The 72,089-nt window shown below is 39.6% G+C and overlaps 3 protein-coding genes across 7 annotated transcripts; all 3 read left to right on the top strand.

Annotated features, from left to right (window-relative positions):
* Positions 15,926-24,393, top strand: MMP1 (matrix metallopeptidase 1). Its single transcript, NM_001166229.1, is given in 10 exon segments — positions 15,926-16,221; positions 16,934-17,178; positions 17,271-17,419; positions 17,660-17,785; positions 18,777-18,932; positions 19,076-19,193; positions 21,287-21,420; positions 22,941-23,103; positions 23,604-23,707; positions 23,888-24,393. Coding segments are annotated over 10 exon segments (1,410 nt in total). The 5' UTR covers positions 15,926-16,116; the 3' UTR covers positions 23,998-24,393.
* MMP8 (matrix metallopeptidase 8) lies at positions 38,494-52,097 on the top strand. Its single transcript, XM_003129816.6, has 10 exons — positions 38,494-39,378; positions 41,643-41,887; positions 42,565-42,713; positions 42,801-42,926; positions 45,605-45,766; positions 47,052-47,169; positions 48,479-48,612; positions 49,179-49,332; positions 50,388-50,491; positions 50,648-52,097. Exons 1-10 carry the CDS (start codon positions 39,268-39,270, stop codon positions 50,749-50,751), a joined length of 1,407 nt encoding a protein of 468 aa, XP_003129864.1. The 5' UTR covers positions 38,494-39,267; the 3' UTR covers positions 50,752-52,097.
* MMP27 (matrix metallopeptidase 27) lies at positions 56,303-69,789 on the top strand. 5 transcript variants are annotated; one of them, XM_013979325.2, is made up of 10 exons: positions 56,303-56,498; positions 57,320-57,558; positions 58,924-59,072; positions 59,164-59,292; positions 64,065-64,226; positions 64,407-64,527; positions 66,032-66,162; positions 67,247-67,406; positions 67,936-68,039; positions 69,196-69,789. In XM_013979325.2, exons 1-10 carry the CDS (start codon positions 56,403-56,405, stop codon positions 69,438-69,440), a joined length of 1,536 nt encoding a protein of 511 aa, XP_013834779.2. In that variant the 5' UTR covers positions 56,303-56,402; the 3' UTR covers positions 69,441-69,789. The 5 variants fall into 5 exon arrangements, with proteins under 5 accessions (XP_013834779.2, XP_013834780.2, XP_013834781.2 ...); XM_013979327.2 differs by having other exon boundaries at positions 56,413-56,498; positions 57,438-57,558; XM_013979329.2 differs by lacking the exon at positions 56,303-56,498 and adding an exon at positions 57,772-58,018 and having other exon boundaries at positions 57,493-57,558.

The following is a 72,089-nucleotide window of genomic DNA, read 5'->3' as shown; positions in this document are numbered from 1 at the left end:
TAAAGTATGAAAAAAGAGAAGAGTTTATAATGGCCTCAAGTATTTTGGACAGAGCAAGTAGAAGGATGAAGCTGCTGAGCTGCCATCACTTGAGATGTATGGGCTGAGGATAGAGCAGGCTTTGGCTTTGGTGGGAAGATCAGTTCAGTTTTGGATTTGTGTATTTGAGATGTCTATCTTACATCTATATAATGATGCTGGTTATATGAGTCTGGAGTTTAAGGGAATGATCTGGATTGGAGATGTAACTTTGGGGGTCATCAGCACATAGATGGTTTAATGTCTTGAAACTGGATGAACCTAATAATGGAATAAGAATGTTGAAGAGAAGAGGCCTCAAAACCAAGCCCTGGAAGCACTCAGACATTCAGTTAAAGAAAGCATGTACAGGAGTTCCCCTTTTGGCTCAGCGTGTTAAGAATCTGACTAGTATCCATGAGGATGTGGGTTCAGTCCCTGGCCTCACTCAGTGGGTTAAGGATCTGTCGTTGCCACAGCTGTAACGTAGGTCACGAATGTAGCTCAGATCTGGAATTGCTGTGGGTGTGGTGTAGACTGGCACAGCTACAGCTCTGATTCAATCCCTAGCCTGGGAACTTCCATATGCCATAGGTGCAGCCTGAAAAAAAAAAAAAAAAAAAAAAGAGAGAGAGAGAGAGAACACATACACAGTAAATATGTCTTTGACCACTCTTCTCTAGCATTGACTTGAAGCATCACAGTCAGTGAAATAAAGCCGGATATCATGTGTATCAATCTAAAATTATAAATTTCCTCTTCTTGGTATCTGTAAGGGTAAAAAATGTGGATTATTATATTTATATAACTGTATCTGACAGAGGAAATGTGACGTGATGGTGGTATGGACAGTTTGAGACAGGAAAGTATAAATCCCTGTAGATGATCCAATGATGAACAGATGATGAGTAGAGGAGTGTTTCAGCAGGTCAGAGGAAATCAGGGAGAAGCTATTCAAGAGGGGAAAGGATTAAGATGATGAAATACAGAATCACATTAGGAAAGTATTCTAGACAGGTCATGTAGGAAGCGAATGGCAAACAAGGAGGAGGGGTTGTCTGGAGAGAAGTTTGATCCAGAGTCCCAGGGCTGAGACCAGAGAAGCTGCAGGACAGCCTTCTTCCCTCATGGACTGGGGCCCAAGAAAGTGCCAGCTGCTCTCCCTGTGAAGCAAAACCAAACTTAACCTTTAAGCAAGGAAAGGGGTACAGCTGTGGTTTGCCTTATCTCCAACTCATTCATGCATTGATTTATTCCTTCCTCAAACAGATATTTACCAATGTCTGAGGTTGCCAGGCACTGTGTCAGGGATGAAGGTACGTTCAGACAAGTTTCCTGCTTATGTTCTAGAGGAAGAGGCAGAAATGTGAACAGGCAATCTGGACAGAGTGGGATAGGAGCACTGCTCAGACCAAGCACACAGAGCTGGGAACAGGCATAGCAGCTAACCCAGTGTGGGGAGGTCAGGGAAGGATTTCAGAGGAGGTACATTTAAGCTGAAACCCAAACATTTAGTGGTGAAGGAAAGTAGAGATGGCATCCCCTACAGATAGAAGGTACAAGACCTGTCAAGGTCTAAAAGGAAGAGAGCTTGGCTTTTTATCTCCTACAACTCCTTAGCATGGTATCAAGGTCTTCATAATTTCAGCCCCGTTTGCCTCCTTATGACATCTCTCATTATGTAATGCTATACTCTAGTCATTGAACCACTTGGAGTTCCCTATATATGCCAAGCTCTCTGACCCCTCCAGCCCTTATGTCTGCTGTACCCACTGTCTGGCGTATTGTGCTCAGTTCATTTCCCTTCTCTACACAAATCCTCCCAAAGTCACAGTAATGTGGTTGGGCTAAGCAATCGTACTTGTACCAGCAATCCCACAATTGCACAAAAAGCTGATTGGATTAGAGAAGGGAACAAGAGTAAAATAGAGCCTATCCAGTGCTCTCTCCCAGAATTAGAAACAGCAGACCCAGAACACACAGTTAAACTACATTGTGGACATATCCCTTAGGGTTGGAACAGAATCAGGACCACAGTTTGTCAAAGTTCTACACAGAATGATATAATAAGGGAGCATCTTCCTTGAAGCAAAGACGGTCTACAGAAAGATAAAAAACTGAACATTCAGGCTAAGGCTGAGAACTGGAGGGAGAGAGAGATACTCAGGAAGAGATAGAGACAGACAAAGCCTGTAATTGTCCCATTTCTCAGGAAGGCTGTCCATAGATTGGATTCCATGAGTTTCTCCAAGTTCCTCATTACAAATCCACAGAAATTATTCTCCCAATAAAATGATTCTTGGCTTAGACATAAGCTGGGGGTAGCTTGGCAAGCCACAGTGCTTCAGAGAATATATGTACTTGGCTGTGGGGTCCAGAAGGGCAGAGGAAAATGCCATGTCACAGTGCAGCCAGCAGTCCATGAGGAGAGGAAAAAAGCAGCTACTTCAACTTCTGTGTTAGACTGTCTCCTGAAAAAGCCAGGGCTTCCCTGAGAGCAAAGTCCTAGGGTTTGGGGATGAAAAGCAAAGGCATCTGAAATTGTCGATTACTCTTTGTTGTCTATAAGGAAAGGGATATTACAGTTTAGGTTCCCTTACTGAAAATAAGAAAAAACAGTATATAACTGTTATCAGAAGCCCTTACAGTCTGTATTCATATTCAGACTGTGAAAATGAGTCTAGAAATTAATCACACACCTGGCTGAACAGCAGTTGTTCCATGCTCTGCCTACTGAGTGCTACTGTATATATATATATATATATATATACCACATCTTTATCCACTCCTCTGTCAAGGGACATTTGGGTTGCTTCCATGCCTTGGCTATTAGCAGTAGTGCAATGAACACTGGGATACATGTATATTTTTGAATTATGATTTTCTCTCAGTATTTGCCCAGGAATGGGATTGCTGTATCATAAAGTAGTTCTACATTTAAGGAACCTCCACAATGCTCTCCACAGTGGTCACACCAACCTACATTCCCATAAGCAGTGTAGGAGGGCTCCCTTTTTCCCACATCCTCTCCAGAATTTACTGTTTGTACGCTTTTTGTGATGGCCATTCCAACTGGTGTGAGATGCTACTTCACTGCAGTTTTGATTTGCATTTCTCTAATAATTAGGGATGTTAAGCATCTTTCATGTGTGTTTTGGCCACCTGTATGCCTTCTTTGGAGAAATGTCTATGTAGATTTCTGCCCTTATCTTGATTGGGTTTTTTTGTTGTTGTTGTTATTGTTGTTTGATATTAAACTGCATGAGCTGTTTGTATATTTTTGAGATTAATCCCTTGGTCACTTCTTTTACAAAGATTTTCTCCTTTTCTGTGGGTTCTTTTTTTGTTTTATCATTTCCTTAGCTTTGCAAAAGCTTTTAAGTTTAATTAGATCCGATTGGTTTATTTTTGTTTTTATTTTCATTACTCTTGGAGGTGTCTCCAAATAGATACGGCTGCCATTTATGTCAAAGAGTGTTCTCCTATATTTTCCTCTAAGAGTTTTATAGTATCAGCCTTGCATTAGGTCTTAATACATTTAGAGTGCATGGTGTAGGAGAATGTTCTAATTTCATTCTTTTAAGTGTAGCTATCCAGTTTTTCCAGCACCATTTGTTGAAGAGACTGTCTTTGCCCCATTGTATATTCTTGCCTCCCTTGTAGATTGAACATAGGTGCATGGATTTATTTTTGGGCTTTCCATCCTGTTCTTTGGTCTATATTTCTGTTTTGTTTTTTGGTTTTTTTGTTTTTTTTTTTTTTTTTTTTTTTTCTGCCAGTACCATATGGGTTTTCATGACTGTAGCTTTATAGTATAATCTGAAGTCAGGGAGCCTGATTCCTCCAGCTCCATTTTTCTTTCTCAAGATTGCTTTAGCTATTTGTGCATCATTTTTTATTAGATTCTATATGTTAGTGATCTCATATGATATTTGTCTTTCTCTGACTTACTCCACTTAGTGTGATAATCTCTAGTTTGGAAAAAAAAAAACATAATTTGAAAAGATACCTGCTCCCCAATATTCATTGCAGCACTATTTAATTACAATAACCTAGACATTAAAGTAACCTAAATATCCATCACCAGTAGACTTGCTCTTGAAAAGCAATGCTTCCTTCTTGATGTGAAGAGCTGGTAGGAGCTCGTCAGGCCAAAGGTGAGGAAGAAGAGAATATCATGTGCAAAAGTGTAACGACATGAGAGAACATATTATATTTAGGGACTAAAGTGAAGAAAAGTTTTTTTCTGAATTAAATTGTAAAGGGACGAATATTAAGTATTCAACTTGCTAATTATATAATTAAGAACATTAAATTTAAAAATATTAAATTTTATTTAATAAAGGCAACAACTGAAAAAATGCTCCCAAAGCATATTAATTCAGGCAGTGAATAATTCAGCTATAAATCCATTTTGGAAGTTTTCAAACTATAAACAATAAGTTAAGCTATTAACTTAGCTAAAAAGCATTGCTCCTGCACACAAAGTAAATTTCTTAAGCATCTCTGAAGTAGATTAAAAGAGCTTCAGAGAGAAGCAAAGAACATAGGGGAATACAAACCCTGGTCTTCCAAGGATTTACCAAAAGAGAGGTGCTGGAAAATCCACTGAAGTTGTTTAATCCTTGGCAGTCAGTAGAAAAAACTTACTTTGGGGGAAGATTCCACCCTGGGGTGTGGTCCTGTGAGTGTCAGGCCACAGAATAAAGCTGATTCTTTTATTATTATTATTATTAATTCTTTTTGTCTTTTTAGGGCCATACCCACAGCATATGGAAGTTCCCAGGCTAGGGGTTGAATTGGAACTATAACTGCCGGCCTACCCCATAGCCACAGCAACATCAGATCTGAGCCATGTCTGAGACCTACACCACAGCTCACAGCAGTGCTGGATCCTTAACCCACTGAGTGAGGCCAGGGATCAAACCCGAGTCCTTGTGGATACTAGTCAGGTTCAGCCACGATGGGAACTCCGAATAACAGCTAATTCTTAACATGACTGTATTTATCAATAAATCTCCTCAGCATGATTAACAGGAAAATGTGTTTCACTTTCTTAAGAAAAACTAAAGGTGAGTATGTATGATATATACTTCCTGGCCATGATTTATGCAAATAAAAATTTGCCACCTTGACATTTATTCTTAGAATAATATTTAGTTTGTGGCAATAAAGGTGGTGATGATGAACGACACAATATCTTATAACATGCCTGCTTCTTGGGCACGGTTCCAGCATTAATAAGGGAGGCAACTCACTACATTAGTTTATGTTATACATTTTGCCAAAAACCATATTCCCATCGATTTGCTTTACCTCAATAGATAATGATAATCTCCTTAAGAATCATATTGAATTTACATTATAGATGATTACTTACAATAAATATTGAGCAGACTGATACGTTCTTCTCAAGACCCTAGTTCCAGTAGTTCTGATAGTTTTGTTTTGAATGAAATACATCACATGAAAATTTAGGGGCATGATTTCCCTTCTCCAACGTAAGAGAGTTAAAGTAAGTAATTTGGGGTGTCTTTCCACTCTAAGAGGGATAGCACTCATTGAGTAGCAATTATGTGACAACATGGTGCTTATCACATTTGGGGACTTAACTATCCCCAAAACTGTCATGGCAGATCTTATATTATTATTTTCATTTTAAATATGAAAGCATAAAATATCAAAGAGATTAACATGCCTAAGGTTACAGGTCTAAAATGTTCCAACATCCAGTTTTGAATCCAAACTATCTTACACAAAAATCATAATGCTGTTTTTTGGTTCTATATTGTTTCTGTGCACATTTAATAATTCTATACTTGAAGTCAAGCTGCTTAGAGTATCAATCAATGGCAGTATATAAAATTTATAATGTATGTATAGAATTTGGTTAATATTATAGAGTTAATTTTATCTTCTTTTTGTTTAAGAGAATACTAACTATAAATCCATAAAATGAATTTCAGCTCTGTGAACCTCTGTTTATCTTGTATTGTTATCTAGTACCTGATCATTGGAACAGTCTTAAAGGAAGTAATGATAATTATAATACATAATTAATTTACAAAGTAACTGTCAGTTCAACTATATCATAAATAAATGGGCGAGGCATTATTTCCTTTTTGCAGTTGATAACATCCAAGATTGCTCAGCTGTGATTCACACCTATATCATTTGATTCAGTATTCTGTGCTTTTCCTACCACACCTTTTGGAAGGTACCTAAAAGAAAGTTCTCCTACACATCCCCTCCCCATGTTCAAGGAAGCAATCCTTATTCATGACAATTAGAAAGCCACTGTTTTGTGCACAAAGCACAGATATTTCTAACAGAAAGTGCATTGACTTTCTAACAGACAGCTCTGGGCTTAAATCTCTACTCTGCCACCTCCTGGGGCCTTGGAGAAAAACTGAGTTGCAATTTTTCCTCACCCATACTGTGGAAGGATCTGCTCTGCTCGAAGGGATTCAGACTCCCCAGGCCTGCCTCACACTCCCCCCGCCACCCAACCCCACCCCACCCCAGGCCGTCCATGGATCCAGAAATGGATCATGGGTCTTTATGCCTGGGGGGAATAGCCCAAATGTTCTCCCTTCTAGGTTAAAGAAATGGCTCCTCTCTCATGATTCCCTCAAGTCCTTTTTCCTTTCCACTCCCACTTGGCATAACCTTCTCAAATGATCTTACATTTTCTCAAAGTTGGCGAGAAATATTTCCTTTAATCAAGTAGCTTTTGATTGTAGTCCTGAAGGCATGTCTGAGACTAGGAAACACAGTTCTTGGCAAGATCAGGGGAAACTATAGAACAAAAAATATAATTTTAGGAGTTCCCTGGTGGTACAGCAGATTAAGGACCTGGTATTGTCACTGCTGTTGCTTGAGCTGCTGCTGTGGTGCAGGTTCAGTCCCTGGCCCAGGAACTTCCACATGCCGTGAGCTTGGCCAAGAAAAAAAAATACAATCTTATATCTCAATATATTAACCTATAATGTATATTCTCTATAGAACCATATATACATATTCTTTTCCAGGCACTGTGTTAAGTGTGTGTCTGTGTGCGTGTATGTAAATTCCATACATATGTATATTTACAGATATTGAGTCATGAAGAACTAGATATATTTATATAAAATAAGCAATACACACTGGTTCCTTTTTATACAGAGACTGTGCCAATCCCTCGGTATCTGTGGGCGATTGATTCCAGGACGCTCTGCAGATACAAAAACTTGTGGAAGCTCAAGTGCCTTATATAAAAGAGTGTAGTACATAGACATTTGCTCTTACAACCTGGACAACAGGGCCCTAGGAGAGTCGAAAGACAAAGGACTCTGGGGAATTTGGGGGCTTCTATGACCTCAGGCTAAGCGCCATGGCCAGGGAAAAAACAGCCCCATGCTCTCACTGTGTAGCTTTTAGGGTAGCTCTTTCTAAGTGGTTCTGGTTCTTATTGTTGCAAAATATTTCTCTAACTAATGCTGCATTCATTCTCTCTATACAAATTCTCTTGCTCCTTTTGAAAACGATGTGACCTGGGGACCTAGTTTCCTTTACTAACAGCATGGAGGGAAACCAGCTGGTGCCTAAGAGGGGGGCACTGTCTTTTATGAGCTTTTGTATGGAATCTGTGCCAGGCCTAGGACCCCACAGAATCTGGTTAGAAGTGACAGGCTATGGCCAAGGCTATTTCTGCACCTTACCTGACATTGAATTTAATTGGTAGAAGACAAATAATAATAAAAAGCAATAAAGCTAATTCCTCCACAGCACTTTGTGAGCCAGAAAATGTTCTAGTTACATGTGATTTATTGGGTAAATAAATAAATCGAGAATAAATGAATGAATTCTAAATAATACTCATGTTTTGAAATACAGAATGGCTTGAGAGCACTTCACTTTCATCAGCTTCTAGGACCCAGCAGAAGACCCTCCAAGGAGGGCTTGTTGAAAGATACTCCAGCCAACTGTCCACCACACAGCTTCCTGAAGTCCTTCTCCACTCATCTTTCCAACAAGGCCTATAGATGCTACTTACGCCAATATGACAAAATCTGCTGTCAGTACTAAAATGTATCAGAATTTTTTAAAAATTGAAGTGTAGTTGATTTACAATGTTGTTTTAAATATTGAGCATAGTTCCCTGTGCTATGCAGTAGGTCCCTGTTGATCTTTTTTTTTTATACAGTAGTATGTATATGTTAATCCCAAACTCTTAATTTATCCCCTCCCTCCCCTTTCCCCTTTGTTTTCTATGTCTTTGCGTCTATTTCTGTTTTCTATATAAGTTCAGTTGTATCTTTTTTTTTAGATTCCACATATAAGCGATATCATATTTGTCTTTATCTCTAGGACCATCTGTGTTGTTGCAAATGGCATTATTTCATTCTTTTTTTTTTTGGGTCTTTTTAGGGCCTCACCTGTTACACATGGAGGTTCCCAGGCTAGGGCTTGAATTGGAGCTGTAGCTGCCAGCCTATACCACAGCCAGAGCAATGAGGGATTCAAGCCATGTCTGAGACCTACACCACAGCTCATGGCAATGCCAGATCCTTACCCCACTGAGCAAGGCTAGATGGATACTAGTCAGATTCATTTCCACTGGGCCACGATGGGAACTCCCTATTTCATTATTTTTAAAGGCTTAGTAATATTCATTATATAATATATATAATACAATGTATTTTATATACATACATATATATATATATATATATATATATATATAAACATATATGCCTCATCTTCTTTATCCATTCATCTACCTATGGACATTTAGATTGCTTCTAGGTCTTGACTATTGTAAACAGTGCTGCAGTGAACATTAGGGTGCATGTATCTATTTTCCCACAGATATATACCCAGAAGTAGGACTGCAAAATCATACAGTAGCTTTATTTTTAGTTTTATAAGGAATCCCCATACTGTTTTCCATAGTGGTTATACCAATTCACACTCCTACTAACAGTGTAGGAGGGTTTCTTTTTCTACCCACCTTCTCCAGCATCTAGTATGTGTTACTTATGCCAATATGACAAGATCTGTTGTCAGTACTAAAAGGTACCAGAACTAAAATTGGCATGTTTATATGTATAGCAAAAAGAGACTTGATTTAATTTGTTTTAGCCATTAATAAATTTCTGGATAAATTGAATGGAATGTACACACTTGTATTTTGAATCTTATTTTCCTGTTGTCTTCTGTAATAATTTTGGAGACATATACCTACATAGATGTTGGTTGGCATAATATAAATTACACCTAGATTTTAACAGCTACTTGAAGAAATGGTAGTTTATATAATAATCAGGCTGCATTCAATTCATGAAAAAATTAGCTCCCCAGAGTAATATTATCTGATTATTTTTGTAATTATTAGCATGTAGCCTAATGCCTTGTATGTCATTATATCTACATATCTGTATAGATATACCTGTTAAGTAAATGGGAGTGAATTGTCTCTATCCAGTCAATTTTTTATACAAAATCAGGGGATTAGTTAACTAAAATGTTCTTGTCCACATATAGCAACCTGATAATTGTAATTTGGGGAAGTTCACTGTGATTCCTTTGGTTTAACCATTTTGGCCCGCTTAGTGACTGTGACTCCTTTTGGACTCGCCAATAGAAAGAACTCTTTCTGAAAGAACAAACACTCTCAAAAGTGTTAATGTGCCACTTTTTCTATTCTATTGATCTTAACCTAAGATTTTCCATATCAAGCACATTTATACAAATCCAGTAAGCTCTGGAAAGTGGACAGGGATTTTTTTGTAAACACAGGTAAAATATCCACCCTCCTTTCAACAAATTAATTTCCATTAAGCAAGTGAAGTCAAGGTAAGGAAAAATGAAAAGTGTTTTAGGAATGTATAATGTTCTATGAAATTTCAGAGTGGAACTATTTCACAAAAGGAAGAAAGAGAAAACTTTGTAAATGAAGTAACATTTAAACTGGATTTTAAAGAATAGGTAGAATTTTATTAAGCAGAAATAGAGGGAAATAAAAAGTATGACAAGGTGGAGGAACAAGGTGCACGGCATATTTGGGAAACAAAGTAAGTTTGTTTGGAAGAGTGGGAAGTGGAGCTTGGAAGTCATTTTTAGACATTTTTAGACACGGCAGGTCTTGAGAGCTGCAGTTAGTGTTTGCTTTGGTAGCTAATGGTAAACACTGAGGAATTTTATTCATAAAATTAATCACACACCTTTTGTGTGCTCACTGTATTCTAGTCATTGTACTAATAGATCATACGTGAATTATCTTATTTTGGTCTCAGAAAAACCTTCTAAGATAGGTGCTGTTATTATTTCCATTTTTCAGATGAGAAAATCAAGGCATAAAAAGATTGAGTGATAGGTCATTTAGCTAGTAATTGGCAGGGCTGGTATTAGAATCCAAGTCTGTGGTTTAAAAAGCTCTGTGTTAAAAAGAAGTGGGAAAATGGGAATAGAAGACCTAGTTAAAAGAAAATGATACCAGGTATGTGCAGATAGAGATGCTCTGGTAGCAGTTTAAACTGAGACAGGAGTTGAGTGAAAATCTAGGACCAAAGTTTAGGGTGGATGAGGATGTTGGCTCAAGTTATAGAAGTAGAGGAGATTGTCCTGGGGGTGGGTGGGGGGATTAAAGATGAAGAACTTGGTGAAGAGCTAATTTTAGCAGGAGGAAAAAAGGAAGAGATGCCAGCAAATAGAGAAATAATCAGGAAGGTACAGGGAGAAAAAAGCAAAGTGCAGAAACTTGCCAATCAGAGGAAAGAAGGATTTCCAAGACTGAGTATCAAATACCAAAAAGGATTAATGAGAATTGAATTGAGAAAAAGGTCATTTGACATGGTGGTGGAAGTTAACAGTAGCCATTGAGAATGCAGAGCAAAGGGTTTAAGCAAGGTTAAGCTTAGAGGACGATCGATAGTAAAGAGAAGAGAGGGGCTCACTTCACAGCAGTTTGAAATAATAGTTATCACCATGGTCATCAATCTAATTCAGGGCAGACTTCCCCCCATAAGATGAGGGAAAAGATGTCTACCAAAGAAAACACACACATGGAAGAGAGAACACTGAACTCATAAGGACAGACATCCCCTTAAACAAAAAAAGACTATGCTGCCTCGTTGGCTGTTTCAAGAATAATTTTCTACCGGAACTAAAAAATGAATCCCAAAGTCAAATATATAAAATGTCTTCATAGTTTAATGATTTATGTTAAGAGCTGAGTCACTTAATTTTGTAACTGAAGACCTAATTTCAAGATCCTATCTACCATCTGCTAGTGGGACGTGAATTAGAGACGTGATCATGGAAAGTTACCACAGTTTCTTCATCTATGAAATAGAAATTGTATCTGTCCTAACTACTCCACAGAGTTATTGTGAGTATAAAATAGTCATATACGTTAAAGTTGTTGAGGGCCTAGTAAATATTAAATGATATTTCTTTTATTCAGCACTTATTATGTGTTGACTGAAAACCAGCAGTCATTTCAATGAATTACAGTAGGGGCATGAGTAGCTGAGAGAAATTAAAAAGAACAGATAAAAGGCTAGTGAGTTAATGAACATTCCACTTTGTAATAATAATAATAATAATAATAGAAAAGTTTTGAAGGCAGCAAAGGTATATACATCACAGACTCCCAAACAAGCAAGTAATAGTCTGGGTATTGTCTCATTATCAAAATCCTATAGGGATGTTCTGACCTTCCTCACGTATCTCAAACCCAATGGCTCCAACATGTCTAAGCTGTATAGACAGTACAAGCAGCACTTATCCCTGCAGGGCCCTTGAACTTTCTTAGAGAGCTACAGCTGCAAAAATCTGTAGGCTACTCTCAAGGATATGCTCTTAGCAAGCATTTTCCAAATGTCTAATAAAATATTTAGACAGAGAAGAATCATTTGCAAACACATTAATGAAATGTTCGAAAAATCAGAAACTAACTGGTTAGAGCATGACATGCAAATAGCCATAAGTAAATGCGCAGTGCTTCATTCAAAATCTCCACTCAGTGGATATGTCCAGATTTTTCCCATGATATTTTAAATTTTAATCTTAGGATAGTGAAAAAAAGAAAAATCTAACCATGGGAAAGAGACTTTTTGCAGACAATGAGAAATAGCACTTTTATTCATGTTACTTAATATCTATTTATTCATCCATTTATTCATTAATTAGTTCACTGAACAATCACTTGCAAACACCCACTAAGTTGAGGTAGTAATTGTGCGCTGCAATTTTATTAGTTTTGTAAAGGAAATAAAGGCGATTGAGGGGTAGCTTGAAGGGGTTGTTTCTTTCAGCCCTGAGGGACAGGATGGTGGCATAGAGACATTATTATAGACACGGTATGACATTAAACAGCCTAGTGTCTCATAAGACTACTCTCTGCCGTGGAGGAAAGGTTCTATGTCCAAAGAGCATGTGTCATGTCTGGTGGCAAGAGCACCATGAAGACTGCTAAGAGACAGCCTGGTGTTCCACAGACGCATGTCACTAAGTGACTTAGGATTGATATGTCAATCATTTCTACCTGGAGGGTAACCACAAGGACTGAAGTAGCAAGTCACAAAGTGTTTGTTAACTATCTGGCACACAGGAGTTGTCCACTGAACTCCAAGAGGGCATATGCAGGGAGAATATATGGGATGGGACAAATCTTTCCCTTGTGTTACTCCCCAAACAAAGCAACACTAAATATTTAAAGTTTCTCACTAAAGACCATTTCAAGACTTGTAGGACCTTCTCCGCCACCTGACCCCGCCAGAAAAGAACTGAAAAAAATTTTTTGAAAAAATCTGACACAAATAAATTTGAAAATATCTGACACACAAATTGAATTATAAAATTAAAAAGGCTGGAATTTCCTTCGTGGTGCAGCGGGTTAAGGATCCAGCTTGCCACAGCCGTGCTGCAAGTCACATCTGCAGTATGAGTTCAATCCCTGGCCCCGGAACTTCCACATGCCTTGGGCGCGCCAAAAATAAAAATTAAAAGGCTGAATTTCCAAGCATAAAAAAATATGAAGCAAGATTGAATTTAACATGGAAAAAAATATAAACACATTTGAGTTCTTCCACAGAGCGTCCAGCATGGAAATAATTTGCCTGCTTGGAAATAGGAGTCAGTTGACAGAGCCACACTCTTGAGAGCCCTCTTAAGCCGGTCATTCTCCCAGAGGGAAAAGGATAACAGGATAATTACCACAAATTTACATCCAAAGAGGATGATGGGGAAAGAAGCTGCTGGGGGAAAAAAAAAATTTGGATGTGAAGAGCAATATATTTTTAACATGTTTTCAGTTTCCTGGAAACTCTGCTATGTGCAAGCATTGCTAGGATTTTGGTAGGATTTAATCACCAGCTTTTTGTTCTAGATTTTTATGTCAGTTAAATAGATCACTCACCAGCACGAGCCTGGGAGTTACATGTTCTGGTATGAATACCTAATTGGAAATTTCAAGAGTCAGGACCACGTGAATCTTTTGAGGTTTGTTGCTTACACAAACCTTAAAATTCTTTGTCATTTTAGGAAGAAATTTAAGAAAAAGCTCTTTGAGGTATCCAGTTTCCGGTGATGTCACCATCCCTGAAGTTGTAACAAAACACTTAGAGCTTTTATCTGGAGCTCTGGACACAGAGCAGGAGAAAAGGGTGTTTTCCAAGCTCTATCTGCTCTTTTCCTCCCATCCTTGCAGAGGTGCGACCCTAGGCCTGTAGGAAGTTACTCTGCCCTTCAGTTTCAACTGGAAAATCAGGGTGCTGTACTAGATCTATGGTTTTTGAGCTTCACTACACTGAACCCTCATTGTTTCCTAGAAATTGGGGACTTCACTAAAGAAGAGGGGTTGAGGGGAAGATGGAAGGGATGAGAGTGAGGCTCCCAGGCCCCATTCCCTCGGAATTAATTAAAGCACTTCTGCTATCATCTGGTTTACAAATTGGTTCTCCAAAAGGAGTTTTGTTTAAAGGATATAGTAGTTTACAAAGTTTGAAAACTTCTGAATTGTAAGATATGAAGACTCTTGCCAGACTGAACAGTTTATGAGACTCTTCCAGACTAATGCTTATGTAATTACTTGCCCAATCCCAGATGGTCACAATGCTGTTTTCTTGAGACAACCTAAGGACCCCAGTTTCCCAGGTGCCAGTGGGGTTGGAGGCAACTTCTTGACACTGACCAAGTCCCCTCATAGTCAGGGTGTGTCTGTCACCCTTTGACTTTGAACACACAGTCTGCGTCAACCGCTAAGATAGAATTCCTTTCGGTATTTTCCTTGCTGGTGCTGGAATCACTACGATTGCGAGGGTTCTTGGGTCCCCGCTCCACCCTCCCTCTAATGCCTGTGGGAAGGAGATTTTATCTTCATGTGAGCTCCTTCCAATTCCTTCCGTGAACTCACATGTGGACTCCGCTTAGATGAGGAACTTGTGGTTAAATAAGTAGAGGGGAAATAAGCTCTTTCACGTCAATTAAGCCAATAATGAAGCAATAGTCATGCATAAGATGTGTTTCTCAGCGAGGCGAGAGAAACAAAAATTGGTAACATGAGAAAAGTCCCCAGGAAGCAAACCTGACATGGTGGGAAATGTGGGTGACCCCCTCAGGTGTTAACATACAAGAACATAGGCAGGTATTCCTCAACTTTATGTCACATTTAAATACTTTCAAGGAAGGATGGTGGGGCATAAGTGAGGGAAGCTACAGGTGTAGACCAGTTTCCCCCACCAAGAGTGGAATGGGCACCACTGGTGGCCTGAAGACACTTTAATGTGGAACATGAAGAATAAATGTGTTGTTCATTACCTGACCATGTATTTATTTTAATGTGCAAAAACGATAATAATAACACATTAAACTATGATTTTACAGATATGACAGCTTATAACGAGGCAAAACTATTAGAGTAAATTTAAAGAAAAATACAAAAATAATTCTTAAGGTGGACCTAAGATTTGGTAGAAATCATGACAGAGGTAGGAGGATTGACGAAAGTCAGGAAACTTCAGGGTACACCCATTCCAGAGTATCTCCTATTCCAGCAGTTTCTGGCGGAACAATTCTGTGCAACTTTATACCAGCTTCTGTGAAAGCCATCTTAAGGCACCCCCTAAGTTATTTGTTTACTAATTTACCACATCCCGTAGTAATTGCTTCACGGAAGATGCTAAATAAGATCTTTAGAATGGATGAGTGCAGAAATATATGAGCGAATCACACATGAAAGAGTAAATAATTGCTGCCTAGCCCCAGGAAGCAAAGACGAGCTCACATTGAGGGGAATGAGGAAAATAAGACCCCAGATTCACATCTGGTCTTTTGCTATCCCCTGGCTCACCTGGTACACTCTGACAGGTTTCAGAGAAAGATCCTATTTGTCCCATGATGCTGCTGGACAGTGTCTATACAGGGTCAGGAGGTACCTCATACCCTTTGTGTGGACAGGGGTCTTCTTAGCCAAGGTTCTCAAAATCCTGGCCGTCAATAAAGATTAAGGAAAACTATGGTGCTATGGAAATAGTGTTTGAGCAGTTTAGCAAAGGTAGAAGGGAACCCCACTGAACTGGGGCAAGCCACCCCAAAATGAATGCATGTCAGTACAGGTGCTAAATAGCCATAGGGCACACATGTCAGCAGTTATGCCCTTTGCTCTGGGAGCAAGGTGTGTCTACAACCTGGAGCTCTTTATGACTAGCTGGATCAAGTAGCAAAGCCTATTTTTTTTTTAAAGTCCACGGAACACTCTGTGATCTGTGTACATAAAAAGGCCTTTTTCAAATAAGATAGAAAGGAATTGGAGAAAACAACTATTTACAGGGTGAATGCATCTCCTTTACCCACGTCCTGTTTTATATTAATCATAAGGTTACAACATAATGCTACCCCCCCAAAATATGCTCGGAGTCAACATTTCTAATGATTGCTCAGGCTACTCATCAATTATCAAGAGGATGTTATGAGTCGTGAGTCAGCCAGCCCCCGGATTTCTGGAAGTGCCAGAACCCTATATATAAAAAAGAAGCTTCCTAGTGGAGACATTGGAGCAGCCGAGAAGTGAGAGCCATCAGATTCCTTAAGCTGAGAAGGAAGACAAAAGTCAGCATGTTCAGCCTGCTTCTGCTGCTGCTGCTTCTCTGCAACACAGGGTCCCACGGCTTCCCAGCAGCAACTTCAGAAACACAAGAGCAAGATGTGGAGATAGTGCAGGTAAATGCTGAATTTGATATACCCCAAAGGCAGAAGTTTTATGTCTTTTCCCCCAATGTAACAAAGTAGTAGCAGTATAATAGAGGTTTTTTAAGGGTAGATTTCCTATGAAGGGAAATTTTGTCAGAAAAAGCACTCTCCTCCAAAATATGTCTAGCCATGCATAGACTCTCTTTTTCCAGTTAGAAGTGATAGGGGACTGGAGTTCCCGTTGTGGCTCAGTGGTTAACGAATCTGACTAGGAACCTTGAGGTTGCAGGTTCGATCCCTGCCCTTGCTCAGTGGGTTAAGGATCCGGTGCTGCTGTGAGCTGTGGTGTAGGTCGCAGATGTGGCTCGGATCCCTCGTTGCGTAGCTCTGGCGTAGGCTGGCAGCTACAGCTCCGATTGGATCCCTAGCCTGGGAACCTCCATGTGCCGCAGAGCGGCCCAAGAAATGACGAAGAAAAAAAAATTGATAGAGGACTAAAGAAACAATATGCAAATTTGTCTCTACAAACTGTAATTCTGACTTCATAGTAACTAATGGTAGGGAGATTTCGACTCCAAAATTACAATTTCTACCAAAAATAAGTATAATAAGGACCAACCATGCAATCTAAACACAATCTTTAAAAGTACTTCTGTGTTTTAAATATAACTTTATACTGTCAATCTTTTAAAAAAAGAAAGATTTCCCATCCAGCGTTTCAATACATTTTATCTTTCATTAGAAATACCTGAAAAACTACTACAACCTGAATAGTGATGGGGTGCCAGTGGAAAAGAAAAGGAACAGTGGCCTAGTAGTTGAAAAACTAAAGCAAATGCAACAATTCTTTGGGCTGAAAGTAACGGGGAAACCAGACGCTGAAACTCTGAATGTGATGAAGCAGCCCAGATGTGGGGTTCCTGACGTGGCTGAGTTTGTTCTCACTCCAGGGAACCCTCGGTGGGAGAACACACACCTGACCTACAGGTAATTAGACTGAGCACCAGAGTGGGAACACTATTTCTCATGAAGCCATAAGAAATGAAATCTGATGTGTCTGTATTTTATTTCATTTGAAGGATTGAAAATTACACACCAGATCTGTCAAGAGAAGATGTGGACCGTGCCATTGAGAAAGCCTTTCAACTCTGGAGCAATGTCTCACCCTTGACCTTCACCAAGGTCTCCGAGGGTCAAGCAGACATAATGATATCCTTTGTCAGGGGAGGTAAGCTCTTCTTGTGGCGTGAAAATACTCTCACCTTAACTTCACCTTGCCCCTGACTCTCTTCGGCTTTGCAGCTACATTTCATTGTTTAAGAAGAGTGTTGATTTTATGGACTTAACAAGAACAATTGTATTGCATTTGCTGAAAATGTGTTGGCCTCTTAGCAAAGCTCATGCCTGTTCTCCTGGGTTTGTCTAAATAAGAACCAGAGGAACATCTGCTGAATTCTGTTTCTTGCAGATCATCGTGACAATTCTCCCTTTGATGGACCTGGAGGAAACCTTGCTCATGCTTTTCAGCCAGGCCCAGGTATTGGAGGGGATGCTCATTTTGATGAAGATGAAAGGTGGACCAAAAATTTCAGAGGTAAGTCAACTAATCTTTCCTCTCCTACCCCACTCCCGCACCATTTCTTGGTTCATTGTAATACTGGTGGCTTTCACTGAAATAATGCATTAGTAGAAGAATGTATTTTTCTGCTACTGCTTAGAAAATTAATGATACATTTAGAAAAGTGTACGAGAAGAATTTGTTACATTAGTAAGAACATCTTACTGGCTACAAATAGGCCACTCTAAAACTTCTATTAAGGAAATGCTGAAAATCTTAATGTTTTCCTTGTGGGCATTGACAAAGAACTTTTCCCTGGAAGAACACACCAAAATGTAACAGTGTTGGTAAAATATGTGGAAATTAAGGGAGGAGAGGCTGTAGGTATTTTCCAAAATTTCCTGCATTAGAAATGTATCAATCTATAAATAGGAAAAAAAAAATGTGTTACTAGAAGACCATTGTTTTTCTGCGAAATAATATGTGCCATCTATCACTGACAATATTGCCTAATACTTGGTAGACTCTCAGGTGGCGGAATTTGCATTTTTTTTTTGTCCTTCTTTTTTTAGGGCCACACTTGTGGCATATGGAGTTTCCCAGGCTAAGGGCTGAATTGGAGCTATAGCCACTGGCCTACACCACAGCCACAGCAACACCAGATCTGAGCTACATCTGTGAACTATACCACAGCTCATGGCAACTGCTGGATCCTTAACTCACCGAGTGAAGCCAGGGATCAAACCTGCGTCCTCATGGATACTAGTCAGATTCACTTCCTCTGAGCCACGACGGGAACTCCTGAATTTGCATTTTAATTGTAATCATGGAGTTTAGGCTTTAACCTATCTCTTCACTATTAATAAATGCATTCTTCTCACCTTCAGAAAAAAAATTATATATTTTTAAAAGTTATCAAGAATATATGAATATTAATCCTTGTAGAGTTGTATACTGCTTCTTAATGAAATGTCTCAAATATGAAAATATTTCAAATGATTGCAAATAAGTTCATTGGTCCTTTTAGATTATAACTTGTATCGTGTGGCTGCTCATGAACTGGGCCATTCCCTTGGCCTTTCTCATTCCACTGACATTGGGGCTTTGATGTACCCCAACTACATCTACACTGGTGATGTTCAGCTGTCCCAAGATGACATTGATGGCATCCAGGCCATCTATGGTGAGTATAAAGAAAAACACTACAGACGGGGGGTGGGAGGTGTCACTGGAACAACCATTGGCTGTACTCTTTAAGAAGCGTTCATTGGTTATGTAGTTTTCCAAAGCCAGACAAAACTAACTCCAGATTTCTTGTTCCTCTAGGACCTTCCGAAAACCCCGTTCAGCCAAGTGGCCCACAAACCCCACAAGTGTGTGATAGTAAGCTAACTTTTGATGCTATAACTACACTTCGGGGAGAACTAATGTTCTTTAAAGACAGGTAAGACATCCGTTCTTCTTTGTGTTTTTTATTTGTAATAATAGCAGGACTCACTCCTCTGGGTATATATGGGCCACTACTATGCTTCATACATTATTGATCTTACATTTGTTTACATAATTATAGTTAAACGGAAACAACTGCTTGCTCTTGCATAACAGAGTGAACTTATAAGTTTTTTTCCTGCATGTATTCTGTCCTTCGATTCTCAGAAAAATTACTACTGAAGTAGAACATCAGTAAATATTTTACAGATGAGTAAAGTAAGGCAGAGAGAAAGAAAGAGATCCTTCAGAGCACAGAGTCATTGTCAACAGAGCAGTCATTGGTCCTCTGACCCCCACTCCAGGCTTCTTTTCACTTGGTCCCTCTTTAGGATGAGTACATTAGTACTTATTAGTAGTACTTTTTAGTACTACTTTTAATAGTACTACATTAGTAGTACTTTTAAAAAATCAGTCCTTTTCATAGCACCACCACGCTGATGACGATGGTGTAGTTACCCACTGAGCAGCATCCTGGAAGAGACAGCTTTTCCAAAGCCTGTGATCATGTTCTCTGTGCCCTCCCAGCAGAGGAGTGGGTGCAAAGGAGGGTAGGAGCCATTGCAGGGAGAATCCCTAGCAGCTCATGAGGACCGTGCCTGGGGGGGAGCATGAGCAGTCACAATGTGCTTCCCTCCTCCAGGGAGAATCCTAGAGCTCCCTTAGCAGTGCGTGGCCTCGAGAAAGCTAGGGTCCCCTCACATGCAAGGAACAGGTCTGCTTTATATACAGTTCTGATTCCTAAAAGACCAGGCAAAGCCATAGTATAGTCTTTCTCTGAATGATACAATCTGCTGCAACATAGAAAGTGGGGATGCTCTGAATAGGCTCACTTCTCCTTTCTGTTCTTCTCGGAATGTGGCTGGTACAATTTTACTACTTGGTCATCATATCTACCCTGGAAGGCAGGGTACAGGCTCTTAATGCTTCCTGTCCTGTGCCTTACTCATTCTGAGTGTGGAAGATAAGAGTGGATAGAAACCTTACATAGTGTGGCTTAATGCTAGGGAATACTTGGAAATACTTGGTTTTAAAGGAAATCCCTCAGTATAGCAGGACATGCTTATCAAAGCAAGCATTTGAGAGGTCACTCCAAACAGCAGGACCAAGTCTAGGATTTGCAAGAACAGAAAGGACCCTGAGATCATGTCATGAATTCATGGACGGCTAGAAAGAGTAATAGTTAACTGACCACCCTGAGGTCTCACAGCCAGGCAGAGGCAGGACTGGATCTTGAAGTTAGATTTGACTTCCAAGGCCAGGGTTTTCCCTATGGCTGGAATCAGGAAAAATCTTCTGTTGGCCAAAATGATAGTCCATGCTTTGTTGTTACGTGGACTCTAAACATTATAGAATTGATTTTGTAAACCACCAACCGAAGGAGAACAAAGGGAAGGGCTGCTAGATCTGAGTCTAAAATTAACCTTTACCTCTTCATGGCTTTGGACACCTCCCTTTCTGACCTCGATTTCTAATCTGTGAGATGAAAATAATATTCTCTCGTTTTTGTGAGGTAGGGGATGATGGAGGTAAAGGGCCTGTGTGTTCAGAGTGTAACAAGTGGAGGATAATAGTGCTGTGTTCCAACCAGCGGTGTGCTTACCAAAGCTGATGGTTATGTTTTGAGAATTTCTCAAGCTGGTCGTTAAACAGCATTATTTAAAGTTAAAGTATATAGACTTACAATTGTATTTAAACCAAAAAGTAAAAGTAATCAAAATGCATCCCTTTGTATCCTTTTGTAATTACTTGGCTACATTTTGCTATTCATTTATGTTTCTGAAATGGTGTTTGCCTACTGTATCCTTATGGTGGAAATACCATGCAGGGTTGCACTTCTCCAAATCTCTTGAAGTCCACTGTAGTTGGAGTAGTCCCACCATGAAAATAAGCAAATGCTACAAAGCAGGACTCCTCCCACCCCCATCTCAGAGAGCTGGATGTTAAACATTTACCAGCACACCACAAGTGCCAGCAATAGAGAGATCTGAGGGACAGCCAGAGCTTCTATGGATTAGAGCAAAACCTTTTTCCTTCTTCTCAAATCAGGTTCTACATGCGCACAAATTCCTTCTACCCTGAAGTGGAGCTCAATTTCATTTCTGTGTTCTGGCCACAAGTGCCAAATGGACTTCAAGCTGCTTATGAGATTGCCGATAGAGATGAAGTCCGGTTTTTCAAAGGTAATGTTTTCAAACATCCTTCAGTTTTTATGTATAAACTTTTCTTCTGCTTTCAGGCTGATACATGAGACTACTAGCTACTTTCCTTCCGTGGACTTTGGGAGATCTAGCAGTCTTACCAAATTAATAAGAGTCCATCACTTTAGTTAAGAATTGCACAGTGCATTTCTGAGTAAACTTACATGGAAAACATTACAGATTTTCTGGTGTGTTTATGAATCTGGGCTTATGACAGTGTTTTCTGTGCAAAATATTCGTGTTTTATTTATCTTAAACCCCCTCCACACCCCTGGTATGCTCAGGAATAAAACTGAGAGGAGGGAACAGAAACATTTGGGTTTTATCCTTTCTTCAAGTCTATTTCATACAAATAACTGTCCTGAGAGGAGGAGGGGCAGCCAGAAGGGGGCGCTGCAGCCTTGCTGTCAGAATATGGTCTTCAGACCAGCAGCACTGTCGTCGTTCTCTCAGAGTTAGAAATAAAGAATCTCATTGACCATAATGCCCACAAAGTCCCCCTATATTTTCAGATCCTGCCCCAGGCCTTCTTGAATTTTAACAAGATTTCCAGGCAAATTTGTACAATTTGCCTGGAAATCTTGTTAAATTTACAAATTTGTACATACATTAAAGTGTGAGAAGTCCTAAATTATCAGGAATTGAATGGGGCAAATTTCTTTGATTCTATCAGGATGAAACATAATCCAAGATTACGAGGACACTATGCCAAGCCACCAGTGTTTCTGCAAATACATGTTGTTTGGCATGGTGCATAAAAACATTAGGACACCTTACCCAGGCATATGCCAAAAGCAAAGAATCAAATATAGTTTAGATGGGCAACAAAACTTTGAACAGGTTTTTTAGTCCTCATATAATGAAATTAAATAGGATTTTGGATACACAAGTTCCAAATCATTTTTCCCCCCTGAGAGATAAAATAAGGATGCTTGAGTAATAAGAACAATCTTGGCTTCAAGATGTAAGACCAGTTTTATATGACACAGGTTTTCCCGAGTATAAACATGCAGAATCTGATGTGGCCTAAATTCAAGTGTTTAGAACTGTATTCCAGTCAAATGCAATGATTTCACCTAAGGTTACAAGTCATTAGAGACTATGTGTTTTCAACAACATCTGGCCATTAGGATACCCTAATGGCCATGAACTTCCACTGCCATGGGCAGCCTGGGGAAGTGAGTTTCTGTCACAGAGGTGGCATGATGAACTTTTTAGTCATTTGAATATCCGGCTTTGGAAAGAAGCCCCCAACCCCATAAACCAGTCATTCTCAAAGCTTGCTGCAGACTAGAATCATCTAGGAAATTTTCTAAAATATACTAGTTTAATAGATTTGGGGGAGGATACCAGCAACAGTATTTTCAAAGGCTCCCTGGATGATTCTAAAGTGCAGCCAGGACACTGCTCTAGCATGTGGGACGATGCATGTAGCTGGAAATTTGCTTACTATCTGTTGGTGCCCTGGGCAAGTGTTTTTACCTTGGTTTCTTGATTGGCAGGTAACAAGTACTGGGCTGTTAGGGGGCAGGATGTGCTATACGGATACCCCAAGGACATCCACAGATCCTTTGGCTTCCCTAGTACTGTGAAGAATATCGATGCTGCTGTTTTTGAGGAAGATACTGGGAAAACATACTTCTTTGTTGCTCACGAATGCTGGAGGTAAAAACTGGGTGCAGAAAATGCGAGGGCACCTGTTCTTTCTACAGAGAGAGAAGTTACTAAATTGAATTGTTTAAAATGAGTCTCATTATGCCTTGGCTAGCTGTCCTTTCTGCTAATGGCTATAGCCTGTCCAGCCACCAAGTCTACTGACCAATAATCATTACGCAACACCTATCCTAGAAATCCAGGGAGAATGTGGGGCTGAATTTGAAAATGTGAAAGAGGGAGTTCATCTTTATAGAGCTGCTTCAGCCAACAAGAAATTATCTTTCATGCATTTGACATTATCAACAACTACTAGAGAATTAGATGTGAGAGTTCAGAGGGACTTAATGAGTCTGCCAGCCCACCAGCATCCTACCTCACTTCATCCCACATCCTATTTTCCACATGATCTATGGAATTAAAACTGCTCATTACCTTCTTGCTGGTGGGTTCTCTGTAATGATTTTGAGAAGGCTACACATTTCTGACACTTTTAATTATTTTTTGACCAGGTATGATGAATATAAACAATCCATGGATACAGGTTATCCCAAAATGATAGCAGAAGAATTTCCTGGGATTGGCAACAAAGTTGATGCTGTTTTCCAGAAAGACGGTAAGTGAATATGTACATATTTCCTTTATTCTATTGTCATGGAATAGCATCAGCATTGTTTGGAATAGCAAATACCAAAAAATATTTGTTTTCACAAACAACTTAGATTTTTGAAGAATTCAAGTTAAGCTTCAAAGTCATTTGTATAATACAGTAAGTCTGTCTTTTTTTTCTTTCTAGGATTTCTATATTTCTTCCATGGAACAAGGCAGTACCAATTTGATTTCAAAACGAAGAGAATTTTGACTCTCCAAAAAGCTAATAGCTGGTTCAACTGCAGAAAAAATTGACCAACTCTTACAAAGTTAAAGAGAAAAACAGATTTCATGAGTTGAAGAAAAGTGTTTTCCTAAAGAGCCATGTATTAAATACAATACAGTTATTAAGTATAATCTTATTTATACCTCGTTCTGCATGGGTTTTTTTATGACTTACAATGTAATAATTTATATATTGCTATAATTTAGTTCCACAAATGAGTGCTGAGTTAGGTCAAGTTCATGGCTTACAAATACAGTTTTGCAATGAAAGAAGCTCTTTTCCAAAATATAAGACTCTGACACTGATAGTGGAGAGCAGTCTCAGTGATGAACATCTCTTCCCAAGAAAGAAAGAGACAAGAGATATGTCTTCACCAGAAGAAAAACAGTTCAAGAATGGATGAGCCGTCGTTATTATTATCATCTTCATATCTAAGGGGCAACTTTTGTGACAAAGTCTTATATTTGAAATAAAGCCATCCTTGTCTCTACTGTTTCTTAAGCTTTCTATTATATTCGGTTATTATATTATCATTTCCTGATTATAAAGTCACACTTATAGAGATTAATTTTCAAATTTGAAATGAGAATTAGACAGACATGAAAAATACTCGCATGAAATTAAAGTACCTAAAAAGTTCAAAATATTCTCCATTCTCATGGACTTTACATCACATAGAAGGGGGTTAATCTATTGCCCATGCCCCATATAAGGATTCCAAAGCTAGTTTTAGGAAGAGCAGTGACAGTACTATAGAGCTTTCTGAGGGCATAGCTTTTTCTTTGCTTCTGAGTTATGGGTTTTGGTTTTTCCACAATCCAATTCCCTGCAGATGTGGAAGGGAAGGATGGGCAGTGGCATCTGGATAATCCTGGTCAGTGAATTGTGCCCAGAAGTGACCTCTATCTCTTCCAGATGGAAACATTGGATTGCAGGTACAAATTTCTCCAGTATTGTGGAGAATGTAGTAGCACTTCTTGAGAAAATTTCCACAAGATGGAAAAAGCCTGAATCGATGGGAAATAAACTTTTAATATGCTAAGCCATGAAGATTATAGATTTTGTTAAAACTGTGTAATCTTGTTTTTCCAGATAAACATTATTTATTTTTTATTTTATTTTTTGTCTTTTAAGGGCCGCACCCATAGCATACGGAGGTTCTCAGGATAGGGGTCAAACCAGAGCTATAGCTGCTGGCCTACACCACAGCCACAGCAACGCAGGATCCTAGCCTCACCTGCAACCTACACCATAGCTCAGGACAATGTCAAATCCTTAACCCACTGAGCAAGGCCAGGGATCGAACCTGTGTAATCATGGATGCCAGCCAAATTCATTTCTGCTGAGCCACGACCAGAACTCAGAACATTATCTAATTTATCATCCTGAATTTGGGAAGATGTTAATGCAGGCAGGAATCTTGCAGGTAGATCCCAAGCCCTGAGTTTTGTCAGTAGCTCAGAGGGTGCTCAGAGTGTTTGCAGACTTTCCAACTACAAAGACAATCTTAAGAATATTTTGACAGATTTCCCCTCGTGGCGCAGCAGAAACAAATCTGACTAGGAACCATGAGGTTGGGGGTTCAATCCCTGGCCTTCCTCAGTGGGTTAAGGATCCGGCATTGCCATGAGCTGTGGTGTAGGTCGCAGATGCGGCTCAGATCCTGCATTGCTGCGGCTCTGGCATAGGCCGGTGGCTACAGCTCCGATTTGACCCCTAGCCTGGGAACCTCCATATGCCACGGGAGTGGCCCTAGAAAAAGGCAAAAAAAAAAAAAAAAAAAAAAAAAAAAACAGGCTAGTTAGTAATGGAGCAAGAAATGATCTTCCAATTCCTCTCATGACTCCTCGTCTAGGACAGTAAACATGTTAGTAAGTTGTAGTAAACAGGCTGTTCTGAACAATTCCACTTAAATCAGATCTCTACACTGTGCTGAGCACAAAGTAGCCTGGAGCCCGAACAGGAAGGACACTGTTTATGTATCTCCCCTTCCGGAAAAAGATGACCATCCCAAAGCCTGTTATCCTTACAGAACTCGGTGTTTCCCCGGAAGAGGGAAGCCGTCACTGTGACGAGAATTCCCAGAGTTCACAAGGACACCCATTTGGGTAGATATGGGAATTCACACATCATGCTTTCTTCCAGAGAGGAATGGAAATCCTGGACTTCCTTCTGAAGTGTGTGAACTCAAAAGGCTGAAGTTTCCCTCATCCACGGGGATCTGGCATCCTTTTCCCACCAAACTGATATCTTACAGGATAAAGGAAGCCCATTATGTCTTCTCATAGTTTTGTTTCCCCAAAAGATGAAAACTGTGGGGAATTTGAAGGGAGTCAGCAAGTCTCCTTGATTTTATAAAATGTTTGGTGATTTCTACTATTGTGTGTCAATACCAAACAAGAAAAAAATGCAAAATGATGATGGATATTGTTATAATACACTTTCATTTGTATTGATAAACACAGATATGTGTAGATCAATCCTGGAAGATGTTAAATTTTTCTTCCTTCCCTTTTTTCCTGCCTTCTTCCCTGCCTCTCCCTTCCTTCTCTCCTTTCTTCCTTCATTTTCTGTTTTAATGGCAAGCTTTCAGTATGTCATGAAAATCCTCTCTAAAATAATTGTGTGAGGGAAATATTCCATTTGGCAGCAAGAGTTCAAGTAGAGTTGGAATTTGGAAATGAAAGAAACCAATGACAGCACTCCCTGTGACCTTGACATTTACCCTTTACCCTTGAGGGAACTGAAACATGGACATGGTCACAGATTTGCACAAGGTTCTTTGCCACTTGGGGGATGATTGAAGCAGGTCCTGACACAAGAATTTGGGAGCACTTAGTTTGGTCAGGAGGGGACCCCATGAGGAATGGTCAAGGAGTAAGGAATTGAAATGGATAAGGGAGCAGAGCCCACAAGGGATGTACCCATGAATGAGTGACTACTATGGGCAACAGAGGCCAGTCCCACTTCAGACTCTTTGAGGTCCTCATAGAGCATCCGTCAGAACTGTCCCACCAAAGGGCAATGGATCTGGGGTGCTTTCCACCATTATTTTCCCTAATTGAGGATGTTCCTGAAGGCGTCAACTAGTCAGCATCTTGGCTTGTGCTGCACTGGCCCAGCCTGCTCCTGGGGCTGAAGAAAGCTCAAGGATGAGAGGGGTTTGTGGGACCATCTGCCAAAGCTGCATATGACTTTGATGGTGGGTCCTGGGATTTGGGCACCAGCAGTGTCTGCTACAGAGACTGACAAGGAAGATTCTTCCCATGCATACAGTCTTTGATCTTTCCCAAGGCTAATTTGCTTTGGTGCTTCCATTGGTCTCTGTAGTTTTGGAAACACTTCTTTCAGCCCACATGGATGTCTCAGCTGTGCTGCTACTCCAGGATCTATGACTATGAAAGGAACACCAAAACTCCCAACTGAAAGATCATGAAAGGAACAAGTTTAGTCTGAGCAGTCTTCAGCTCTCATGAGCCTTTAACACTTCCTCTAGCCTTCTGTAGTCATCCTGAGCTCAATTTCTCACCTACTTCCATGTAGGACATTTGTGAGATGAGATATAATGTTGGTGAAGGGCCTGTCATGTTAGAAGTTGTTACCTTCGTGGATGTTAGACTTGTATTCCAGAGATAAGAAAATCTGGAAGTTGGCCAGAATGCTGGCAGTCAGATAGAATCCATTTCTTTCTTTCTTTCTTTTCTTTTCTTTTTCTTCCTTTTCTTTTTTCTTTTTTTACAGCCATATCCACAGCATATGGATGTTCCCAGGTAAGGGATCTAATCAGAGCTGCAGCTGCAGGCCTACACCACAGCCACGGCAACTCCGGATCCAGGCCACATCTGTGACCTATGCCACAGATTCTTAGCCCACTGAGCAAGACCAGGGATCAAACCCACATCCTCATGGACACTGTGCTGGGTTCTTAACATGCTAAGCCAAAATAGGAACCCCTCTTACTTTCTTTTAAGTCAGGTTCTTCATACTCACAGATGTATTCCATAAAATAGTTGATCTTAATTTCATTCCTGACTTCTGAGCAGTCCTGTCATATGGAGAATTATATATATACATCATATATATATAATTCATTATATATATATAATTCATTATATATATATGTAATTCATTATATATATATATATTCCAAATACACACACATACATACACACATATGTGTGTGTATATATATATTCCATTTCTTGCAAATGTGGCCTGAGTCATCAGTATATATCTGTATATAGAGATATGAAAATTTGGCTTGAGTCAGTATGTGTACCTAAAACAGATAAACATATATAGATACATATATTTGTAGAGAGAGAGAAAGGAAAAGAGAGCAAGAGAGTGATACTGACTTGGGACATATTTATAAGAAGTGGAACATATATCTGGATGGATGCTTGGCCTGGGTCAGTATATCTATATGTTTATATCAATATCTCTATTTCTCTATCTACTGACTAAGGCCAAGTTTCTATATCTATGTTCATACCTATGTACAATTATATTTATATTAACTCAGGCTACTGTTACACAAAGTGGAACATGTATACATATATATATATATGGAAACTTGGCATGGGTCAGTATGCTATCTATATCTATAGATCTATATACAGATCTCTCTATATAGATATAGATAAGCCACATTTACAAGAAATAGAACACAAATACGTGTTCTTTGGTTTTCCGAGAGAGTCCCTAACTATGCATTACCATTGTAAGGGAGGTATGGAGTGCCTCCCCCACCCACTGTCCAGATGGATAAATGAGATACAGTGGGACCACATACTTAGTTCCAGACAGTGAGTGGTGGTGACATATGGCTCTTCTGGGCTAGGACATTTAATGAAAGCCTTCAGACATCCTTTTCTATCCAATGTAACAGACAGACAGAACTCAAGATCATAGCTCCCCTGAAAGCCTAGGAATCTGAGTTGCTTTCATGAGCAGAGAGCCCCTCTGTCCAACCATGATGGATGCATAGCATGAACAAGAAGCAAACTTCTGTTGCTTTAAGAGACATTAAAGAATTTAGGGCTTATAATCATAGAATAATTTAGCCTATCCTCTTTGGTATAAACCATGTACAAAATTAAACTGAATGGATTTAAAATCTCAGTGTTAAAGGTAAAACTATTTAAAAAAAAAAAAGAGTTAAAAAAAACCAATAAAGTATTCTTGCCACCTTAAGATGAAGGATATCTCAAACACCACCAAAAAAAAAAAAAAAAAAAAAAAGCATAAACCATAAGAGCTAAATTGACAAGGCTTCAGCAGAGCAAGGAAAGCCTAGAGTAGGAATTGAGGTAAGAGATGGATCAGATCAAAAAGGTCCTTGTAGGGAGTTCCCGTTGTGGCTCAGCAGGATATGAACCTGACTAGTATCCATGAGGATGTGAGTTTTGATTCCTGGCCTCGCTCAATGGGTTAAGGATCCCACATTACTGTGAGCTGTGGTATAGATCACAGAAGTAGCTCAGATCCCATGTTGCTGTGGCTGTGGCCGGCAGCTGCAGCTCCAATTTCACCCCTAGCCTGGAAACTTCCATATGCCACCGTTGCTGCCCTAAAAAGAAAAAAAAAAAAAAGTCCTTGCAGTCCAAAATTGGGACACCTGCAGCATTTTCAGCAAAGCAATTTATACGCAATAATGTGTTGATCATGCATTACAAAGTAGCTAGAATAGAAATAAGGCAAAAATGGCAGTGGTTCAGACCATAGTAGTAGCAGAGGAGACACATGAAAGAAATCATTTCTATGTTTCCTTTTATTTTCTGCATGAATATTAATTTTCTTGCAGGTTCTTCTGTTCCTCATTTCTGTTGATGGTAGATAGTCATCAAGTCTTCAACTGTTATTTGACAGACTAAAAATTTTTTCTTTTACTAGCAAACTGTCCAAAGCAAACTGTAACACACCTGGATTTGAGGGAGCACCCTCTTCTGCATATAAGATCCATTTCCGATCCATCATTAACTGAATTTTTTTTTTGAGAAACTCATGTAACAGATGGACAGAACTCAAGATATAAGATCCATTATATTTAATGGAATGGAAAAAAAATCATGTGCTGGTGCACTATCTTGTTACTTCAAGACCAGTCTCAAGAAGTTGTAGAACAAGCCATGTCTGAAGCATGTTCAAATAAGCTATATGACTGCAACTGTGGGATGACACATGACCCTATCAGTGACCTTCTAAAACTGCTATCCATAACATTAAGAAGGTGTTCTTATGATATACAGATTGCCAATAGGCACATGAAAAGATGCTCATCACTAATTATTAGAGAAATGAAAAGCAAAACTACAATGAGATACCACTTCACACAGATCAAAATGGCCATCATTCAAAAGTCTACTAATAACAAATTCTGGAGGGTGGGTAGAGAAAAGGGAACCCTCTTAATGCATTGGTGGGAATGCAAATTGGTGCAGCCACTATGGAAAACAATGTGGAGATTGCTCAATAAAACTAAAAATAGAGCTGTCATATGATCCAGCAATCCCACACTTGGGCATATATCCAGATAAAACTGTAACTCAAAACAATGCATGCACCCCTATGTTCATAGCACTAATCACAATGGCCAAGACATGAAAACAGCCTAAATGTCCATCAATAGATGAACGGGTAAAGAAGATTTGGTACATACATACAATGGAATATTCCTCAGCCATAAAAAAGAACAAAATAATGCCATTTCCAGCAACATGAGGGACTTAGAGATTATTATACTAAGTGAGGTGAGTCAGAAAGAGAAAGACAAATACTATGTGATATCACTTATATGTGGAATCTAAAATATGACACAAATAAACTTATCTATGAAACAGAAACATACTCACAGGCATAGAGAACATATATATTTGTTGTTGCCAAGGGGGGGAAGGATGGAGGAGAGATGCATTGTTGTTGGAGGCTTGCCAGATATGTATGTATACAGGCCATAGTGAATCAAAGAAACTAGACGGCGCTTGAAGAATGACACTAATCTAGGCTTGCAAAATATATGACTTTCCCAGACCGCAGGGGGAAAGGGAGAGAGACGGGAAATGTACATCGTACAAGTGGCCACTTGAAAGCAAGTTGCCAAATACTCCAGATGTCATCGATGGAAAGCCATTGGCATTCTTGTTCTCATGACCAGAGCCTAAGGGAGTTGGAGGAAAAGGGCATAATGGCCTTAAACATAAACAATATAATCTTTCTCTGGAGGGTTAATCATTTATAGCATCTATGAATACAAAGGGCCTGTGCCTTGCATATCTGTAGCCTTGATCAGTAACATTGTAAATGCCATATGTGATTCTGTACGTACAAGGAAGTAGAAAATAGCAAAAAAATCATGACTTGGCTCAGAGGGTTGCTACTGCCTCTCAAAGGAGAAGCCCCCTGATCCCCACTCTATTTCTTTGTCTCTTCTTTCTTAAATCTGTGGCACCACTGACTTTCGGACCTGGGTTGATGAGCAGGTCTCGTCACATTGTAAGTATGGCATTAGCAGGTGCAGACTACAATATATAAAACAGATAAACAACAAAGTCCTAATGTATAGCACAGGGAATTCAATATCCTGTGATAAACCATAATGGGAAAGAATATAAAAAAGAATATATACATGTATGTGTGTGTGTATATATATATATATATGTATAAATGAATCACTTTTCTTTAAGCAGAAACTAACAGCATTGTAAACCAACTACAATAAAATAATTTTTTAAAAAAAGATGTTCTTCTATTAATGGAGGACAAAAATTGTGTGCTTAAGGGATTTTGTGGCCACTCTATGGAGTTTCTTATGCTATATTCCCACCTACAAAAAACTATTAATTTTAATGAGCCTTGGCTGAGTCTCCAGTGCTCAATTCTCCAACCCAACCTACCTTGTTCAAACCCTCAGTAAATGAGATAATGCCACCTGTGTTCAAATTTCTGTTTTAGACAGTTGACCTGATTAAACAGCTCACTGACCAAAAGGACTCTGTGTGTCCTCTAGTGGTTTCACATAGGCATGACCACCATGCCTTAGTTTGGCTAAGAGTGACAGGTTTCAGTCTTAGTTGACTTAAGCCTTATTTGCTTCTCTACATCAACATTTTACACTCAGCACACACTGTAGTCCTGGAAACTTCCCCTACATTTAATAACAATCTTTAATCTTTGGCATTAGGACATAGAAAAATATCTGTATGGGGCCACATGTTAACAGTGGTCCCCTCCAGAGTAGGGGAATGAAATGAGGTGGGGGGCTAGAAGGCTTTTCATACTTCAGAGTATTTTAAACTGTTTTCTTTTTTAACAAATGGGCACATATTCCTTTAGTACTAGAATATTTGTTAATGACTTTTATAATTAATCTTTTGAATAGCCTGCCAAGACCAGCTCAGTGGGATGGGGCTGAAGAACAGGTGCTATGAAACTTAAGGTTAACATAAAACAAGACACAGAGACATTTATCTTAATCAGAGGTAGGAACTGGGGGACTCAAGGTCTCAGGGACCAAGACCACCACCTCAAGAAACCACACACTATTCACAATAGCCAAGACATGGAAACAACCCAAATGTCCATCAACAGACAATTGGATTAGGAAGATATGGTATAAATACACAAGGAAATACTGCTCAGCCATAAAAAAGAACTAAATAATGCCATTTGCAGCAACATGGATGGAACTAGAGACTCTCATACTGAGTGAAGTAAGTCAGAAAGACAAATACCATATGATATCACTTATATCTGGAATTTAATACACAACACAAATGAACCTTTCCACAGAAAAGAAAATCATGGACTTGGAGAATAGACCTATGGTTGCCCTTAGAACCCATGGTTATCCAGAGAGATACTTTCCAATCCAGTTGTTAGGGAACTAACTAAGAAGAACTAATGTAATTTTTATTTTTCTCTGTGTGCTAGGCATATACCAAACACTTTCCATGCATGCCTATGTTTAATCTTCATAACATTCTTACCATGTAGGTGCTACTGCCACTATTTTACACAGGAGGTAATAGGCTCAGTGATATGAAGTGAGTTGTTCAGCTGCAAGTGGCCAATCAGAGATGTGAAACTGAGCCACAGAGATGAAAGAACTTGTCCAAAGTCAAGTAAATGGTAGAAAGAGGTCATACCCAGGTATTCAGACTTTCATTTCTGTGATATTGTGATTTACAAGAAATATATATAGTTGGTCATTCAGAGCCACAGTTTCTGCCTCACATCCTGCAAAACCCATAGGAATTTTCCCTAAGTGTTGAGAGTGATATATGTGTCTTTTGCAAGTGAGGTGACTTTGGGAAAGCACCTAAGAATGGGGGCTGGTAACCAAGAGACACAACCATGTGATTAAAAGTTTGCAACTGTCAGCACTACCCCCGAACCATGGTGAGTAAAGAGGAATTGGAGGTTGAATTAGTTGCCAACTTGATTTAATCAGTTGTGGCTATGCAATGAAGCCTGCATAAAAACCCAAAAGGACAGGGTTTGGAGAGCTTCCACACTGGTGGACGCGTGGAGACGAGCGCACCTTCTCACATAACTTGCCCTACACATCTCTTCTAGCAGGTTTTTCTTCTGAGTTATATTATTTTATAATAAATTCATGATCTAGTAAGCAAAATGTTTCTCTGAATTCTGTGAGCTATTCTAGCAAATTAAATGAACCCAAGGAGAAGGTCGTAGGGACCCCTGATTTATAGCCAGTTGGTTAGAAGCACAGGTAACAACCTGAGCTTGTGATTGGTGTCTGAAGTATGTGTGAGGAGGGCAGGGAGCTGTCTTGTAGAGCTGAACCCTTAACCTATGGAATCAGATGTTCTCTCTGGGTAGTGTCAGAACTGAAGTGAATTCTCAGACATCCTGCTAGTGTCCAAGCATTGTTTATTACATTTGTGGGGACCCCAGCCCTACACATACATACACACTGAAATTCCGTCTCAGAACATGAAGAGTTTCTCCTGTCTCTGCCTTTGCTCTTTGTTTCTTCTAATCCCACCCTCGCTCACCTCAATATCAATGCCAACATTCAGTCCGATGTTCAAAATTCATCTAGAGGCCACTCTCTCCATGAAGCCTTTGCAGATCTCTTCAACGGGTGTGATTGTCCCTTCTCTTAAACCCTCAAGGTGTGGGTGTTCACCATTCTTGTTGTTGTATATTCTCTATCCTCTCTTGCAAAGGGACTCTTTTTTATTTATTTATTTATCTTTGGCTTTTTAAGGCTGCACCCATGGTATATGGAGGTTCCCAGGCTAGAAGTCCAATCAGAGCTACAGCTCCAGCCTATGCCACAGCCACAGCAACATCAGATCTGAGCTGCATCTGGGACCTACACTACAGCTCACGGCAATGCCAGATCCTTAACCCACTGAGCAAGGCCAGGGGTTGAACCCCCAACCTCACATTTCCTAGTCAGATTTGTTTCTGTGGCGCCATGACAGGAACTCCTATAAAGGGGTTCTTGACTCATTCTCAGAGTTACCTGTGATGTTCCTTAAAATTGTATTTGCTCCCCCGACCCCAGAGATTCTGACCCAGGGGCTGGAGTGGAGCCCACTTATCTGTATTTTTAATGCAGATTCTGATGTTGAGCTGAGACTGAGAACCATTGCCTTATTTTGAATTTTCTCTCACTGAAAGAATAAAAGGAGAGATTACCAGAAAGGGTAAATGGAAAGATAAATTTGAATCAGATCTCTGAGCTTCGGTGTCTTTATCTTTAAAGTGGGCATAATAACCCCTTCTTCCTTGGGTTATTATGAACCTTAAGGAAGATAACATGTAGTAAACATCTAAGACTGAGTCCTGCAGAGTGAAGACAATACACGTTTCCCTCACTTGACAGTAAAGACTGCCAGCTTAGCAAAGTGTTTAATGCATGATGGTTTATGTGATTGTAGCTTAACCATTTATTCTCTGTGCAAAGAGCATATAAGTTACATGCATATGTTCCCTGGCTGCCATGAGCTCTGGATACTGAAGGAAACTGCGTGCAAGTTACTTCATCACTCAGTGGCTTAACTCTGAAGCACTTCTCTTTCTGGAAAAGAGGACCTTTTCAACATTGCTAACTCACACAATGCACACAAGAACTGTCACGGCCATAAATTCACCACATTCTCAATACAAAGAGAAAAGCACACAGGAGAGTTTACACAGAGCTATCACCTACACCATTTCATCTCACCCTCCTGACGCCATACAAAGAAGGCATTAATGTACCAATTTTATAGAAGTGGAAGATGAGGCTCAGAAGAATTTGGATGGTTTGCTCAAAGTTACATAAGTAGAAAGTTGCAGAACTACAATTCAAACCCAGTTAGTATGATCTCAAGTCCAGTCCTCTTTACTCTTCATCACAGCTGAACCCAGCAATTACCAGTTAACTTGATAAGGGCGTATGGACAGGCAACCCTGAGCATCACAGTTCAAAAACGCATGATGCAGAGAACATTTTGCCTTTGCATATTGAATCACAGATCTGAGAGTTCCTGTGTGGCTCAGAGGCTTAAGAACCTGACATAGTTTCCATGAGGGTGCGGGTATGATCCCAGGCCTTGCTCAGTGGATTAAGGATCCACAGTTGCAACAAGTTGTGGTATAGATCACGGATGCAGCTCAGATCCCAAGTTGCAGTGGCTGTGGCCAGAGGCCAGCAGCTGCAGCTCCAATTTGACCCCTAGCCTGGGAATTTCCATATGCCACTGGTGCAGTCTATTAAAAAAAAAAAAAAAGCATCTGCTTCACTGCGTAAACTGCTATACTGAGCATGTGCTATTTCCTCCACTCGTTGGCATCACCCATTGGCAAACTCCTACTCACCTTTCAAGATTCAGGCACATCTGAACACCTCTGGGTAGCTCTGCTGCTACCTCTGCTCAGTCTGGCTGGCTGGACACATTCTTCTCTTTTCTTTCTTTTTGTTTTAAACTAAAGAGAAAACTATATCCATGAAACCACTTTCATCTCTTTGGGCCAAGAAAGCAAAATTAAGCCGTAAAATTACAACTTGCTACCTCTGCTGTGAAACAGCATTTCAGTTGATCAAACTAAGTTGGTGTCTTCAGAGGACGGCATTAGGAAGACAGAAGGATCCTCCATTGCCTTTCATTGTCTCCATCCAAAACTAAATTTCCACCATCTTCTTTACATGCCCTGAAACTCCTAGGGATCAAAGCCTTCATTTAAAAAAAAAATGCAATTTTTTTTTCTATTTATCAATTTTTCTTTTTAGGGCCCCACTCGCTGCATATGGAAGTTTCCACGCTAGGGGTCAAATCGGAGCTGCATCTGCAACCTACACCACAGCTCATGGCAACGCTAGATCACTGACCCACTGAGGGAGGCCAGGGATCGACCCCGAAAGCACATGGATTCTAGTTAGATTTGTTAACCACTGAGCCACAAAGGGAACTCCCTTTTTTTCTATTCAGAAATTGGCTTAAAAGACAAATGGCCCCTACGTTCACACAAAGGTGAAAATGACAGATAGCTGGTCTTTTCCCAGAAGGAGATATTCCAAGGAGAGGGTCTGAGAGAACTCTGAGTTACAGGCACTGGGAGAAGGGAGGCGTAGACACCAGGAAGGTAAGGGGTGGTCAGGGGAAGAGAAGGCATTTAGATCAGAAAGCAGAAGCTGGGGTCCCTGAAAACAAACGTGGCCTTCTCCACCACTGCACTGGGACTGGACCTACCATCAGGGACCCAAACCCAGCAATTCTGGTTTTGAATACAACACTTGCACAAACACAATTGAACTGAGTTCAACAAAGTTTGGGATTGTTGTCTAAATCCCTTCCCATTATTTTCAGAAGAAAGTACCTTTATAAACCTTATAAACAAGCCAATACATCAGAATAACTCAACATAAGTAGACCAACATTAAGGCATACTCATTTAGGAAGAAAAGTTTTTTTCACTAAAGATCTAAGAATGGATGTGTGTATATGTATAACTGAATCACTTCATTGTAGAGCAGAAATTATCACAACATTGATACTTCAATAAAACTTAAAAAATAAAAAGATCTGGAGTTCCCGTCTTGGCTCAGCAGAAATGAATCTGACTAGCATCCATGAGGACACAAGTTCAATCCCTGGCCTCGCTCAGTGGATTAAGGATCCGGCATTGCAGTGAGCTGTGATGTAGGTTACACATGAGGCTTGGATCCCCCATTGCTGTGGCTGTGGCACAGGCCAGCAGCTATAGCTCCGATTCGACCCCTAGCCTGGGAACCTCCATGTGGCAAGGGTGCAGCCAAAAAAAAAGACCAAAAAAAAAAAAAAAGATCTAATGCAGAGGAAGCCACCTCTTGACTAAGTTGTGCACCCAGGGTGGGTTAACATGATCATGACATTGGAACAGCTGGAATTTCAGCTAGCACCTGAGGACAAGAAATGGATCCCCACATCTCTGCATGTCCACATTCCACTCTTCCTTTGAGGACAAGTTCAAATTCTACCTCCCTCATGAAGCCTCCCTTGATACTACCTACCCTGACTCCCACAATATTTCATCTGAGCCACTGTTAACATATCTCCAATAATCTAGTAGCCAGCGCAGCACCTGGCCTACAGTAAGCATCAGGAAATGTTTATTGAGTGAACATAATAATCTACATCATAAACATCCATCTGCTATCCAGATATGTTCTAACTCAAGACCTATTTCTTCAGATTGTTCACAAAGTTCCTACGAGACTTTAGGAAGGAATTGAACCACCTACCATCTCAAATAAAGACATTACCAACACATTAACACATGCTATACATCATACATGTTGATCCATACATTTATGCACAAGAATATCTGCCCTCGAAGAATACAGTTGACCCTTGAACAACTGAGGTCTGAACTGTGCAGGTCCACTTACACCCGGATTTTTTTCAGTAGTAAATACTACAGTACTGCATGATCTGCATTACTTGAATCTGCCAATGCAAAATCGCATATACAGAGAATTTTAGTATACAGAGGGCTAACCATAAATTGCAGTCAAATTTTCAGTTGCACAGAGTGTTGGTGTCTCTAACCCTCCCCTTTGTTAAGGGTCACTTGTACATATAATGAATATATACAAAGACTGTGTATGGTAACAAGCTATATGCACGTAGAGTCAGAATAAATAGGACCAGATGACATGATTTGGAAAGCTGGCCCAAGAGCCTGTGACCAATACAGCCACTATGCAGCCACATTTTCTAAAAATCCTCTCTGGGTCTTTTCCCCTGGAGTATATAATACACTCCAGGCTCCCTCTCTCTTGTCATCTTCACCATGCATGCAAGCCATGGTCTCCCAGTTGTTCCCAGCCTGGAGCTACTGCTAGGTAGCTAGCTGCTGGGCCAGCTGGACACTAGAATGGGAAACTAGAGAACAGGGTCTGATGGCCTAGCTGCAAGCTCAGCCTCTAAACATACCCCTTGGGATTGGGTTCTGGCTCCTCGACAAGGTGAGCCTGGGACTTGTCCAAGCTGTCTCACTTCTCCAGATTTTATTTCATCTGCAAAATGAAAGCACAGCATCTATCTCCCAAGGCCCTGTGAAGAGGGCCTGCGGCAATATACATACAACATGTACACCTGGGACATAATAAATATCCAGCCAATGATGATGATCGTCGTCATCCTCAGTACTGCTCTCTTCGTCTTTCCCATGGAAAATCCAGGTTGCGGATTGGGGATTTTCTAATACATTGATGCCAAAACCACTTTGTCCAGAAGCTGTTCCAGGGCATCCATGACTAAACCTGGCTCCATCACAAGGTACACAAGCTCATACTCTCCTCAACCACAAGGTGGGGGCAAGCGGAGGGATTCTCCAATTGGGCTCCTTCCTCCCAAGATACCTACCACTGATCAAACATCATTCTATAGCATAAATTAATACAGCCTCAGCATCTGACATATTCAGAAAATGTAAACCCATAGATAACTGCTCTTCATTAACTTCAGGATTAGTTCCCTTTTCCTTTTCTTTGACCAGACAATTTTGCAAAAGTAAATATCTAAAACCCTCAAAAGCAGAGTAGCAGATTGTACTTTTTTCCTGCTGAAAGGCTGCCCTATTGGGGGGGGGGGTACTTGATCACATTATAACATTGCAAAACAGTCAGAGTGTAATTAACCTGTGTTGCTTAACATTCCTGATGTGGCAATTGTTTAAGACATGGCTTTATAAGGGACCAAATGAAAGCAGTGAGTGACACATGATGCTGTGAATTTCAGGGTACCCACCAGGGGAAGGGCAGAAGGAAGGCCGGGAGAGGTAGTTTTGGAGACAAGGCCATGTTCAGTCTGAAGATTCTTCTACTTCTGCTCTTACTCCATGAGCAGCTATCCAAAGGCTTTCCAGTACCTTCAGAATCTCCAGAAGAGAAAAATGCAAAAATTGCTCAGGTAAATTAACTATCAATTAGGTGGGTGGTTGATTTGCTTGCTGGCGATGGAAAATTGTTTGGGTTGTTTTCTCTTTTTAGTTAAAACAGCCTGAAAGAATGCTGTGAATGATTGGTTTGAGGTTGAACCCTCAGAAAATACTGCTGCCAAGCTTCTCCAGCCAGGGAAATCTTTTAGAAGGAATGGTTTTAATTATAAAACAAAATGGTTTGCTTTCTCACTTACCTAAGATTTTCCCTTCCAGTATATCTGTAACCCAATTACTGCATGACTAGTGCTTTTTATACGGACTTGTTTTTGCAGCCAAAAATCTCAGGTATCCAGGAGAGCATGAGGATGGGAAACTATAAGGAACTAGAAATCAGCTCATAGTGTAATCATAATACCAGACTATAGGGCTGTTTATAAACTTTTACAAGCACTAGAAAAGCAAAAGGAAGGGCTTTTTTTCCATTATTTCACAGTATGAAAGGCCAAATTTTTAAGAAACACAAGGGAATACTATCAGAAATTTGCCATGCAGAATTTTCCTAGCATTACAGTTTTAGAAAAGCATTTTTTTCTTGTTGAGTATTCTTTGCTTTTACTTTCTTTTAAAAACAATGTTTCTTACAATGGTAATAGTAACTCATTGGCTAATACCTAGAATTGATTGTTTTCTCTGCAATGTGCCCTGCTCAGCATTTCACAAACATTGTCTCATTTTATACTATGACGACCCTGTAAGGGTGGATTATTATTTCCACTTTAGAAACAAAAGTGAATCTTATTAGCAGGTGCAGTCTATTAGATATAGAATGTATAAACAAGAAGGTTGTACTTTATAGCACAGGGAACTATATTCAATACCTTGTGATAAACAATAATGGAAAAGAATATGAAAAAGAACACATATGTATATACCTACATATCTATCTATATATAGATATATGTATACCTGAATCACTTTGCTGTACAGCAGAAATAAACACAACATTGGGAATTACCATCGGACTCAGTGGTTAGTGAACCTGACTAGTATCCATGAGGATGCAGGTTTGATCCCTGGCCTTGCTCTTGTGTTAAGGATCTGGTGCTGCCATGGGCTGTGGTGTAGGTCGCAGACGTGGCTCAGATCCTGTGTGGCTGTGGCTGTAGTGTAGGCCATCAGCTACAGCTCCAATTTGACCCCTAGCCTAGGAACCTCCATATGGCACGGGTGCTGCCCTAAAAAGACAAAAGAAAAAAAAAAGAAAAGAAAGGAAGAAATAAACACATTGTAAATCAACTGTACATCAATTTAAATTTTTTAATTTTATTACAGTATAGTTGATTTACAATGTTTCTCCAGTTTCTCTTGTACAGCAAAGTGACCCAATCACACACAGTCCACCCTGCTGCATAGTAGGACCCCATTGCCCATCCATTCCAAATTTTAAAAAAATTTAAATGAATCTTAAATCATCTAAGTGATGTGCCCAATAACACACAATCTGTAGCAGAGCTAAGATTTGAACCCAGACTGCAAAGGCTATGTGAGCACAAAAGCACTTTGTCCTGTCACCTGCAAAGTGCCACTTAAGGTGCTTAAGGTGCAAGAAAGAAGTCTCGTGATTAACTTGTGAACACCCCTCAGTACCTTTACTTCTTAATGAGTGCTAGTTCCACGCAAAGAGTTACTGTGGTGGATAAATTCTAATGACAGTGATGCTGCTCTTGCCCAAAAATGTGTTTGGAGTTCTTCTTTTGAAATTGCCAATTTGACAATTTCATTTGGGAAGCAACATGGTGAATTGGGACCTAATTATCATCTTGGTTAGGTTCCTTATTTCTCTGTATCCCCACTTCTTAATATGGATGATTAAACCTCCTGTACCATAGTGAAAAGAGGATTGAAAAAGAGAGTCTACATTTAGGTAACTAACACCTCAAGAAGTCAATAAATGGTGGTGCTGTTTTGTTTTTTGTTTTTAATAAAAATAAGAATGCAGTATCAGGAGTGTATATTACCATTTTGCTTGAGGTCTTGGACATTATCCTTTTGATGTACCATTTTTTATTCATAAACATTAACTGTAGCACTGAACGGGGAGATTGGTTGTTTTGTTTTTTTTTTCTCCAGTAGGCACTGTTCTCTCAAAATCAACCAACAAATGCGTTTTTGTGTCTGTAGCTATCGGGTTATTAGTCCTGGTTTGACTTCTGCAGGGACTTAGGAATGCAAAATGCCCAGAACTAAAGGTAAATTTCACAGCAAATTTCCTCATGTGTTTGTCTTTTTCCAGGATTACCTGGAAAAGTTCTACCAATTACCAACGTACAGATATAAGTATGAAAGGAGGAAAAGCGCTAGTGAGATTGTTGAGACGCTTAAAGAAATGCAACGATTCTTTGGACTGAACGAGACAGGGAGGCTAAATAATGAAACCCTGGAGATGATGAGAAAGCCTCGCTGTGGAGTGCCCGATAGCGGCGATTTTATGTTAACCCCAGGAAACCCCAAGTGGAAACAAACCACCCTCACCTACAGGTGATATTTCTAGAGTTTCAGAATTCATTCATTCGGCCAGTGTTCACTGAGCTCTTGTGATTTGCCAGGCACTGTTCTAGGGCTTGGACAACTAGTGACATACAAATAAATAAATATCCTTGCTCTCAGGAAGTTTAGATTCTAGTGAATGAGAATGAAAGGGTAAAGATCTGTGGGTTGGGTTCTTTTCAGTCCAAAGCCTGCCATTTTTGTCTTCTTCTCTAACAATCTAAAGAGGACTATGGCAAAGTCAGGCTGGCTCTTTAAGAACTCACTTAAGGACCCAAAAAAGGTTTAATCATTGCTGGAGAGAATTTAGCCCCACCATCCATGCTTCTTGATGATGATCATGATAATAACGGTACTCATTACTTGTTAAATATTACTGTTTACCAAGTAGTGAACTAAATGCTTGACATATATTTAATTTTAACAATCCTATGAGAAGGGTACTATTTTATTATCATCATTTTATGAATAAAGAAACTGCATTTAAGGACGTGTCATAACTGCCAGAACCCATATCCATCCCCAAGCTTGAGTCCTGCAGGCCTTCCTCCCTCCCTCTTCCATGGCATCACATCACATACACAACAAACCCCAAACTGGAGCACTAGAGCAATTCAACCTACCGATGGGCTGCTGTTCTGAACAATAATGAACTTGTCATTTTGAAGGATTATTAAATATACCCAACAATTGCCAAAGACTGATGTGGAAAGCATTATTGCAAAAGCCCTTCAACTCTGGAGTCAAGCATCACCCCTGAAATTCATCAGCACCTCAGAGGAAGAAGCAGATATCAAGATTGCTTTTGTCCAAAGAGGTAGGCTCAATGCAGTCTTGCTCAATTTTGTTTTCTCGGGCTAAACTGAGACTTGGCAAATATCTAATACAAATTGTTTTATTTCAGATCATGGTGACAATTCTCCATTTGATGGACCCAATGGAATCCTTGCTCATGCCTTTCAGCCAGGCCCAGGTATTGGAGGAGATGTTCATTTTGATGCAGAAGAAACATGGACCAAAACCTCCAAAAGTAAGTTAATTGAGGTTATGTCCACATGTAGCTTCTAAATGAACTTTTCCACATTAGAATTCCCCCCCCCACACACACACACATACGTTATTATAACGTTTCAAACTCACACAAACTGACCATTTAAAATTCTTCCTATATCAAGATATGAGGTCAATTTAGGTTTAGAAAAAAAAAATCCTAAACTCTAACCTCATTCCCTAAGGCAAGAATAGACAATAAACCATGGCTAAGTCCTTCCTGGCCCTACTTGTATAAATAAAGTTTCACTGGTACAGGGGCACATACTCTATTGCTTACGCATCCTCATGGCTACTTTCATACCACAATAGCAGAGCTGAGCAGTTGTCACAGAGACCATATACCTGACAAAATCTAGAATATTTACTATCAGGACCTTTATAGAAAAAGTTGGTTTACCACTGCTTTAGGGCATATCTTTATCTTAATATTGTGAAATTTAATGATGTTTGAAAAAGGTCCCATTTTGGAGAACTCAGAAATAACTGGGTTTATCTTGAAAACTGTCCTATTTATGACAGAGCAACCGTCCAGTTATTCTTGTTCATCTAGTTATTTCGTCTTCATGGAGCTCTTTTTCAGTGATATGCTCCCACACAGCAAACTGCCCCTTTCAGAAGACTCAGAGTAAGAAGGGTTGGACCACCCAAAAGGAAGAATTGAGTATAAGGAGGTATACTTATATAGAGAGGCGTATCCAGAACACATGGTACTTTACAAGGCCCAGGGTAATAAGAGGCCACAGATCTCCACCTGGCCTGTTCAGCTTTGATCTCTGCTCCCTCTAATTTTCTACAACACTGCAGCATGATTTGTCTTTGGAGAGCCCAGTGTTTACATTTTATAGGCCAAATATGTCCAAATACTTTCACCTGACATTGAAAGCTCTTGGGGATTTTCCAACCGTGTCTTTCTTTTTTTTTTTTTTTTTTTTTGTCTTTTGTTATTGTTGTTGTTGCTATCTCTTGGGCCGCTCCCGCGGCATATGGAGGTTCCCAGGCTAGGGGTTGAATCGGAGCTGTAGCCACCAGCCTACGCCAGAGCCACAGCAGCGCGGGATCCGAGCCGCGTCTGCAACCCACACCACAGCTCACGGCAACGCCGGATCGTCAACCCACTGAGCAAGGGCAGGGACCAAACCCGCGACCTCATGGTTCCTAGTCGGATTCATCAACCACTGCGCCACGACGGGAACTCCCCAACCGTGTCTTTCTGACGGTGCCGCATTGCACACTCACTGTTCCTAGATATCATACCACGTGCTTTCCAACTTCCCCACACATTGTTTTGCTCACATTGTTTCCTATTCCTGAAAGGCCCTTCCCCACATTCTAAGCCCCGCCTTTCAAAATCTCTCTCTATCCAGACTACAAATGCCACTCCCATTTTGTTGTTCAGCTGGAAATAAGGCCATCCTCTCAGAATCCCAACAGCCTTTGTTTCTCCTTCTTTAACTGCTGTCCTCATTATTCTGTGCATTCAAGGTTTGCACATATCTCCCCTTCTAGTCTATGCATCATGACAAATCCCCAGAGCCCCTTGCCTAGAATTCCAGACACTCAAAGACGTTTCTTAAAGCATTCATGAATCGAGAAAGCAAATCTTGGAGCATGGAAAGAATATTACTAAGCTAATTACTGTCAGGAGTCAAACATTTGATAAGAGCATAGGACTTGCCATCCTACCTGGTTCAATGCCAGCTCTACTGCTTTTTGTTGCAAATCTGTGGGCTTCAGTTCCTTCACTGTAAAAATATTTCCAACAATACCTTATTAAAATGTTTTTGATTAAATATTATCACAATTCCTAGCATATAAGAAAGTGCTCTGCAATTATAAATATTTTTTTAAGTGGGCATGTAAGAAAACAGTGTCTGTGAGATAACACACAGACTAGCTGGAGTGAGGGAGTCACATAAGAAAGCCAGTCCTCAAATGTCTGCAGGAGCCAAATAGAGCAGTCTTGGACTTGGCGAAGGAGCTCAGGCTTTATTTGACAGGAAGCATAAGCCTCGGAAGTTTTTATACTCCCAGTTGTGAAGGGCACTATGCTCATGGAAGTTAAAAGATAAGGGCAGGGAGCAATAAGAGGCTACATCTGTCTCCTTCTGGTGGAGAATTCCTGAAGCTTGGAGAACTCAGAATCAAGGGAGAGCTGGTACTAGGCTCTGGGTGATCAGGGAGCCACAGTGAGTCAGCTCTGCATCCAAGGTACTCTTGCTGCCTGGCAGGCTTCTTTTCTAACGGCCTCTTCACTGGGACTCTACTCATGGGGTTGTGGGTCTGGGAGGCTGGAGAGGGGCAGGTGTGGGTACACAGGAGGAGAGGGCTTCTGAAAGTCCTGAGGCCTGTGATAGCTCTACCATCATTTCTGTAAGCTTCAGGTCCATACCCATGAAATACAGGAATTAGAATAAAGGCGGCCTTTCTTGGTTCTAAGATTTGATGAGTTCATACTCACCTAATATCAACCTGTAACTCCCACCTTATTCCTTCCAATCTCCAGTTCTTAAGTACCTAAGGAGACAAAGAAAAGGGCAGGCATGGAAAGAGCTATTTCTCCAGGTAGTTTTGGCTCAGAAGCTGCATTCCTTGAGATCCTATTTCTACCACCCTTCAACCCACTTGGAGCTATTCACCACACATCTTTCATTTCAGATTACAACTTGTTTCTTGTTGCTGCCCATGAATTTGGCCATTCCTTGGGGCTGTCTCACTCCACTGACCCTGGTGCCTTGATGTATCCCAACTATGCTTTCAGTGAACCCAGCACGTACTCGCTCCCACAAGATGACATCAATGGCATCCAGGCCATTTATGGTAAGGTCATCTGAAGAGCAGCAGCACACCGTTAGACCCGGACTTGGCAAGGATGTTCATTGCAGTCTTGTCTTTGGTGATGGAAGTTGGAGGGCACCTAGGAATCTATTGGGAGGAGAATCTACAGGTCAAATGTGGTTGATACACACCATAATGTGCTCCACTGGGAAGCGCCAAATCAGATGTACATATGGCATAACACAGATGAATCTTCCCTGGAATAGAAGTAGAATGACACATATTACACAGTGTATAAATTACACAATCCATGAATCTACACAAATTAAAAATGCATAGAGACAAAGCAAGGCATTTTCAAGAAACATGCAAATATGTATATACTGAACATATCAAGATTGTTGTCTGCAGGGCAAAAAGGGGAGTGGGAATGGAGCATGCAGAGGAAGAAATGTTTTTTAAAGGAGTGACTGATACTTTTCAGGGGGCATATAGTGGCTTTGGCTCTGTTTAAGTGATGCCTGGATAAGACCATTGCATCTCTCCTTCCTCTTGCCCTCCTGCTCCCTAGTGGCTGTGAGTAGGAACCAGAAACCAGGGAAGAGTTTGCAGCTCTCTTAAAAAAATAAAATAATGTCCAATGAAAGAGAGTGGAGTAGAATTGAGTAAAACATTCTCCCTCTCTGGGGGAGGGCAGTACAAAACCAAGCATGCCAGGGTCCCACAACAACAAATTTTTTCAAGACAACAGAATTTTCAGAGCCACAGTCTAACTGCCTTACTCTCCAATTCCTTTGCCCCTGAAAATACCTCCTTTCCTGGCTCGCCCATGCTTTAACTGTTAGCAGCCCTTTATTCTACAAAGGGAAAACACACTAAAAGTCAAATATGTATAGATAAAAAATATTGTTAAAATTTGACTTAGATTTATACTGTGAGACAAAAAAAAACTGATAACAGCTTTTTCTGAAGGTGAATTTTACTGAGAAAGGAGGAAGTAGATACTAAGTGACTAAAAATGCAGAAAGAAGAACTAAGAAAGGAAGCAGCATGGGATTCTGATTTTAAACTGAGGTAGGGAAGGAGGAAGAATTCAAATTTCTTTACTTCACAACTTAACCAGGAGCTGTTGCTAAAGCCACCATTACTTATTTTTAATTTAAAAAAAAATCTTTTAAGAGGGCTTAATGTGTGATTACTTTAATGCCCTGTAGGATGGTCTGGTAGCATTTCTTTTCATGTGAAGACCCTTCATCAACCTGAGAAGTAACTGAAGGACACTAAAAGTCACACTGAACTTATGCTTATAAAACGACTTTATTTTCAGGACCTTCAAGCAACCCTGTCCAACCTACTGGACCAACCACACCCAGAGCCTGTGACCCCAGACTGACGTTTGATGCCATTGCCACACTCCGTGGAGAAATAATTTTCTTCAAAGACAAGTATAAGAATGAACTATTCCGGAGTCCCCATTGTGGCACAGCAGGAACGAATCTGACTAGTAAAGATGAGGTTGCCAGTTCGATCCCTCGCCTCGCTCAGTGGGTTAAGGATCTGGCATTGCGGTGAGCTGTGGTGCAGGTCACAGACACGGCTCAAATCCTGTGTTGCTGTGGCGGTGGTGTAGACCTGCAGCTGTAGCTCCAATTCAGCCCGTAGCCTGAGAACCCTGGGTACCTCCATACGCCGCGGGTGCAGCCCTAAGAAACAAACAAAAAAAAAAAAAAAAAAAAAGGAGAGAGAGAGAAAGTGAACTATTCCTTCTTTTGACTTCTTTTCTTCTACTGGCATAACTTAAAATGGGATTCTAATTCAGTCACATATTACACATTATTTGAATTCTATGTCTATGCATCTCTTTGATATTGATAGTGCTTTCTGAGTTATGCAAAACCTCCAGGAAAAGAAAAGAAACAAAACTAAATATTTGTAAACATTCAGATGTTTGTGATGATGTGAGCTGTTGGGAACTCTATAGATGGGTTTACCCAATACCAAAATAGCTATTCAATTCCATACCTATTCAGTCAAGTAAATGGAAAGTATTCCTTTAACAAGCTACAAGGAAAATCACCCCGATGATTGAATTTTTTAATTTTCCATTGGCTATTTCGTGGGTACGTCATCACAGACTGAGTGTACTTATCTTGCTTTTGCAGGAATAGTCTAAATATTCTTATATTGTAACATTTCTAACAATAATAATGAAAGAGACTAACAAAAAAACACTTGTCGATAGGCGGGCAGCATAAAATGTAATCAAATAAGGTCACTCCAGTCACTAACTCTGAAAACTGTAAAGTGCTCACCAGATGGACAACATCACCAGAAAGTGCTGGTCATATGCTGGTCACTGCGCTGGAAGCCTTGTGTCCATTGTATTGTCATATCCTCCTTACAATCGTTGCTTGTTTTTCTTTTGGGGGGCTGCACCAATGACATAGGGAAGTTTCCAGGCTCTGGATCGAATTGGAGCTGCAGCTGCAGGCCTACACCAGAGCCACAGCAACGCCAAATCCAAGTCACATCTGCGACCTATGCCATAGCTCACGGCAATGCCAGATCCTTAACCCACTGAGCATCGCCAAGGATTGAACTTGCATCCTCGTGGATACTAGTCAGATTCCTAATCTGCTGAGCCACAACAGGAACGCCCCTCCCAGCAATCTTACAGGGCCAATATCTGCCCAATATTCACAGAAGCTGTCAACTGAGACTGTGGTGTGTGGTTTTCTCCCTGTGTTCCATTAGGTACTTCTGGAGAAGGCACCCTCAACTACGCAGAGTCGAACTCAATTTTATTTCTCTGTTCTGGCCGTCCCTGCGAAATGGCATACAGGCTGCCTATGAGGATTCTGACAAGGACCTGGTTTTCGTATTCAAAGGTTACTGCCTAAGGTTTTTGTCTTATTTTAGTTCCTCCTGATGGGAAGGGAAGGCCTTCTTTGTGGTTCCTTCCAGGTTCAAGGAGGTGAGTCAATGAGAGAGTTACACTGACTGGACCTTTGCAAGAGACCTGGGTTCGGTCCCATCTCTGGCACTAATTGCTGTGTGAACTTGAGCAGGTTGTACCCGCCTCAGGCCTCAGTTTTCTCGTCTACAAAATGAGAAAACGTTACTAGACCATCTTTCATGTTCTTCCACCCTCATCCCAGATAAAATTTTCTAAGATTCCCAAAGCTGTAACTTAATTTTGTATAGAAGTTATTTAAGAGATGACATCCAACTGTGGGGCCCTGAGTGTCAGGCTAAGAAGTTGGAGATATTTTACAGGTATTGGGGAACCACTAGGGCTATTACAGCCCAATGAACTTAACCTTACTACCTGTATCTTTTAAAGATTATTTTTCCACCCTTCACGTCTACAATGATTTTATGCAGACCAAGAAGTCATGTATATTTTGTAGGAATGGAAAAACCATATCTAACATATAACCTGAATCACTGGCAGGCAACAAGTACTGGGCTCTGAGCGGCTATGACATTCAGCAAGGTTATCCCAAGAGTATATCAAACTATGGCTTCCCGAGCAGTGTCCAAGCAATTGATGCAGCAGTTTCCTACAGGGGAAAAACATATTTCTTTGTAAACAACCAATTCTGGAGGTAAGGTAAATTGTCTTTTCAATTAGACATGAAAATCTATGTTCCTGTCTACAAACTATCAATGATCAGGCATCTGAAGTTTTAAAATACCTAGATGGTGGAGTTTCCTCTGTGGCACAATGGGATCAGCAGTGTATTGGAAGTGCCGAGAGGCAGGTTAGATACCCAGTTAAGGTTCTGGAAGTTCTTGGATCTGATCCCTGGCCCAGGAACTCCAAAAAATTCAAAAAATAAAATAAAATAAAACTGCCTTAAAAATAAATAAAAATCAAATACCTAGTGGTCTTCGAAAGGCATTCTTTTTTTCTTTTTAGGGCCACACCTGTGGCATATGGAAGTTCCCTAGCTAGGGGCGGAACTCTAGCTGCATCTGTGACCTACACCACAACTTGAGGCAACACCAGATACTTAACCCACTGAGCAAGGCCAGGGGTCAAACCTGCATCCTCACAGACACAGGGGTCAAACCCACTAAGCCACAAGGGGAACTCCAGGCATTCTTTTATAAGATGATTGATGTTGGCTTTTGAAAAGTTCGGTTTTATAAAGATGCCTGCACAATGGTATTGAGGATTCTATATCATAAAACAGAAAACTTTAATAAAGCACTAAAGTGGGGTGTAAAGAAAGATAGGCTCACTCTCATATATTCTAATGAGTTAAATTTTAAGAGTTAAGTTATACCACACTCCAGCAAATGTTATCCAGACAGCCTCTGGAACTTAGTGCCCAAGATCAACTTATTATTTACATTTATTCACAGAGAGAGACAATGTACCAATTAAGTAAAAGCCTTAGAAAAATATAAGCTATTTTTTTAAATAACTGCACAAGCGATCAGAAGTCTGTTGTAGTGTTAGGGATACCCATATATTTTGTAAATAGGTATGTACACTTAGGTAGAGAAGTTAGCCATTCTTAGTCCCAGTAAATAGGACACTGTGGAAAACAAATGAGAAAATACATGTACATGCATTTTGTAAGGTGAATGCAATTTAAGTAAAACCACTATACACTGTATTGGTCTTTAACCAAGGATAATTTTTTCTCATCAGATATGATGACCAAAGACAATCCATGGACCCAGGTTATCCCAAAAGCACAGCAAGTACTTTTCAAGGAATAGAAAGTAAAATAGATGCAGTTTTCCAGCAACATCGTAAGTAGGAAAAAACCAACTAGTAAATTTGTTTAAATGTTTCAAATAGCTTATTTGCATTTGAAAGTTATACTGGGGCAGAGTGGGGTCATTTAAATTGAAAACATCCAAGATCTTCAAAAAGCTAATTTAATATATTATATCTTTTTTTTATAGACTTCTTCCTTTTCTTCAGTGGACCAATATATTATGCATTTGATCTGAATGCTCGCAGAGTTACTAGAATTGATAGAAGCAATAGATGGCTTAACTGTAGATAAAGTGAAAACAAAATCAAATGTGTTTGTATCGATTTTCTGAATATGGAAGGGAAGTCTAATTTGCATATCTATTATAGTGTGTCCTATTTATACTTTTCTCAATAATAAGTAATGTTGTTTGCTATCACTGTGTTATTGGACCTACCCTCAGTGAAAATACATTTGGCATATTCCACTGCTTGCAGTGTTTGATTTTGCTCTCACATGCTCCATCTCAGGTGAGTGAATCCATCACCAGAAGGAGGAGATTAAGCCTTCTTTTTCACCCCGGTATTCATTAATTCATTACTTGCTTCTGACTTCTAAAATGACCATTTATTTTTAAGTCTTAAATGTATCTGCTACATGTAATTTAGCCCTGGATTTCAGTTAGAAGTAAGCATTATGAACAACATTAACAGTACCCCTTGCCTTTACTGAAAATGTGGTAATATTTTCTACTCCTGGAAAGAAATAATGTTGATACGTGTTGTGGGTTGAATTGCGTCCCTCAGAAAAGGTATGTTGAAGTCTTAACCCCAGGTATCAATGAATGTACCTTAACTGGAACTGGCAAATTTGTAGATGTAATTAATATGAGGTTATACTGGGTTTGGATGGGGCAAGAACTGGTGCCCGTATAAGAAGAGGAAAGACACAGACGCACAGCTGAGAAGGCCGTGTGAAGACAGAGACAGAGGTTGGAATAATGGATCTATGTGCCAAGGATTGCCAGCAGCCCCAGAAGCTAGGAAGAGGCAAGGAAGCGTCCTCTCTAGAACCTTCAGACAGAAGAGCGTGACCCTCTCGACACCTTGATTTTGAATTTGTAGCTTCCAGACTGTGACAAAAAATTTTTATTGTTTTAAGCTACCAAGTTTGTGATACTTTGTGACAGCAGCTCTAGGATGCTATATAGTACCTCTGTACTTAAGAAAATGAACAGAAAATTCTGAATGACAGAATTTACACCCTGGTAAAGATTACTGGCACTTTCCCAGAGGTACAGCCAAAAGTAGGGGTACCACTGCCTCTCCTCCATGGCTTCTGGAATCCAAGCAGATGGGCTACCTAGATCTGCTCTTATTTCTTTTTTCCCTGGGATCCTCACAAGGACACACTCTACAGATAACTGGGGTTTGTCACACAAATGGAACAGTGCTGGGCACAGAAGTCAATACATCTCATTTAAACTGAATTAAACTGAGCTTAGATGAATAAATTGCTAATGGTTCTTTTCTATTAAGAACTTTAAGACTTGTAGGATCGTAATGACTAATCCAAACGTTAAAATCACTGTAATGTCACGTTTGCAGTTGTTAGAATGTAATGCAGCTTATTACACAATAAATGTGTGAAATGTAAAATACATTTGTCAGTAGCACATCCTTTTTTCCTTTTCTGCTAAAGCTTTTATTTATTTATTTTCTCTTTTTACAGCTGCACTTGTGGCATATGGAAGTTCCCAGGCCAAACTGGAACTGCAGGGGTCAAACTGGAACTGCAGCTGTCAGCCTATGCCACAGTCATGGCAACACTGGATCCAAGCCATAAGTGCAACCTACACTGGAGCTTGGGGCAATGACAGATCCTTAGCCCTCTGAGCAAGGCCAGGGATTGAACCTGCATCCTCATGAACACTAGGTTGGTTTCTTAACCTGCTGAGCCACAATGGGAACTCCTGCTTTTCTGTTAAAGTTTTAAATCCCACAGATAATTACTTTACTATAATTTCTGGTTCAAAATTTATCTATTAAGTGAATTCAGAATAAATATTTTAAATGATTGACTTGAGATCTACTATAATTTCTTAAGATACTATCGCATAGTTCATTTGTTATTTGGAATAACAAATTTCAATATATTTGCAGTCATTTTCTCTTTACCAGAAATATTATAACATTGATATTAAACTTTTAGACACTGTTTCAGTTTCATGACGCATTTTATCTTCAATGTCCTCAAAAATTCCCTCAATATATTAACTTATTTTACAAGAGAAGAAAATAGAAACTAGTATATACTATAATTTCATGCATTCATTAATTTATTCAACAATTAATCACCTGCATATTCGGTGCTGTTCTGAAAGTAAGCAATTCATTGTGTTAATGTCAAAGGACAAATGGACCTCAGAATCGAATATTTCACTTTTAAGAGTCAAATTATGGTCTATGGCATTTTCTAAAATTTCTTGTATATCAGTTTTATAGGCATGCAGATGGAAGGTTCATCTCAGAACACCTGCTAGATGAGCCAGTTAGTTAGGATAGATCCTTGGCCCAAACCTCAACAATAAATTTTCAAGATAAGGACTGAGGTTCACATTATTTCTTTAACCATATTTCACTGGTCATAGGAAGTGAAGAGCAATATGGAGTATAGTAAAGTATTTTTTTAAAATTAATCCTTTTTTTAGATTGTCTTCCTAATATTCTGACTTGGTTTTGGTTTTTGTTTTTGTTTTTGTTTTTGTTTTTTTTGGATGTTACATTGAAGTTTTATATGAGTACAAGAGAATCTAAGCTTAAAACTTAAAGAATGAGATTACTTTCAGCTTAGGTTGAGTTTCTTCAAAAGCAAAGGCTAAGACAAGAGCTCGATGTACTTACTTTATTTGGGACATAGTCCCAGGTACCAAGAGTAGAGTTAGCAAGCAGAGTGAAACAGAGAAGGTGGGCAAGCCACTTCAAGTATGTGTTTTTGAGCTTTCTGCTATGGGCAGCTGGGGCTTCTGAGAAGCTTACAGAACCTGCTGAGAGCCTTACAGAACACCTGTCATTTGTTCAAATCCCCAGTGGAGGAGAGGCTGGACTGTTTATCCTTCAGTTCCCTCCCCCACAGGGTACCTGTAAGGCATTGACCTTTCAGGTTCCATGACAGCTCAACACCCTGGGCAGAAAGCAGAAAGACACCCAGTCTGTGCTTAAGGTGGACTTGGTCTGAGCAAAATAAGTTACACAAACTGGTCCATTGCCTGCAACTAAAATCAGATGTGTGCTGAGGGGATTATGACTCAAGGCACCAGAGGCATCGCCTACACCTTTGTTTTGGGGAGATTAAAATGATGGGAAATTGGAGGTGTCTCCTCTGGAGAAACTTACCCAAGAAAAGAGATCTACAGATACTGACACCATAGAAATCCCAATGTGCCAGAGTCTGCTAGTTACCTATGCTAACATGATTCTCCCCTTCCTTTGCGGCAGTAAGACCCCTATTTCATTTAAGGTAGCAATGCATACATCTAAAAGACTACATTCTGTAGCTCACTTACTTACAGCTAGATATGGCTATATGTTTAATTACTTACCCAAAAGTGTAAGCAGAATATTGTATAGGCTTTTGGGAAGAGACTGGGAATTTACCTTTTTGGCCTTCCTCCTTCCTGCCGCCTATAATTCAGATACAATTGCAGGAGTTTGAGATGCCACCTGGACAAGGACGCATTGACACTAAGGAAGTATGCACAGCAAGGTGTCTATTGCCTACATCCCTGGTGATGTAGAGTTCTCATACAAGCCCTGGACTTCTCCTATGTGAGTTTTTCTATTACATCCAACCAAATCTCATTACAGCAAATACATCACATGAAATGTCTGGTCATGGACTGACAAACTCTGCCAGTGCACACACAGCTTCCAGACATCTTTTCTGTCTCTCAGTCTGAAACAGACTGCAGAGCACAAAGCCTCCAAACATTTTTTAAAAGTTTCTAATGTCAAAAAGAGACACCAAAAAAGAAACTTTGAAGAAATAGAGACAACACAGGGCAGAAAAGAATGTCAAAATAAACAAACAAAAAAAAATACTTAATATTCTTTTTTTTTTTTTTTTTTTGTCTTTTTGCCTTTTCTAGGCCCCTCCCGCGCATATGGAGGTTCCCAGGCTAGGGGTCTAATCAGAGCTGTAGCTACTGGCCTACACCAGAGCCACAGCAACATGGGATCTGAGCCTTGTCTGCAACCTACACCACAGCTCACGGCAGCACCAGATCCTTAACCCACGGAGCAAGGCCAGGGATCAAACCTGCAACCTCATGGTTCCTAGTCAGATTCGTTAACCCCTGAGCCATGATGGGAACTCCAATATTCTTTTAAAATAATACATATTTCACATTTAAAAAGCATTAACAAAAACGTTAAAAAAGGATATTCAGAGAACTAGAAAGAGCTCTGGTAAGTTAAAAATATAACAAGAAATAAACTCAGTAGGTGAGCTAGAAAATAAAGTTGATGGAAAATAGTAAAGAATACATCAGAAACAGAGATTCAGTCTGAGTTCCAATGGTTACCTATTCCACAAAGAGAAAGAGGAAACTAGGTGGAAAGAAATTATCAAAGAAATAGTATAGGAAAGTTTCCTTGAATTCAAGTATTCAAAATGAAACCCAGCAATGTTCATGCAAAAAGACTCCCTCAAGAGACATCATTATAAAGTTCCAGAATATTTGGGTAAAGATACTCCCAAAATATTTCAGACAAGGAAAGAAAAATGTCAGTAATCAGCATAAAAGATTTCTCAACACTCGATTCTAGAAAACAGTGGAACAGTAACTTCAAAATGCTAAGGGAGATTTATTTTGGCCCGAAATTCCATATCCAGACACACTCTCAGTCAAATGTAAGAATGGAATAAAGAGCATTCTAAGCATGGAAAGGTTCAAAATATACATTTTTCTTGCACCTTTTCTTAGACTCTCCACCTCCATTTCCCATGGCTGTCCACATATATATTGGCACCAGTCCAGATTTCCTACTGCTCACTTCCGTCGTGGTACCTACTTGCTGGGACCTCCCTCCACACAGGCCCTCTCCCTTCTGCGGGGAAGTCCGCATCCTTCCCATTCTTCAAGACCTGGTGCAAGCCCCACCTGATGAAGCCATTAGGCAGTGATCGCTCTACCTTTCGGCCCTTCTCAGTCTCTAGAATCCTCACTGTGCATTTTGCCACTTGCCTCCATTTGATCTGACCTTAGTGTCTGTATATGTCTAAATTCTCCCACAAGATTGGAATCATATCTTATTCATGCCTGCCTTTATAGTGATAGGCAAATAGAGGTGCTCAGTAAACATTTGATGTTTACCCAGTTAATCAGGATAATCTGATTCCTGAATCAATTGTCTTCTCATGATCCCATGCCTTTTTTTTTTTTTTTTGAGGAACAGACAGGGCTTGTTTATTAGAATTCAGGAAGTCTCTGTATCAAGTGGAAGACAATGGATTAAATCATATTCCTGAGAGGAAGCAAAAAAAAATTACAACTTTGCAAACATAACAGGTAATTTCAACAAAAGATAAAATTTTTTAACAAAGAAAATTATATCTTTATATATATATTTTGGGCTTTCATTCAAAAGAAAATATTCCATAAACACTCAAGAACTTACGTAGGGAAACCTCCAACTTTGCAAGGACAAAATAACATGGAGTCTGACTTCATACTATTTTCTATTCAATAAGGAACAATGACTGTGTTTACTAAACAACTGCAGACTGTGATTGCGAAATCGAGTTAACCTAAGAAAAAAAAAGCATATCATGACACATTTCATGGCAAATGTCCTTTTCTGTTTTTAATTAAATGATAGTACAAACCCATCCATGCCACGTCTCACTATTATTTTCTAAATTCTATGCAAACAGAACAAAGCTTCAGCTGAAGAGAAAGAGGAATGAAGAGCCTTCTATTTTGGGTCTTACTCACATTTTCTTCTGCAATTCCTACAGACCGAAAGATGGAGAATGAAGAAAACACACAACTGGCTCAGGTACTGTCTCAATAAATGTTATTAATGACTATCAATAAAAATTTCATTTTATTGATTGTCTTGGGACATAAAAAAACAGCTCGTTCCTACCAGAGTCCTAAACTTTCTTATGAGGAGCTGCTTTTCCTTTCCCTGGCTCTAAGAACATCAAGGCCCTGTGAAGGGTGGAGAGAGGAGATGGGAATGGGGGGAAAGGCAGGATTTGCTACGACTTTTAAGCAATGGTTACAAGTGAGGAGACAGAGAGAGAGAAGGAAGGGACAGTGCTGCCGGAATGGAGATTTCCATAAAGGCACTGAAGACCAACCAGGAGGACCCAACAGCAGTTTGGAGCCCCTAACACCAATATATATGAAAAACACATTGCTTTGGAGATTCCCTCAAAATTAGTCCAGTTAATTTGCCATGTTTGGTGAAATTATTTAAATTTGCAAAATGAATAATCCCATCGCTTCTAGAATTTGTTTCAAGGAAACACCAAAAAGAAAGTGACAGTAAAAATATTTAAGACATGTGATTATTTACCATCTAGAAGAAGCTTAGTTCCCTTCTGTGGAAGTCTAGAGTTTTCTGGGATGTGTGGGTTAGCCAGTCCAGTTACACAAAGCTCAACCAGTTCTTGAAAACTAAAAAAAAAAGTGACTGTTATCTTTCCTCTTTGTTTTCTTCCTCTCTTCTTTCATCCCAGGCTCCATCCTTTCCCTTGTTACTTATTTCTGTTTTCCCTCCTATTGCCCCAAAGGACTTCAGACAATAGCATTTTATCCTGAGATAGAGATTAGCTCTCCTGTAGTCTGTGCCTTTTTTTGTCTTTTGGTCAGGCATATCTCAACCAGTTCTACTCTCTTGAAATAGAAGGGAGTCATCTTGTTCAAAGCAAGAACAGGAGTCTCATAGATGGGAAAATTCGTGAAATGCAAGCGTTTTTTGGATTGACAGTGACTGGAAAACTGGACTCAAACACTCTTGAGATCATGAAGATGCCCAGGTGTGGGGTACCTGATGTGGGTCAGTATGGTTACACTCTCCCTGGCTGGAAGAAATACAATCTCACCTACAGGTAATGCTTCTGCAATTTATGCCCCTCCCCTTAAAAGGAACAGGCATATGACCTCCAAGCAACAAAAATAATCATAGTCTGATTTGCCAAGCACTTCCTATGCTCATGGCACTTGATAGATGATGTAGGCACCACTGTTATTACCGCCTTAGACACAGCGAAAGTGAAAAAGCTTCTTTAGCATAGTTTGGGTTACACAGCTCTTCCCAACAGGCTGATCCTGGCAAATTTGCTCTAATCTGTGGCCTCTGCCATGTCCATACAAGCTCAGGACTGGAAGCCCTGCCGTCTGATTAATGACACTTAAAGGTACAAATGAAGTGTGCAGAAGGGAAAATCGGAAGACCGGAGAGCATATCCAGTTCCTGTTAGTGATGTATGGAAATCATACTGTCAAATCTCAGATGGACCCCAGACATCTCAAGGAAGGGGACTGGCTTATTGGCAGAAAGAGGAAGAGGTATGCCTGTGACCTGAGAGAGAGGCAGTGACCTTGACAAATGTTCTAAGGCCTCCTGGCTGTCCCTAAAGAGTTCTTCTGATAGTTCTTCATTCATCTTATTGAGCCTTGGGATTGAGATAAAAACAGGTTTGGCGGAGTTCCTCGTGGCGCAGTGGTTAACATCCGACTAGGAACCATGAGGTTGCGGGTTCGATCCCTGGCCTTGCTCAGTGGGTTAAGGATCCGGCGTTGCCGTGAGCTGTGGTGTAGGTTGCAGACGCGGCTTGGATCCTGCGTTGCTGTGGCTCTGGCATAGGCTGGTGACAACAGCTCTGATTCGACCCTTAGCCTGGGAACCTCCATATGCCCGCGGGAGTGGCCCAACAAATGCAAAAGACAAAAAAAAAAAAAAAAAAAAAAAAAAACAGGTTTGGCAAGATAGGGAATATAAACAAAAGGAAGATCTTCTTCCTGAGTAACAAACTCTTTGTGGCTCTCAGGTGAGACTCTTAATATAGGACATAGGCACAAGACTGATTTCCTCAAGCCCTTTGAGAAAATAAACCTCAATTCTTTTTAGAAGATATTTATAAAACAGTCATATACACAACCAACACATCCATGAGATTGATGACCTCCCACTAAATGTCACCTTGGGGAAGTCACTTAACCTCTTTGAGCCTCTTTCGTTGAAGTGTGACAACACTGCCGATTAATAGAGCAGACAAAGGTTGAATTGTATAGCACAGACAAAAGTACTTGTTTTAAATAGTAAAATATTATACAAATGTATGAATAACACCATATCAAAAGTTAACTGCAGCATATGATCGCTAAGATAGAAATGATTTTTTTCTTTTAGTAGAATGGGTGTTTACATGCATATATAACCTCCAATTGGTATGCTTTTGTACTTTTTTAAGAATCGTAAATTACACTCCAGATATGGCACGAGTTGATGTGGACGAGGCTATCCAAAAAGGCATAGAAGTGTGGAGCAATGTGACTCCACTGACATTCACCAAGATTTCCAAGGGCATTGCAGACATCATGATTGCCTTTAGGACCCGAGGTAAGGTTTTCGACAGAGAAGAAAATATGGCTGTTTTCATCTCAAGAGCTTTGAAGAGGCTGATCTTTTCCCCCCACGAATTGTATCTCAGTCCACGGTCGGTGTCCTCGTTATTTTGATGGCCCCTTGGGAGTCCTCGGCCACGCCTTTCCTCCTGGTCTGGGTCTGGGTGGAGACACTCATTTTGATGAAGATGAAAACTGGACCAAGGATGGAACAGGTGAGTTCAGGTTTCGTTATGAACAAAATTTTATCATTCATAAAAAACCCTAAAAGGAATAGCTTTGCAATTAGTCACTTTTTACTTCCCAATTTCCCCATATTTTTTCATATTCCAGATGACACTGATGGAAGTTGTTCAATATCTATTCAGAAAATCATGTTTTACAGTCCAGAGCTTCTTCATACAACACCCTCCTAAAGCTGCTAATCTTGTTATGATCAGAACATTCTTCCCTTACTCATATATTTATTCATTCATACATCCACAGTGCCTGACAGGCTGCTATGTGTCTGGAACCATGCAAGGTGTTGTACAGACCTCAAAGTTGTACTAGAGAAGTTCTGGCCCTTCAGAAGTTTGTGGATCTTGGGTGGTGGACTTATACCTTAGCTTTGACCCACTCACCACCACACAAGGCAGAATGTGCTGCATGTTGTACCAATGGTAGAAGTCATTTCTAGCTTGAGGATTGAAAGAAGACTCTAGGGAGGTGGTGACTGGTTCTGAGTTAGTGAATGAAGGATGGTGTGTGGGTTTCATGGTCCATAGGAAGTCTATTGATACACATGAACTTCCTCTTCTAACTCTTGACCATGTGCCAAAGGATTATACCCTGATCTTTATATTTCACCTCTTCTTTCAGACCAAGTAGGTTGATTTTATTCCTCTTCATGGGTGGGCCTCCTGGCACTAAAATAAGAGATATTTTATTACTTGCCAAATAAATTTTTGTTATTGTCAAAACATGTGCATCAAGTGAAGGAGCAGGCTCAGTAGCTTCCCAGGTCCTCCCCACTCTTTTTTTTCTGTCATTGACAACAGTCATCTTGGATCTTGTGTCTGGTTTCCAGGGTCCCAGGAAAGCAGAAGCTGTGGCTCTGCTGGTAGGTGGTAGGCAAGGTCACAGTTCAGTCCTGGCCAAAGAATAGTCTGTGGGTTGGCTTTAAAAGTCCTGCAAAAGTGAAACGCAATGACCCCAAATGATCCATGGCCACGCCTTGTAAAGTCAGAACATATGATGCAATTGTTCTTCCAAAGTTAGTGCTGGCTAGACTTCAAGTACCAGGAGAAGTCTCAGATTGGCTTCTGCCATTGCCAAGTGAGTTAACATCATGGACAAGAAAACAAAGGAGGTAGGGTGACACCATCACTCACGTGACAGTGGAGCTGAATGGACCATGTCTGTATCTCTTGCTTAGACATGTCCCAATATTTCTCTGGATTTGGCCTAAAGGCAGTGTGGGCAAGTGCAATCAGGCAGTTATAGGAAATATCCCATGCTCACCAGAGTGACTCCCATTGCTCAGCCAAGCTTATTTTCATATCTGGAGGTAGAGATTAGTCTAAGATTTCATTGTCCTTCTATCCTTATTAAATCTGAAATTTAGTAGTAATTACTATTGCCCACACTGCAATGGGACCCCTGCCAAAGGGAATGTGTGGGATAGATTATTAAGATTCCAGAGGGTTCTGGCCCCAAGTTGGCAAAACTTGCTTGAGCAAGGCAGACAATAAGTATAACCCTACACCTAGTTCCAGGTGGATAACCAGCTAACAATACTAAAGTAAGTTTTCTTCTAACTGCTTTATCACATTCCCTCAGGGCTGAAATTGCTGGCCTTGGGGCACACCCATTCGTAAAACTCTTAGCTCACTGACATGGTAGGGGTAATGTCTTCCTGTTCTCTAATAAAAACATAAAGCCTCAGGCAAACGTACCCTCCAATAAAACTGGGATTTTTTTAAATAGAAAATTTGGCAATCATGTATGATTACCTTCTTTATGAATATGTAGGCTCTCTCTTTGGAAAAGGCACAAGAGTCTTAGTGTAAATGCTTAAGAGCAATAGACAATCAGCCTCTGCTAATCCCATTGCTTCCTGGGGCAGGGGCGGAGTTGGGGGACAGTCACTGCCTGGTGAAGTCAGAGGGGTTTGAGTACATAGATTTTCCCGAGAATCTCCCAAAGCAAGGCCAATATCAAGCCTGTATGTGAATGCAAAAGTTCTATGTAAACGAACATGCATTAAACAACTGAAACAGGCCTTAGAGGCCACTCCAGATGCAGTGCTGGGATAGGGGGAGAACAATGGTCTGTGGCTTTGCAGCCCCTTCCAGGGCTTCCTACTTACTATCTGAGGGACCCTTGGCAAGTTATTCTTACTCTCCATTTCTTTACCTATAAAGTAAGGATAATAATAGTCTTCTTGAAGGAAGATGACATGTAACCTGTAATAAAGGTGAAAACACCTTGCAAAGTACTTACCCTTAGCAAACATTCAAAAAGTGTTTTACACTGATGCTTGTATTGATGATTATTAACATTGATGATAAGGATGATGTGATGATTACAGTAATTCCAGGAACAGGAAAAAATATTCACAAAAGTACTGATGTACAGTGCACAAATATATCCCCAAGAAGGCAGAGATGTTATCTTTTTTCCTGCAGTATCATATGGCCTATAATATTATTGGCGCATGAGAGATGCTCTACAAATATTTAGGAAATGAAGTCATTCAACAATCCTTTACTCAACCTCTACTCTGACCCAAGTTCTGTGATAGAAATGGAGTATACAATAGTACTCACAGCATAGACCCTGGCTTTCAGGGGTTTACCGTCTAGGGGGCACACACTATCCAATAGTTACTAAAATTAGTATCATCAACATTGGGATAAAGGTTATAGCAATGTAATAGGAGCACATAAAAAAATTCTAAGACAAATACAGAGGTTGGGGTGGAATTGATGGCAACCCCGAGACTTGAAGGCACTGCAGGAACTCCAAAGGCAAACCAGAGTAAGGAGTGTTCTAGACAAAATAACCCAACTAACACAAGGACCAGAATTGTGGTGGAAAGGAAGCCTAACATGATGACTAGGATTCAGATTATAGAGTGTCTCGAGAGCCAGAATAAAAGTTCGAACTTAATTTAGGTGAGCTAAATTTGAATTGTTTTTTTAATGGCTGCACCCATGGCATATGGAAGTTCCTAGGCTAGGGGTCGAATTGGAGCTGCAGGTGTAGCGGCAGGCCTATGCCACTGCCACAGCAACATGGATCCAAGCCATATCTGAGACCTACACCATAGCTTGAGGCAACACCAGCTCCTTAATCCCCTGAACAAGGCTAGGGATCGAACCTACATCCTCACAGAGACTATGTCAGGTCCTTAACCCACTGAGCCCCAATAGGAAATTATCTCATCCCTGTTCAAAAGCACATTTAGTGATTTTGCCAAACAGACAGGTGGCAGCAAAAAAAGGCCAGAGCAGAAAATCAAGAAAATCCATGAAATAATCCTTTGTTTTATGCAAACATCATTGGATAAGCCTCCATCATGAAAGCCTCAGCCTTTTCCTGGGGATCCATAGGCTTAGTTGCAAGTCCAAGGACAGACTTTTGAGTCTCATACCTACTGACTGAGCTAGCCCATCAGCTACAAAGGACAGTCTTTTATTTATTTAGAACCTTACAGACAATGGGAGAGATAGAGCCTTACAGACAACCTTGCAGAAAGTGCAATTACAACCATGCAGGTAATTCTTCTGTTATAGGTAGATAAGTACAGGGTACCATGGTCTTGTAAGGAGGCACATCTAACCATTCTTTCATCCCAATAAACACCTGGATATCCAGCAATCATTATTAAATACCCACTATCAATAAACAGTTTCGCAGTCACCAGGAACAAAAGATGATTAAAACATGACCCCTAGGGAGTTCCTGTTGAGGCTCACTGGGTTACAAGTCTGACTAGTATCCATGAGGATGTGGGTTCAATTCCTGGCCTCACTCAGTGGGTTAAGGATCCAGCATTGCCTTGAGCTGTGCTGGAGGTTGCAGATGCAGCACCCTGCATTGCTGTGGCTGTGGCTATAGCCAGCAGCTGCAGCTCCAATTCGACTCCTAGTGGATATGGGGGAAACTTCCATACCACCACAGGTGTGGCCCTAACAAGCAAAAAAAAACAAAAACAAAAAAAAAAAATCCCTGCACTGAAAGGGTACACATATTTCTTCTACTTATAATCTTCAGAGATTCTCCATTGGTGTTAGAAATAGACAATGCAGCCTTTTTGGGCAAAGACAGAATTAAGCACTGAGTCTACAGAAACCAAGAGAGGTGTAATTAAGTCATCCTGGATAGGAGTTGAGGGTGGTGGTGGTAAGAGAAGCATCACAAAGGAGCTGACTCTAGAGGAATAAGTAGGATAACTAGGCAAAAGGGGGCAAGGGGGATAACACTCTGGTGGCAGAAGGGATGGAGATATTAAGACACACAGCTTAGAATGAACATGGCATAGATGAAAAATGTGAATGATTCAGTATGGCTAGTTTCAAGGAATATGGTAATAAAATACGGAGGTTGGGAAAGAGCAGCGACTAGATCATGAAGGACCATATTAAGGTATTTGGACTTGATCCAACAGCCAATGGAGAACCTCTGAAGATTATAAGTAGAAGAAATATGATCACATAAAGCAGCCTCAACAACCCCAAACTGGTGTATTATTTTTTTTTAACTCCTATCCATTTCTGAAACACCTGTTTCCTGCCACCTGTTCACTCTGGGTTATACTTCTCCATGGTGTGACTAAGACCAATTATTAGTGTTGAAATATTTCCTACATAAATGATGGCATTTATGTGATAAGAATTATCTGCTGTTAGGCAAGCCTTTTCTTCATTCCCCTCAGTTACTTCCTAATCTCAGATGCAATCATTCCTCTTCTGATTGACTAACATGTTCTGTTTTTGTTAAGGACTCAGCTTGTTTCTTGTGGCTGCTCATGAATTTGGTCATTCACTGGGGCTCTCTCACTCCAATGATCCAACAGCTCTGATGTTCCCAAATTATGTCTCCATGGATCCTAGCAAATACCCACTTTCTCAGGACGATGTCAATGGAATCCAGTCCATCTATGGTGAGCAACATCACAAATCTGAACAAACCTGAACTGAACAGAAACCTTTCCAGGAAGGGAGTTGAGAAAATCACTTCTTGAAATATTATCATGAAGAAAACATTCCCTTGGGTAAGATCCTTCTGTAGGTGTTTCCACATGCCTTCTTTACTCACTGCGGTATTTCTTTTCCCATGAAAGGACGTCAACCTACAGGACCCGCTAAGTCAAAGGAACCCACTGTACCCCATGCCTGTGACCCTGACTTGACTTTTGATGCTATCACCACTTTCCGCAGAGAAGTAATGTTCTTTAAAGGCAGGTAAACCCATTCCCTTAAACACCCAAACTTCCTATGAAGATTTTTCTTCTCACAAGATTTGGGGATAAGAGAGTTGTGGGGATAGCGAATATGTGTGCATTTACTGTTCATTTTATAATTGTCCAAATTGTTTGAATGTTTTACTCTATGCATGTATTTCTTACTTGTCTGATTAATTTTTAATTTTTAAAAGCAAAATTTTAAATTGCCATTGAAGCATGATCTATTTTCAGTAACTTCCTAGATAAAATAATATACCAACCCTGATGGTATGTTGGAGTTGGTTTATACCATTTCTTTTTATTAATGATTTTTATTTTTTTCCCTTATAGTTGGTTTACAGTGTTCTGTCAATTTCTATGGCACAGCAAAGTGACCCAGTCACATATATATATATATATATATATATATATATATATATACACATATATATATATACATTCCTTTTCTCACATTATCCTCCAGCATGTTCCATCATACATGACTAGATATAGTTCCCTGTGCTATACAGCAGAATCACATTGCTTATCTACTCCAGATGCAATAATTGCTAAATTTTCAAGAATTTTCAAAACCAGTTCACATCATTTTGGTAGCTTGAGACTGGCCATGGTTGGAATCATGATGACCCTAGAAATCATCAAAAGGATAAAAATTAGGTCCTTTACCTAACTAGAGAGTCAGTTATTAAATACACATCAATAGGCCATTCCTTAATGTTGCATCAATGGAGTATTAGCTTTGCTAGGAAATCTCTTTTCTCAATGTGAATAATATACTGTACTTAACTGGCAACACGGTGTGTCAGTTATGTCTACCATGTCCACATTTTAAGAACAAAGCATCAGGACGTACATCATCTGATAAGGATATAGGGACAACAGGAAAGAATATTTGAAATCAGCCTCCTTCTACCCACAACTGTCTAGCACTGTAATGACATGCTGTCCTTGCCATGCTCCTAACAGCAGAGACCAAAGCCTACTTCTCAGGGATGGGTTGCCAGAAGGAAAATGGACTCTCAGGAATTTTCAAGTCTCACTCATAGACTCAGCACTTTACATCCAGAAGGGAAATATGAGGAAGTATTTGGCCATACCAATAATAACATTTCTTCATTCTAGTAAGCATCAGTACCAATTAATTCTTAGAATTATTGATGTTGTCTTAGAGCATTGGAAATTGCTGCTTTGGCAAAAATGAAGGCATTGAGAACTATTTATGAGCTTTCCATGGGTATTTTGCTACTCTAAGTGCTGCAAAGAGTGGGCACAAAGGCATGTCCTGACCTTGGAAGTCCAAAGGGTAGAACTGAACTCACCACCACCTAAATGTGCTGAGAAAAATTATGTCAATGCTCTAAATTGTTTGAGGATGACACCAACCAGTTACCTCAGGACAAGTCTCTAAGTTTGCAGTGTTTTCATTGAAATAGATATAAATAGGGTATATGTAAAGTATGGGGGTTTTTGTTATTTTTTTATTTTGTTGTTGTCTAACACAGGCACCTGTGGAGGATCTATTATGATATCACCAATATTGAATTTGAACTAATCTCTACATTCTGGCCATCTCTGCCAGCTGATATTCAAGCAGCATATGAGAACCCAAAAGATAAGATTCTGGTATTTAAAGGTAACCTTGCCCCATCATGACTCCTCTTCTCCCTCTGGATGCCTGATCCTGTCAGTGCATATTTCCATGCAAGTAATATAATCTTCATGCATAAGCCAAAAGGACATGGCTTCTCTCCTGACCTTAGGTTATTATCATAAAGAATAACTATCCAAGGGTTCTCTGTGGTTGCGAAGATAAGCATCAATGTAGTTGCACAGGAGCCAAAAGAAACCTGTATGACAAAAACTAAAAAGTATTTTTTCTGCCAAATAAAGGTAACCTATCTCTCTTCTATATTCCCTTTTTACTAGGGGCCAGAGTTGGTAAATATGAATATAAGATGCTTTAAATTTCAGATAAACAAGAAATAAGTTTTAGTATATCTCTTTCAGTATTTTGGATATACCAAAAATTAGTCATTACTTATTTGAAATTCAGATTTAACTGATATCTTGTACTTAACCAAGCAAACCCTGTTTTTTATACAGATTCCATCAGATCACTTGCCTTTGAGAACACTGAAGTTTAGGAGAACACGTACAAATATACTTGACTTTTAAGTTTTAGAAAGGCAATCAATACAATAAACCCAGTTGACTTGAGTATGCGCATAATTTTTTGTTTTATTTTAATTTTTTATTAGCATATTTACAGTGTTGTGTCAATTTTGCTGTACAGTACAGTAACCCAGTCATATATACATATATGTGTATATATGTGTGTGTGTGTGTGTGTGTTCATATATACACACACACACATTCTTTTTCTATATTATCTTCCATCATGGTCTATCCCAAGAGACTGGATATAGTTCCCTGTACTATACAGTAGGACCTCATTGCTTATCTATGCTAAATATAATAGTTTGCATCTACCAATCCAGTATGAACACTATTAACTATAGGTATACAGTATTTGTGTGATATTAATGATATAAACAGCTAAAGAAAATGGTAAGAATAAATGGAGATATAAGGTTACTAAATCTCTGAGCATTGAACCTGAAAGGAACTAGGCAATCTAATTATTTTCAAACTTCTTAAGACACCTCTTTCTCCCTTTATAAAATACATCAGAAGATAATCACTTTCTCTCTTCCCAGATGATAACTTCTGGATGATCAGAGGATATGCTGTCTTGCCAGATTATCCCAAATCCATCCGTACATTAGGCTTTCCAAGACAGGTAAAGAAAATTGATGCAGCTGTCTGTGACCACAACACAAGAAAAACCTACTTCTTTGTGGGTATTTGGTGCTGGAGGTAAGTTTACAGACAACTGACCCTTCATTTTATGCTGAAGAAAAATATCTACATAACATCTCTTTAACATGGACCAAAATAAAACCAATCTACAGTCTTCCTAAAGTGTCATGTTGAAGGCAGTCTCAGGTGCAGTCATTCACCAAGCAAAAGAATGTTTAAATCAGTTCAAAGATCTGTCTCCAACTTAAAAAAATAAAGATAAAATCATAAAGCTGATGTTGCCAACCAAACTGCCAATGACAAAACATAACCAGTAAAAATCTTTGAAACTCCAAGCCTTAACTACTCCTTAGAATAGCATCAATCTGACAAATTATGTGGATTTTCCCCTTCATAATCTCACTTTCAATATACTATAAATTATTTAACTAAACATAATCTTTGTCATTTTTTAATTGATCCAACAAGTTTTCTTCTACTTGGATTACTTTTTTTTCCCTATATCCTTGCTTGACTCCAAGTAGGGAAGTAGATAAATCAAGCTCCCCAAAGGTCCCCTGAAAACCTTTCAAATCCATGTCTCCAGGTATGATGAAGTGACCCAAACCATGGACAAAGGGTATCCACGGAGGGTGGTGAAATATTTCCCAGGGATTGGTCTCCGAGTTGATGCCGCTTTCCAACACAAAGGTAAGCATCATGCCTGGCTATTAAGAGACTAGAAAGACTTTCCTATAAAAAGGACAGCATGAACTTAAATGTTTCCATATTAATGTTATTTAACCATTCTGGAGTACATGTTACAATAAACTTTAATGTGCAGGCATTATCAAAAACTGAGTTGTAGAGTTCCCACTGTGGCCCAGCAGAAACAAACCCTATTAGTACCCATGAGGTTGCAGGTTCCATCCCTGATCCCAATCAGTAGGTTAATGATCCAGTGCTGCCGTGAGCTGTGTTGTAGGTCTAAGACATGGCTCAGATCCCACGTTGATTCAACTCCTAGCCTAGGAACATTCATATGCCACACCTGCCCCCATTAAAAAAGAATGAATTGTGAATCCTGAATTATATTCTCTGTTACACTATTTCAAAACTATGCAAAAGGTACGAAAATTTGTTATTATTGATCCAAGATACCCACTGAAAGATAATCCCCTGAAGAGTTTAAAGTGAGAGAAATGAAAAAGCCCATGAAATGAACAGTGATTCTCAAACCATAACATACTTATTTAATACGCATAGTTTGGAGTTTGAAACTACAAATTCTAGAGTTTCTGAGGCAATAGAAATGTAGGCAAGATTCAGGAATCTACAATCTTAAGTGAACCTCAGGCAGTTTAATGTCCAGCTACCATATCTTCAAAGACAACGAGCTGGACCGTGGAGAAAGCAGGAGTCAAAAAACGTTTTTAATTAACACCATTTTTTAGTCTAGTGAAATTTAACATGGAACCTCAAAATCTAAAACCGATAAAGCAAAACAACTCTAGGAAAAGGAGGATTTAGAGCCCAAGGCTATACTCACAGGGGGCCTCTTTCTCCCCACCTCACTGAGACAATTTTTTTAAATGTGGTTTGAGATCTCTGGCATAAACCACAGTCTGACTAGAAAGGTAGTAAGCCCCTGGAAATTTATATTTTACCTTGGCTTTTTCCTCAGGGAAATAAAAATTATATTTCCCGTGTAACAGGGTGAAATAAAATGTATCTATACAGTTACATGTTTCTTTTCTTTCCATATAATGTTCAATTATTTTCTTCTATATTCATAAAATTTAAAAGTGTGGAACCATTTCATAGTTGTGCAAGATAACTAATTATGATTTTCTCTCTCTCTTTCCAGGATTCTTCTATTTCTTCCGTAGATCAAAGCAATTTGAATATGACCCTAAGACAAAGAACATTACCCGAATGATGAAAACCAATACCTGGTTTCAGTGTAGAGAACCATTAAATTCATCATCTGATTTTACTATCAGTGAGGAAAAAGAACATTCAGGAGGAGTGGAGTTGATTTATCACAAGAATTTAAACTTGCTTATTTTCAGTATTGTTCATGTGCTTAAAAAAATCTATAGTTATCAATAAAGTCATAGACCTAAAATAAACCTGAAGGGGACTTTTAATCTGAACTCTGCCTCAAAGAAGAATAAAACTATTATTTAACATCAAGTTGCCAGTCCTAGTTCTAAATATCTATCAGATGAAGAGTCAACAGCTATTTTGAGCTGCCTGATTCTTTTTACAGGAAGTTAGGTATCAACAAAACTCTCCCTGTACTTTAAACATATTTTTTGCTTTGTAGGCTTGAAGAAGTAAGCCATGTGTCTTATAATAACAAAATACTGAGAACATGTATTAAACCAGCCTTTAGCATTCTATTTTGTCTGGAACTTTGGAGTTGGAAAGACTCAATAAACTGCATCCCTCATACCTACCCATGTTCTGAATCCATTGAGAAATAGCATACAGTTTAAAGAGTAAAATACCACCTGTATTACTGAAAAGCTTATATTGGAGAAAGTATCTGGGGACAAGCAAGCTTCCTAATACCAAATTTTAGAGTGAGACTTACTTACAAGTCATGGGAGGGCTGCCTAAAGACTGTGTGGAGCCTAAAAAGAAGGAAACAGAATGGAGCTACATGTGTCTCACTTCAGTTCTCAAATCCGCTAATCAACATAAGTTATTCTATCACCCAAAGAGAGACATGAGAGCCTAGAGAGATGCAGCAAGTGTCACACTAAAGATGACCCCCGCCCAATAATTAAGATACCAGCAGAAGTAGGAAATTAGTGTTCCCTCCAACCCTCCCCCAAGCATAGACCAGTGCATTGAACCAATCCTCAGAAAATTTAAAAGCAAGTTTTGTGCACACTGATCTCATGTAGAAGAAACGTGATTTCTTCCCTGTATTTGAGTATGTGGGTTGCCTTAGCTTAAATCTAGTTAGAAAGTCCCTGTCCTCTTTGTTATACCATGTATTTGTTGAGTTTCTAGATTCTTATAGTTAAGTTTTGCCTTTACACATTGAAAGTTAAATGCTTAGCAAAGCTCTACATAAAGATGGGAGATTGTCAGTTGAACTTGATTCTGATTAGATGATAGATTGAGTTGGTGTCAAATGATAGAAAATAAGCAGAGAAAATCTCAGGCATTCCACCCACACATTTTTCCTTGAGTTTAGTATTACCAGAGTCCTAAAAGAAACGGACATAGAAAAGAGTGGTTGCATATTTGAAACAGAAAGTAAATTTTAAGTGCAGCTTAATACCTAGCATGTAGGAGATAGTAGGTTATTCTTTGCAAAAAAAAAAAAAAAATAGTTCTGGAATAATCAATATCCAAACACATTAAAAAAAAAAACCCTCAATTCTTAACTCACAGTGTTCACCAAAATTAATTAAAAATAGGCCATAGACCTCTAAATAGAAAAATTAAAACTATAAAGCTTCTAGAAGAAAAAAATTTTTAATATTGTGGACTTGAATTAAGCAAAGATTTTTAGAAGTACATAAAAAGTGTGAAGCATAAAAGAAAAAAAACGATGAATTAAACATTAACATTTAAAGCCTTTGCTTTTCAAAAAAATATTAAAAGGATGAAAAGCCACACACTGGAAGAAAATATTTTCAAAATGTATATCTAATAAAGGACTTCTATCCTAAATACATAAAGAATTCTTATAATCAAGAATAAGAGAGGGAGTTCCCATTATGACGCAGTGGATACAAATATGACTAGTATCCATGAGGATGCAGGTTTGATCCCTGGCCTCAATCAGTGGATTGGGGATCCAGCATTGCCATGAGCTGTGCAGTAGGTTGCAGACACAGCTCAGATCTTGCATTGCTGTGGCTGTGGTGTAGGCTGGCAGCTGTAGCTCCAATTCGACCCCTAGCCGGGGAACCTCCATATGCCACAAGTGCAGCCCTAAAAAAAAAAAAAAAAAAAAAGAAAAAAAGAAAAAAAAAGAATAGGAAGACAGGAAGACAAACTGTTCAGTTTTTTAAATGACTGAGATATCTGCTATATGAGTAGCAAATAAACACATGAAAAGATATTCAACATCTTAACCATTTAGCAAAATGTTAATTAAAACCATAATGAAATACTATTACATCCCCACCAGAATGGTTAAAATTTAAACGACTGAAGATACCAAATGTTGACAAGATGCAGAGTAACTGGAATTCAGAGTGTCGGTGAGAGTGAAAAATGATACGGCCATTCTGAAAAAGTTTGGCTCTTTCTTTTAAAGTTAAATTTACGCTAACAATGAGAGCCAATGACCTGCTCCTAAATGTTTATCCAAGAAAAATGAAAACATGCTGACATAACTGGTTATATTCAAATGTTCATGGTAGCTTTGTTTATGGTAGTGTAAACCTGGAAACAACCCAAATATCTATAAATTGATGAATGGATAAACAAACTGTGATATGTCCAAACAGTGGAAAATTACTTAGCCAAATAAAGCAACAAATGAATCATACATGCAACCATATGAATGCATCTCAAAAGCCTAATGGTAAACAAAAGAATACAAACACAAAAAACCACATCATATGATTTCATTTATATGGAAAATTAAAAAAGGCAAAACTACAGTGACAGAAAACAGATTGCTGATTTCCAGGGGCTGAAAGTAGAGAAAGGGACTGACCTCAAAGGAGTATACATGATGGAAAGGTTCTGTATCATGACTGTGGTGGTCATGACACCACTGGATATATT

The sequence above is a fragment of the Sus scrofa genome, chromosome 9, assembly GCF_000003025.6.
Source record: "Sus scrofa isolate TJ Tabasco breed Duroc chromosome 9, Sscrofa11.1, whole genome shotgun sequence".
Classification (NCBI taxonomy): Eukaryota; Metazoa; Chordata; class Mammalia; order Artiodactyla; family Suidae; genus Sus; species Sus scrofa.
The sequence above is the reverse complement of the archived record's forward strand: the minus strand, read 5'-3'. Positions and strand labels throughout refer to the sequence as shown.

Excerpts from the sequence above, each read along its gene's own strand:
- MMP8 (XM_003129816.6), top strand. The coding sequence starts at position 39,268 with ATGTTCAGTCTGAAGATTCTTCTACTTCTGCTCTTACTCCATGAGCAG. Across the intron at positions 45,767-47,051 it reads TGGCATCCAGGCCATTTATG|GACCTTCAAGCAACCCTGTC; the intron begins GTAAGGTCATCT and ends CTTTATTTTCAG. Across the intron at positions 49,333-50,387 it reads GTAAACAACCAATTCTGGAG|ATATGATGACCAAAGACAAT; the intron begins GTAAGGTAAATT and ends TTTTCTCATCAG.
- MMP27 (XM_013979325.2), top strand. The coding sequence starts at position 56,403 with ATGAAGAGCCTTCTATTTTGGGTCTTACTCACATTTTCTTCTGCAATT. Across the intron at positions 59,073-59,163 it reads GATTGCCTTTAGGACCCGAG|TCCACGGTCGGTGTCCTCGT; the intron begins GTAAGGTTTTCG and ends ATTGTATCTCAG. Across the intron at positions 64,227-64,406 it reads TGGAATCCAGTCCATCTATG|GACGTCAACCTACAGGACCC; the intron begins GTGAGCAACATC and ends TTCCCATGAAAG.